Source organism: Vespula vulgaris, chromosome 21, assembly GCF_905475345.1.
Source record: "Vespula vulgaris chromosome 21, iyVesVulg1.1, whole genome shotgun sequence".
In the NCBI taxonomy this organism is placed as follows: Eukaryota; Metazoa; Arthropoda; class Insecta; order Hymenoptera; family Vespidae; genus Vespula; species Vespula vulgaris.
In genome coordinates, this window is record NC_066606.1 from 692,455 (window position 1) to 753,402 (window position 60,948).

The 60,948-nt window shown below is 36.0% G+C and overlaps 2 protein-coding genes and 2 long non-coding RNA genes across 10 annotated transcripts; 1 reads left to right on the forward strand and 3 right to left on the reverse strand.

Annotated features, from left to right (window-relative positions):
• Positions 1-9,898: 9,898 nt before the first annotated feature.
• On the reverse strand, positions 9,899-23,188 carry LOC127071172 (uncharacterized). 3 transcript variants are annotated; one of them, XM_051010119.1, is made up of 8 exons: positions 23,082-23,188; positions 18,811-19,077; positions 17,509-18,409; positions 17,192-17,343; positions 16,328-16,577; positions 14,328-14,549; positions 13,779-13,974; positions 9,899-12,298 (listed from the first exon to the last, which is right to left on the reverse strand). In XM_051010119.1, the coding sequence occupies exons 2-8, from the start codon at positions 19,048-19,050 to the stop codon at positions 12,289-12,291; spliced, it is 1,971 nt and encodes a 656-aa protein (XP_050866076.1). In that variant the 5' UTR covers positions 19,051-19,077; positions 23,082-23,188; the 3' UTR covers positions 9,899-12,288. The 3 variants fall into 3 exon arrangements, with proteins under 3 accessions (XP_050866076.1, XP_050866075.1, XP_050866074.1); XM_051010118.1 differs by having other exon boundaries at positions 18,811-19,071; positions 22,800-23,128; XM_051010117.1 differs by having other exon boundaries at positions 22,800-23,128.
• Positions 23,189-25,597: 2,409 nt separating this feature from the next.
• Positions 25,598-28,068, reverse strand: LOC127071457 (uncharacterized). Its single transcript, XR_007785074.1, has 4 exons — positions 27,805-28,068; positions 27,433-27,693; positions 27,267-27,359; positions 25,598-27,150 (listed from the first exon to the last, which is right to left on the reverse strand). It is a non-coding gene; the product is annotated as an uncharacterized LOC127071457 (long non-coding RNA).
• An 11-nt stretch (positions 28,069-28,079) lies between these two features.
• On the forward strand, positions 28,080-36,350 carry LOC127071456 (uncharacterized). Of its 4 annotated transcripts, none has more exons than XR_007785073.1 (3): positions 28,080-28,221; positions 28,613-28,874; positions 30,214-36,350. It is a non-coding gene; the product is annotated as an uncharacterized LOC127071456 (long non-coding RNA). The 4 variants fall into 4 exon arrangements; XR_007785072.1 differs by lacking the exon at positions 30,214-36,350 and adding an exon at positions 28,942-29,345; XR_007785071.1 differs by lacking the exon at positions 30,214-36,350 and having other exon boundaries at positions 28,613-28,724; positions 28,803-29,345.
• Positions 36,351-39,841: 3,491 nt separating this feature from the next.
• Positions 39,842-49,941, reverse strand: LOC127071455 (uncharacterized). 2 transcript variants are annotated; one of them, XM_051010754.1, is made up of 7 exons: positions 49,841-49,941; positions 42,446-42,583; positions 42,164-42,371; positions 41,691-42,024; positions 41,320-41,614; positions 40,229-40,775; positions 39,842-39,995 (listed from the first exon to the last, which is right to left on the reverse strand). In XM_051010754.1, exons 2-7 carry the CDS (start codon positions 42,560-42,562, stop codon positions 39,877-39,879), a joined length of 1,620 nt encoding a protein of 539 aa, XP_050866711.1. In that variant the 5' UTR covers positions 42,563-42,583; positions 49,841-49,941; the 3' UTR covers positions 39,842-39,876. The 2 variants fall into 2 exon arrangements, with proteins under 2 accessions (XP_050866711.1, XP_050866710.1); XM_051010753.1 differs by lacking the exon at positions 49,841-49,941 and adding an exon at positions 43,489-43,840.
• Positions 49,942-60,948: the final 11,007 nt, after the last annotated feature.

Here is a 60,948-nt window from a genome sequence, read left to right on the forward strand (position 1 = left end):
GTTCCCCTCTCTCTTTAAAACAGCGTCGTAATCTTTTATCTCCTTCATGATTTCTCAGATCCAAGATCTTTCGCATTGAGATAATTGCTTTCAGTTCTTCATCGAGCATAATTTCCAAAAGAGAAAGGTCGATATACGAGTTCACATCTGTTCTCTGGATCCTCGTTGCATTTAATAAGTATCTATCTTATAGAAATGAAAAAGAAAAAGAAAATAAAAATACAAAATGATATCCCATAAAAATATCGTTATTTCTCGTTGGAAAATTAGAAAAAAATTTCTTCTTTCCTTTCGATATAGATATATTTTTTCTTGATTTTTCTCGATTCTACATTTACTTTGACTTGACAGAATATCTTAGAAACTAGAATAGTGAAATGCGAAGAGCGAGAGATCACGATACACAACTCGTAAACATGAACGTGCACGCGATTCCTGGGAAGCAATTCGAGCAACGATCTCTCTCAACTAGGTATCGGGGGTGAAAGTACCTCCCACGCGTTAGAGATAGCGGTTCGCCCATCGCAAGGAGGATATCAGAAGACTCCTCGACTTGGCAATCATCTCTACTACTCTTTCTCTCTCTCTCTCTCTCTCTCTCTTTATCTCCCTCTCTCTCTCTATCTCCCTCCCTTTCTCTCTCTTTCTCTCTTTCTCCCTCTCCGTCTCCCACGTCCTTCCACCTCCCGTTATCCCCACCAAGCGTCGACATCGAGAGCCAAGAAAGGGAACTAATGCCCAATGATAGCTACCCTCTGACTGCGAGAGAGCGAAATCAATAAAGCCAGGGCACGTCCTGCCGCGGCCGTTACTCTCGCTCGTACCCTCAACACGTTCAAATATACACATACGCAGAAATACAATAGAAAATAGAAACTCTGATAGATCGTAGACAGTATCTCATATTTTGTTTATAAATCAACGTTTTATAACTGTTATCGAAGAACATTACGTAAACGTTGCGTACTCGCAACAACGAGCTATCTCCGAAGCGTTTGTTTATCAATTTGTATCCATCTTATCTTACACGATAGGTAATGTTATAAGAAGGAAGAAAGATGTCAAAACTTTTTTCGAAAAATCTTGTTGTAACGAAGATATTATATATATTATTTTAATTACTTTGCTTGATAGTCAACTCTAAATAAGTTGAAGATTCTAAATTGACGTATTTTAAAGTTTGAACTTGCAGTAGTACAAGAGTTCGAATTAAAGATAACTTTTATCTGAACAAAAACAATACAACGAATTCAGGATGAACGAAATCGAGTACTTTTTCTTCTTTCCTTCTTCTTTTTTAATCAACGTTCGAAATATGTCATTTGATCGTAATGGCGTACATGCGACGTCGGTTTTAAAAGATCGTAACATAGTCTATGGGGTTACGGAATGTATGACGATAGAGGGAGAGTATTGCGGTAAAAAGGCAAACCCCAAAACGCGTGAGAAAGAGAAAGAGGGACAGAGAAAGCTTGTTTGGAATCCGGTTTTTGGATTGTACAGGACCTCAGAACGTGCGTTTCCTTTGCGGTAGGCGTGGCGACAAGAATGGGTCAACCTTTCTGGTACACATATGTTCTAAGAATTCTAAGAATGGAAAGGTAAGAAATATAGGTGTCTTCTACGGAAGAAATATATTGTTTATTCGAATGATTTTTTTATTCGTCTACTATCTTTATATCGCACGAAGGTTATCGTCAAAATTTCAATTAGGTTTATCATTTATCAATGCGTAACCGGCAAGGTTAAGTGCATTAGAATTTCAGTAGATAGAAAGGACGAATACAGAATTCATTGATTTTTATCTTTTCTTCGATCAGGTAAGGTTAAAAAAAAATGCGCTTGTGTTTAACGAACCCAGACTATCGTGCGCGATTCCATTCTGTTCTACCGACAATACATGTTACCTATACATAATAAAAAGGAAGGAAAATCTAGCGTGGAATCGGTTAAGGATCGTAAGGGCCGTACAATAGAAAGATTCCGCATAATGGATGTAAGCATTATTATCGACGTCACAAGACTTACTTTTACGATGTTCTCAACAATACGTGTTTTCTTTCTTTTTTTTTTTCTTTTTCCTTTTCCTTTTCACAAGAGTTTAATCGATCGATCGTTCGATAATCTTCCGAACGTTCTACGCGTAAAGTATAACGCACGTATCGCGTCCATCGATCGTCGAAGGATCTTTCTCGTTCGTTCACCGAATGCTCTATTACAGGAAATTTAATTCGTTTCGACAGCATATCTAATCTAACCCCCTTCGTACGACAAGACCTCACGAACTCGGGAACAGCTCCTCCATTATTTCCATCAACGACGAATTATAGTTATAGCGACGTTGTACACTTCAGCAGATGCAGATCTCTAGATAAGCCACGAGACTTGGTTATGACCGTCTCGAGAATTACTAACATAAATTCATGATATAGAAGCTCGAAATAATCGCAATATGTCGAAGAATACTGTACATAAATATATTATCTACAGGATGGATCGATCCATCTCTTTCCGACATAAAGAATTGATCGTTTAAAACATAGTACCTTAACTCGGACTGATTATAAATTGAATTTTTGATTCCGCTATTTATTTGAAATTTTAGTCAACTTTAAACGAGTTAAAGCTTATTTATAAGAAAAAAAAAAAAAATTGGATGATCGCTGGTATTTTACGGTTAGTTTCCTACGTAAACTTTGCAATTAAACTTACATATATGGCAATCGAGCGTAAAATTAAACTTGTCCCTTTTCATTCGTGAAAGTTCTTTATCCCGTTCACTTATCTCTTTTCAGCACTTGCAGTTTACAGACGCAGTTTATAAAAAATTTCTTCTTTCACTCGCACAATTTTGCTCGTCAAGGAACAAAATGTTTAAAGTACGATGTAGGTCATCTACTGCTCGTCCGTTCGATTGCGTTCATAAAAAAATAAGTTTCGAGCGACGATTGCATTTCGAAGAGAAACGAATCTGATCTTAAAGAAGTCGAGCCATTCCGGTCGTTTGTTCGGTACATTTTTTGTCGTAGCTCAAGAAAAAAATTGTTTTCATTGTAAAACGTCAAGTGCGAAAAAAAGAATCGTCGAATCGAAACCGACGCCTTTTGATACGAAATTGAATACATAAGGTACTTACTTGTGCCTACGAATTAGTAGGGCACCGTGAGTTTACGTTGATAACGCTATATTGGCTTTATCGCCGAGACGACACGCGAATCTCACTTTTGCTTGAATAAATTACACGAATCGGTCGCTCGTGAGCCATCTCTCACGAGCGATAAATTAACATGACGCGAGGTTAACTTCCTTCAAGTGACACGACCTGATTTTGATATAACTTACGAATGTGTCCCGTCGCACGGTGCCGGAAGAAGAACGAATACAAGAAGAAGCAGGAGAACTCCGGGAGGTAGTTAGAACGTTCCCGAAATAGAATTTTATAAGAGATCGTTCGGGCTCCGGCTTGATAAAATGAAATTCGTTATTAATTATTAACGGATTTTTAATGAAATCATTGGTATAGCATTTCAGCGTGTGAAAAATTCGAATGTCAAGATTTTATCTCGATGCCCGTCTCACGTGTAGCGATAAACACGCATACGTTGCTAGAGAGGATCGGCATCTATCGCCCTTTAATCGTAAAGTCTAACGTATGTAATTTCTTGGGCGCGGCAACGTCGACAAAGCCATTAACCTTTTTACGCATCGAATGCCATTGACGATCATAAGAGAGAAAATTGCATGGAGCGGAGCACTTATTTCGATTATTATCAACTTATTACTCCTTGATGATCCTTGGTGGACGTTTAATTTCTCGTTGACGTAGAGTACCACCTGCGAATACTATCGATTTTTTACTTTTTCTTTTCTTTTTTTTTGTTTCTCTTTTTCTTTAACATATGTCCCACGATCGACTTACTTTGTTAATGTATACTATGGTAAAAATAACGTGTATGTATATTAAAAAATATTTTGCTCTTTACCGTCTCGTAACACAATAACGAAAAGTCCTTCTCATGGGTCAACGTGAATTATCATCATTCCGGATTAATTAACAGAAACCATGGAGTCTGACTAAATTAATCATTTCCAATTTAATTAACGTAATAGCATTACTTCAATACGAACTACTAATTTCTGGTTTAATTAATTTTGAACAATTTCTATCATTTTAGTCGAGCAATCTATAGAATATATCTGGAAAAGCGGACGTAGAAAAGAGAGAGAAAAGAAAAAAAAGAAGAAGAGAAGATATTATCGAATACCAATATCAAAAAAATTATTCAATGGAGAAAGTGTATTCTTTCGATTCGAGTGAACCAAAGCCAACTGGAAATCTTCAATGAAAAGAATTTATTGGAGTTACGCTGACTAGAGGCCGGCATTGAAATTCGAGAGCATGTAAATTCTATGGTGTGCGTCGATGTGTTCTTCGCTAACCATATTTATTATCGACCGGTTAAAACGCCAACAAAAGGAAAAAAAAAATAGAAGAAGAAACACGAATGTATGCGCACGAGCATCCAATGACTCGAGTTCGTCTCCTGTCACAACAGAGTGAAAATCCCTTCTGTACTGAATTTTTTTAACCGCTCTATATATGTGTCCCGTAAGACGATACTAGACAGCCGCAGGCCAAAGAGAATCGTTTCGTCGTCAAATGTCAAGCCTAAGGTGTAGTAGAACAGTCACTCGGGTTACCCGAATGGGAAGAAATAGGAGTCGGTAAAGAATGCAAATGATGAACCCCTCGTAGACTTCGTTATTTTTATATTCAGCGATGACCTCGGAAGATAGAGCTATCTCGTTAAGATAAAAAGGAAAAAAATAGAAAAAAAGAATGGAAATCTCGTGAAAAAAGAGTTATTTTCCTGGAGTTCCCGTAAATACTCTCTAAATACTCCCTTTTGTTCGTTTTACCTTATTTGGAAATTTCGTATACCAGTTAGTTACGTAGGTAGTTAGGTAAGCGGTGGGTAGGTTGTTACGTTTTATTTCGTAACAAGACGAGTTTTCCCAAAAGAGAGAAATTTTACGAAAATCTCCGAACTACGGCAAATTACTCACGCTTAAAGGAACTTAAAATTATATGACATAGCTTTTCATCTGGAAAACTTGACCGAATAATAGACATAGTATATATATATATATGCTGGCAATGTCGCATCGTACGTTTTTATTGCAGAGAAAAAAAAAGAAGAAAACTACGAATCGGGGAAAAAATGATACCAATTTCTTTTCTTCGTGCGCTATATCTATACGTATTATATAAGAATTTATTTGTAGGAAAAAGTATTACGTTCTCTTACGATTGAAAATAATACAAAAAGAACATTTTCTTTTGAACGCGAAAGAGAAAAGCACGAAGACTTCTTGCAAAATGCATTCGAACGAGAACTAGTCGACCTCGTTTTTAAGTCGGACGTGGACGCAATAACAGAAAATATTCGGTGTATGCGAGGATACGCTTTTGGTAGACATCTTAAAAAGCTACGAGCTTATGTTACTGAAACACAACAATGCATGTGTATGAACTTCCTGAGCGAACTTTCATTCCGAAACATCCACTTCTTTTGTACATTCTCGTGAATTTGAACATTGAGATCATCATGAAAATTGAACATAGTTTGTTGCTACGTCCAAATTCTCTTTATTTTTACAACGCTTTTGAATTTTATGTATATACGTGATATACATGAATGTAAGCCATTAAATTTGATCAATGAATTTATCAACTTTTTTATCCGATCGAAAAACATCAGCAAAACTACGTCAAGCGATTGAGGTCTCTTGAGTCGTACGTTTTTCGCAAGTCTTACCCTTTTTTTATAAATTAAATAGATTACCACGGCCGTCATTTACATTTAGATCGAATTCCATATTTTTTGGCCTTGATCCACCTTAGCCTCTAGAGCCTGGATTTGATTATTTTTATTTGCTTAACGAATCGACCAGATCTTCTCGCTATATCATCTTTACATATCAAGAATTATCTAACTTTGTAATAAACCAAAACTCCTAGGTCGTAATGATACGTGTGTATGTATATACATGTGTACACATGATATGCATTAAGAGAAATGGAATGGTTCGATCCTCATATTGTTCTCGGATGCTGTCTTTGGTCGATTAGTTCGTCTATCAATAGGACACCGCGAGCTTTGTCTATGGATGAATAGGAAATCCGATAACCAGAATGGTGCAATTCAAACGAAAGGTAATGGTAGACATCCACGCGGCAACTCGAAACGTGCATAATTAAGGTAGGACGAAGTATCTCGTTGCTTTGAGATACGGGTAAAAGGTAAGTAAGTTCGTGTATGCGTAAGTTGCGAATAAATAAAATTTATAATTAAACGAGAATTAAAATACGGCAGGTCTGCGGATTTCACGTAGACACTTTTCTATTTCTGCAATTTTTTTTGTAGAGTTAGTGTTACAAATAACTTTTTGTATTGTTATTGTTGCTACAGTATTATTATTATTATTATTATTTTTTTTTTTATTTTTATTTTTATTGTTGTTATATATTTATTGTATCGTTTACAATCAATTCATTAGATCGTACGCACCATATACGTATAAAGAGATACACGATACAGTTAATAAATCTAATTTATGATTTTCATATACCTATGGGAATATCATATTCGTTTACATCATATATGTGTACTGTATAGTTTATTATCAAGTAGATATGCAAGATATTTGTAAGCCTGCATCGCTCGATTCGTCTCTTTTATAAATGATCCTCTTACTATCGGATATCATTTCCATTCCTGATTCGAACGTTATGTGATTTATCTATGCGGATTTCCATCTTCGACGAAGTTTAGGTATACGAAAAGAACTTTGATCACATAGAAATCGAATAATATAATAACGCGATTTAAAAGAAGCTTTCGCTCCGTCAGCTCAACTTTCAACATAAAAAGTCACAATTGTTAAAGATTTTTACTATTCTTACACAATTTTCCCATATCGATAAAAACGTTTCAATCGATCGAATACTTTTTAAAAGGAAAATACGTTCTCTTCGTATACACAAAGAAGACTAGCTTATCCGAATAAACGCGTTTTTGCGAACCCACAATTCCATGCGTGCAAAAGATCTAATCTTTCACTTATCGTCGACGTCCTTTCATCGACGAAAACTATGCTAAATTCAATTTAGCATGAAAACGAGATAAGCTTTTACGTTGCTCGGCTCTCTTTCTCTTTTTCTCCTACACAAACACATACACACATACACGCGCACATGCACATTGAACATTATTGAAGCACTCGACACAAATACACTTTTATTTTTGATCTTTAAATCATCTTGACGATATGATTGAATTAACGGCAACATTAAGATCGATATAAAAGCTTTTAAATATTAATGGTTTTTTCTGTTTCGACATATCTTTCAAAGAAATTCATTTATGTATATTGTGAAAAAAAAAGAATTTAAGGAATCCGGTTCGCGTATTTCTTCTCTTCCTTCGATATGGTCAATGATTACAGATTTCATTATTAATCGTATGAAATAATCTTCGATGGAATCTTGAATCATTAAAGCGATATGTTAAAGTGATACGATGCTATCCGATTTGATCTAAAAAATCGAAAAACATGATCGAGATATTATCTATATAAAATATTCGTAGTTGCGTTTAAACACGTTCGTTGAATCCGAAATATTGGACATGAATTTTTTATAACCGCATGCACAAGATCTCAATAAAAGTGACGAAAGGAGCTCGTTCGCATCTCCATAAAAAATGCTGACCGTGATTCAGAGCAATGATTGGACCCTTTAAGTCGTCAACGTGGACACGTGTGTTACGAAATTACGATTCGATATGCTTCGAGTGATAAAAATCGAGTCTGCCTGCTGTCTACACATATGTAGTAGGAAAGTTAGATTTTTATTCGAATGACAAATCGTTGCTTTGGTAATTTATGCTAGTCTAAACAAATGCGAGAAGGATGTTCGTCCGATCTGCGCCGCGTTCGTTAAATACTTCGTTAAATATTTCCAATTTGTCTCTAACTTTAATATACATATACATCTCTAATCTATATGAATAAATAAAAATATAAATATACTCTCTATATATTAACAGCCACGATTATGTAGAACAAATAATTTTACATTAATATACAATCGTTTAATACGATTATTACACATCCTCCCGCGACGACGGGATTTATTATACAACCGAGCGAACACCCATCGATCTTGTTAACATTGAATAATAAATTTTATCGACCGGACGTATCTGGCATATATTTCTAACGATAAGCTGACAGTAGATAGATCATCTAACGAAATACGTTTAACACGTGACTTAAAATTTTATGAATCGGAGGAAACTCGAATATGTTTACGCATATTCGATCTTCTCTCGTTCGTGTTTCGATAGACGCTCGCATGCCATATAAAAGCCAAAAATTGACGAATTCGTCCCAGGACGCAGTTAAGTATCCTTGATTCGATGAATTTGCACCTCGAAAAATAGCGTTGGAGAATAGGAAAACATTATAAAAAATCTAGTCGCAAATCCTAAGAGTAATAACGCGACGGTAATTCGCTATGTTCTTTTGTCCTTTTGTTTCTAAAGTACCGAGGAACATTAAAAAATAATAATTATAAAACACGACGCGTTTCTTCGGGCCGCATCCTAGGACGACAGTATCGTATTCTAACGACGTTGATTTTATTATCCGTTTTAGGTTTCATCGTCGGCCTCGTTGCAAGTACAATAATATTACATAGCTAATTCGTTATTACATAGGTATCTCTTACAACACAAATCGACAAAGTTCTTCAGCGTGTTACGCGGAGAGTGAGTTTTCTACGTTAAAGCCTGGACCACGATACGCGACTGTGCGCGATTATAGAATGATATCGAGTAATTACACGCATGTATCGCATGTACCATTGACACGCTTAATAAAACTTTACGTTCATTTTAAAACGTCCGTCATTCCTTTCGAACAATCACACACGTAAAATTATTTACGCATCCGCGTACGTACATCAAATTCAAGTCTCTTTGACAAAAATCGACGATCGACCGATCATAAAATTAACAACGATTTACGAACGATTTTTTAGACTCTGAAGGAACCAAAACAATTAGCGCTCTTTTAATCGCGGATTAACGATCGAATTATAATCGGGTGCTATCGAACTATTCGGTATAAAAATAAATAAACTCTCTATTCTAAGAATAATGCAAATCGATTGCGAAAACATCTTATATTCTCTTACATCTAAGGGGATAGATCCTTATCCTCTTTCTTATTCTCTTTGTGCGCTCGCCATCGAAAGGATTGCGTGGATATTTTATTACATTTCGAGTCTCTTGGATGGTTAGAAAATTGTTCTATATAAAACCAGGATAAAGTTCTTCTTTGCGTATGTAATATGTGTAAAGGTATGTGTAAATGTAGGTAATGTATATATATATATATATATATATATATATATATATATATTTATATATGTATATGTGTGTGTATATATATATATTTATTTGTATATCTATATTATATGTATATCCAGGTATATCGTAAGTTTTCCATCGCATGAGCAGTCGATATATAATACATATAACATGCCAATGCTCGTGCCGGTGTACATTTATTTGACCATCGTATTTATTCGTTTCTTTTCTTACCTTTTATCTATCGATTCGTTGAAAGATAACGAGATAACCTTTGGTCTTTCTTGTAAGAAAAGATTTTCTCGTATCATTTGTTTGCCAATAAAGGCAACTATTGATGAATTTCACCGATGATATATAGTTGACACTCTGCTAATGGAAAGAAAAACATTTTACATCGCAGCAAGATCGTATAAAGCTTGAATAATTATTATATATATATATATATATATATATATATATATATATATATATACTCTACGATATATAGGTAATTACTCGTACAAACAATGAAATATATGGACCCGTTGTCGAACCACTGCATAGTCGTGATATAAAAGAAATACGAAAAAAAAGGAAAAAGACATATGCTTTATCGTATGATTACCGTGCAAATTTGCACAAAGAGAAGAGTATAATACTGGTATAATAATGCTCCATTACGTACGTATTTAGCTACGTGAGCATAGGAGAAGCAACGCTTTTAGCCGGACGCTTACCGATTGTACACATACATATATATGTACTTAGATAGATATATATATATATATATTTACGCTTATGTCATTCGCGAATATCAAGCTCGTCTCCCCTATTCTTGAACTAAAACATTACACAACGCATAAATGCATCGGGTGTGCATGTGTAAGTAAATACATAAGTTCTTTACATTGCTGAAAGCATTAATATAAATTTTAATTGACGTTGATTCTTCAGCATAACGAGTTCGTGCAGAGAACCGCTAAAGACTTTGTAGATAAGGGGAGAGCGATGTTTGCCGGATTGGATCCTTGCCAAAATGAATCCTTGACTGTGCATAGGTATATACAATATCTATGTATGTATATATGTATGCATAATTACCTACTCTTTCGATTTCCATAAATTAAAATATATCTGCGTTTGGTGACATATAAAGTTTAAATATACGCATGTATATAGGTTATTACTTACGTTGATACTTCAGATTCGTTCATGCGAGAGAGAAAAAGAGAAAGTAAGAAAAGAAGAAATAGAGAGAGAGAGAGAGAGAGAGAGAGAGAGAGAGAGAGAGTACGATATAAATGCACACAGAAACAAGGAAAAAGAAAGACGAAGAAACGAGTCTCCATCTTTTCCAGAGAGACCTTAGAAAGACGTAGAAAAATAAAGATGTTCATTGCTTGATTTCCTTTCCTTCTTTCTCACTCTTTCTAAAAGTTGAATCGAGCACGTATGTATGTACTCAAAGTGTTTCACTTACTTACGACCTTCGATGGTTGCCAAGAGAAATCGAGAAACTATACTCCTATCGCACTTACATCCACGACGCGATGACGGGAACGATCGATACTTGTCCGGTGTTAAAGAAAGATACGAATATCGCGTCGAAAAGTTGAAATCAAATTTCGAAGGAACGACCGTAACCGTTCCAGTTCGTGATATCTAAAGTGCAACGTTCGAATCTTTTCGTCTACGAAAGAATCTTTTCGATAAATCAAGCAACGAATTTTAGGGTCTACCGTACTCGATTCAACGTTCTCATAGAAAATGTTATATATCACGGTCGTAAAGAAAAATTTGTAAGGTCGAACGAGATCGGGAATTTTCTTGCGATGTTGTTTCGTGCTTCGTACTTTTTTGTTTTGTATTGGTCCATGGAACATCGCGCGTTCAACGCGCATCGATTGAAAAAAGAAAAAGAGGAACATTCGTTACTATCGTAAAAACGATTCCTTTTTCACAAAGATCCATTCTCCAACAACTAGATACAGAATGGACAAATACGTGGCCCGTTGACATTTATCGATCCATCGACTTTGAGCTTCTCTCTCTCTTTATTTTGCGATCATAATTTTGGGAAATTCTTTGACGAATTTCAAAAGGAAAATTTTCATTGCTTTGTCCGTCTTCTAATAAAGCTTGCGCAGCTGGTTCGTCGGATAAACGGATCATTTGTTTTCTATCTTTAATGAAAGCGTTAGAACAGTCCGGCTATAATGGATCTTTTCTACTTAACGATACGTTACCTGCGCAAGCCTCTTCGTTCGTCTCCCATTTATCCGTTGTACCATCTCCGTCATATATTTCTTATTTCTCTAAGCTTTTCCCAATTAATATCGTACGATTACTCGAAAATCATCACGTACGATCTCTCTTACGATATCGACGTGCAATGAATTCGAAAGTTTATCGAAAGATCGAAAGATCGCTTATTATACTCGTCATATATTTTTTACGAAGCAGCAATGATCTTTTTTTGTAAAGAGCGAACTTTATTTTTGTTAGTTTGACCGATAGTTTGGAATTCAACGAGCAAGGTACTACTTTTTTTTCTCTTGTCCCAACTCAACCCCCACCCCTCCACCCGCCCCAACTCGTTAGGATCGACCAGGAAGGAGTCGATTTATCTTCCGTCTATTTTCCTAGTTCCTCACAACTCTATGATATCAGGCGCACGAAACTGTACTTTGCTGCTATACTTCACCTCCTGGACGACCTCATTACCTCGCTCGTTCGAGCCCTCTCCCTCCTCGTCTTCCTCTACCTCCACCACCTTAAGCATTTTTCCTCCGAGAAAATCTCTATCTTGGTACCTCTTACTGGCCGTTGACTTCTCTCGAATGATTCTCGATCGAACAGAACGCCGTGGTTATTTGTATCTGAAAATAGTCAAGCGCGTTTTATTAGCCAGCGCGGAGTTCGAATATATTTAGGTACGTAGACGTTTTTATTATTTTATTAGCCATTACGATCAATCAAATCGTAAAGAGAAAAACTGCTTAATAAATCCAAATTTACCACGTGAGATTATTGGCTTGGAAGATTGATGAACGGATTTTAGGTGAACTCGTGATAAACTGTGTTACGTAAAACGGAGAGAAGGAGAAAGAGAGAGGCAAAAAAATGAAAAAACAAACGGACTATTTTTCTCCGATAGAAAACAAGTAAAATGTGACATAAACGAGGAAGACGAAAAAAACGGCGACGCACCAGTTCGTGTAAATCGGCGTTCTCGTTTCGTGTATTTGTTTTACGTGTTCGTAGTTGGCCTCCTTTCTTCACCGACTTTAGTACGAAAAGTAGAGAGATAGAATAGCGCCGCATACCGAAGTTAAATACAATAGCATTTGTAAATAAGAGAAAACTCGACGCGAGATAAAAAAAAGAAAAAGTAACGAAAAAGAAATAAAGATAAAAGAGGAAAAAAGAGAAAGGAAAAAAAATGGATCAAAAATTTCTTTGGCGAAGATTCAACTCGCCAATTGCCTCTCTGTGTTACGTTCATCGCAATTTTCTACGTAGGATTTATTTCCCAGCACTTCTTCGATCGTGCTTACCCTCGAAACATTATCGAGCGTACGCGATAGCACCACGACAAACGCGAGAAGGGGAAACGAGAGCAAGCTAGGAAATACAGGCATTTATCTCACACGCAACGAAGTCAATGAGAAGGGTGAAATGAGTGGGAGAAAGGGTGGTGGGTGATGAGAGCGATTCGAATACGATTCAGACATGTCGTGTCCTTTATCAATATCACAAACTTTTCCTTATTTATGAAAACTTTTAACATTGACGAATGACGGAACACATCGACCTGCCATAGTTTTAGTTAGGCCAATGCATTCTTCGAACTAACGAATATTTTTTTTTTTTCGATTAACACCACAGAAAAAATGATCTTCTTGTAAACATACAAACGTTTGTAGAGTATCTATGCGATGCAGAAAATGATCTATGTAATTATGCATATGTAGACGTACATTATACATGTATGTATTCGGTTGAACGACGTCAATTAAACCTCTGACGATCGATGTGAATGCATAAAATGCACGTGGAAAAGCATAAAAGCGGACAAAGCTGGAATATCGATCGGCCGAGACAAGCTACGTCCGATCAATTTCCTTAGTACTTTCAACAGCTTGCTTCTTTAAAAAGGATCGGCAAAAGAAGCAAAGAAAATTGTTCGATCGATGTAACGTATAACGTATAACGCAATTTTGATTTTGAAAATTATATAGATCGACGAGTTTTTGATCTTTTTTCTGATATCATTTCCGATTGGTTTCTCGTTGTTAATGTTTATTTGATGAATGAGAAATGAAATCGATAGGATTTAATAGCGAGGAATAGACTTACCTTTCGGGCCAAGGACACGCACAAATTCTACAAAATGCTAGGCCAAGAGAGAGCAAAAGACTCGCCGCTATCGCCACGTAGACAACGCAGAGGTGAACCAAGGAGAATATGTAGAGGGTTTTGTGGCACCATCGGTCGGGATCATAAAGCATGGGTGCATATTCCGGCCATTCGATGCTGAGTATCCAATAATTTCCTGAAGCAAAAGAATGTTCTACCACGTGATGGGAAGGAAGCAGTCGGGTCTTTTAAATATTCCTCGTCGACAATTTGAAAATTTGAAACGTATTCTCCTTTCTTACGATTCTCGGTCATCGAGGCAAAGGGGAATTTCATAAAGCATTATAAATTCCGTCTACGTCGTCTATTGAAATTCGAACGACATTATCATATCACGCAGCCGAATGGATTTCAAAAATTTCGAAAAACTTTCCCAATGAGAAAACTATTTCGAATATCAAATAAGTCGCTTCTAAGTTAATATTTTGCGTTATCTCGTTAAGAAGTTTCTTTTTTTAGTCTATTAAGAAATGTCTTAGCATAATTTACCTAAAGCGAACCAACCGACGAGGAAGCACGAGAGAGCTATCGAAGCCAACTTCATGGGTGAAACGTAAGATCTGGTATTAGGAACGGTAAGAGCTTCCGGTCTTCTGGAACGTATCTGAGAGTAAAGTGACCAAAACATTCTAACGGTGCCCAAAGTACCACCGACCACCATGTAGAGAGGAATATGTGGTTCCCTCGGGCAGTCTTTGATGAATTGTATACCTGAAGTATAAACAAACTTAACAAATTAATGTACGGGCATGCGGAAATATGAAAATCAGTGAATGAGAAAGTTTGTAAAGCTTATATATTTTCGAGCGATCTTTTCATAAAAACATTTCCTCTCGACCCAATTTTTTCTTTAACTATTCCTTTTCGAAGGAATTAACGAAACGTGGCTGCTATTGTTATTGAAAATTTTTATAAGATGAATTTGCTGCGCATGCTTTCTGCAGGGAATCTACTCGAGCGTTTTTTTATCCAAATAGAAAATATAATATATCGTTTAATCGTGACAGCGTATCCTGAGAAATTTAACCTTTCTCAAACAGACTGCTGAGTCAGCGTTCGGAGCTGTTTGCATACGGCATATTCGTACTGATTCTAAGAAAAGCTACGATTCCTAGTAGCTCTATTGAAGACGCATCTTGCTCGTAGTAAATCAGATCAAGAATCTATGCCCACGCGACTATGAGATACGATTATGAAACTTCACAAATAAGTTCGTCCGTTGTAGGCATGTCACGATATCGGATCGCGTGCTTTAAACCCAAGAGAGCCAATTAACTTGGCAATGATGCCGAATGTCCTCCATAATTTAATCCTTTTGATCCTATGCTCCTAGAAGATTTCCCGAGTGTCGGCGAAGTCGGATAAACTACGTCGAACTTGGTTGAAAATAGAAAAACGACGTTGGATTAGAATAGGACGCGACGTCGAATGTCTTCAACCCTTTCTCTATCACGGGTTTCACCGCAAATTCTAAGACGTTAATTTGACGCTTTGTTCCATTAAGCGAATTATCGATTTGTTATTAAAGTTATATCAAATTAATATAAAACGAGTTATAAGTGAAAAGAGTGAGGATAAAGGGCGTTGATTTAAAGACATGGAATAATCAAGATATTCTACGTTTACTTGAAATACTTAATTCAAGCAGAACTTTATCTGGGTGACTATAATCACCTTTAGTATACAACGTTGAATGACTACCTTAGTCACCTTTAGTACGTGCAACGTACGTGCAACGTTGGGTGACTATAGTCACCTTTGGTATACAGCGAACGTTCAACATTGGGTGAACATAATCACCTTTGGTAAAGAAAGGGGTAATGGTGTTCCTAATTAATAGCAGTTCTTCGTACAGAAAATGCCTGTTGACAGGTTCGAACCTTTCGCTTCGTTCCGATTTCCTTTTTTCTCTTTAACGATAGAAAATATTCCGGCACCATCACGAGTGAATCGATGAGAGATATTTTGCTTTCACGGGGGTACAAAGGAACTCTGGCATTCAATACGAAGGACCACGGAAGCTGTCGCTTAACACGCAGAACGTCGTCGATTTAATGACTAAAGTATTGGACTATTGGAAGTTCTTAATAGACTTTAGAGGATCATCAAACGTCGAAGCATCAAAAACAATTTTAGCGAGCCGTAATTGAAAGCTTGGGTGGATCGAAGGAAATAATGGAAGTACTTAATAAATAATAATAAAAAGCAAATAACTATTTTACATCGTCTATCGAACTAATCGTCGAATTCTATAAAACGTTCGTGATGACGTATAAAGACGTACGTAAGTTACACCGGCTATAGATATTCCTTAGCGAGCTTTTCTTTTTTTAAAGCTGGATAGTCTTATATCTAGGTGTAATAATATTGGTGCCGAAGAAATCCATAGATTTTTATGAATGGGATTTAGAGAGTAAACCTTTTTCAAGGGTTATCGATTACGATATTTTTTTGTTGAAGCAAACAATTTTAGAACCATTTCCACTTACCTAAAATAAACATCAGAATAGGCATAGTAGAAAGGACAGCAAGACATATGGTAACTATCATCGTTTTGCTAATGACCCTCAGAGCACGGAAAACGAAGTCGCACGTGCCGTTGGCCTCGAGATGGGCGTCCTTCAGTTGAAAGACCACGGAACCGTAGGTCGCCACTCCGAGGTTTGCGGTTTCCGAAGTACCCTTCTCTGGTATTTTGATAATTCCGGCGCACAATCGACGTGACTCGTCGCCTGAAAACTACAATTCGATTCGATGCATTCGAATTCTCTAATTTTCATTTCAACAGAACACCTATTGACCTATAGAGCTGACATTAAACATTTTCAATTTTTTATTCCGCCAACGTGAAATGACGTAGAGAGAAGAGAAAAAAGTAGATAAATTGAAAGAGTATGGAGGAGAGCACTAAGGAACAGTTCAGAGCGTAACCGAGCGAGAGTCTTTTTCCAGGCGAGAAAATGCATTTTGTAAACAGCGTTACTATCTGGCGCTTGTCGTATAACGAAATTCTTGCGAAGGCATACGAAGGACTAACCTATTTACAGTTTGCACATAACACGCAGTCCTGCACCTAGCAGGATATGCAAAAAAAGAAAAAGAAAAAAGAGAGAGAGAAAAGAAAAGAAAAGAAAATAAAAGAAAAGAAAGAACTCAACGTTATTCTGTCCTTACGATGTCTTTCGAACGCTCAACGTAGAATCATCGATTCTTATATCTCAAAATTTAATATCTTGCCGTTAGGAATCTTAATACTTCCCCTTCAACTTATTATATCGCGATACAAGAACCGCGTTAAACTTGACTGGAAATATTCCTGTGCTTTTCCAGGCGAAAGATAAATAATTACGTACCTGAGAAACGGAACTGCTTGCTCGCCTGGATTCCGTCCAAGAATTCCCACCGTGTGCGAGATTAATTTGAGCACCGTTCCCTGCTGATCTTACGCTACTAGAATTCATATCCTTTTGACGATAGGGCGAGGAACTACGGCTTCTCACAGTTCCTACGACAAATAAAATAATTCGAAGGCGAAGTCTTGATGTTTATATTCTTTGAATTTCTCTCTCTCTCTCTCTCTCTCTCTCTCTTTCTCTCTCTCTCTCTCTCTCGCTTTCTCCATATTTAATCGATTATCTCGAAAGGTACGAGAAGATAAGCATAGATTCACCTTGATCAGCGGAAGCTCTTCTCGGATCCTGTAATGTCAAATTGCTTTTGGTAATTCTTCTATCCAGTCCTCCACCGAGACTACCCCTGGGACTTCTGTCGATACTCTCCGGAGCTATACTTCCCCTAGGACTTCTGTTTCCCTCGTCGTTGTGACCAGCGATACCTCTGGAATGCTTTTCCAAATCGTTAACGACGATGCTGCCACGAGGAGATCTATTCGTTTGTTCGTGGGTAACTATCGAGCCACGCGGACTGCGATTTCCCTCGGGACAAATAGACCCTCTCGGAGAACGATTCGGATCTAGCACGATCGAACCCCTCGGAGATCTATTAGGATCCGGTGCTATCGAACCTCGCGGACTCTGATTCGCGCATTCGGAACTTAAGGATCCACGTGGACTTCTATCCATTTCTAACGGCGTCGTGGCACCCGCTCTTCCGGTTCTAACCATTTCAGGACAAATGGATCCACGTGGACTACGATCAAACTCCAGGTTCGCTATGCTCCCACGTGGACTTCTGCTCGAATCTGGTATCAAAGAGTGCCTGGGACTACGATTGCCAGTTACATTTCCATTTTCTGCCATCAGAGACGTCCTTGAACCACAGAGAGGTATCAGACTGTTTCGTGGACTGCGATTGTAGGCCACGTCGGGGACCAACGAATGTCTTGGACTGTGAGGAGTGTCCGGAGTCAAACTGTTTCTCGCCGATCTACTTATCTCCGGTACCAGACTATTGCGTGGACTTCGACCAGGATCGGGTATCAAAGAACCACGAGGACTTCTGCAGTAATCCTCCGGTATCAAGGAGTTACGCGGACTTCGAGCAATGTCTGCTGTTAGATTGTTGCGGGATCCACCATAATCCAGATCCGGTAAAATCCTTCGACCGCTGCCCTGCAATATACATAAGGAAAGATTTTCCTTTATATCTATTGAATTTCGATATCTGAAAGTTTTTATTACAATACGAGGAGACTGAGGATCTTATATATCGTTATTCTTACGGTATATAATCTCTCTTTTTTTCCATAAGTGCATTACATAGCGTTCATATATTTTTTCTCTTTTTCCTTTCTCTTCTTTTTTTTATTTCTTTTTTTTAATTAAAACTGTCTTCCAGTTTTAAGAAAAGCAAGTATTACGTGGGCAATGTCGTTCCGTGGGAAACCGTAAAAAAAGTTTTTCGAACAAGCTGGAGTTACTTTCGTAAAACTTTGGAAAGACAATTTTTCTGAAAATCAGGTCGCGAGGCATGCATGTACATTTTATAAAGTGAAATATAAGTTTACAGAAACCTCTTCCGGTAAATCATTTTCAACGTCGAGTGCTATATTCGGTACGACGCTTCCTCTCGGTGATTTCTGTCTTTCCATCGTGCCGCAGGGACTGATCTGAGTCAAAAGATCAGGTTTTTCCGTAGCAACGCTTGCTCGACGTCCTCTGCTCGTAGCAGATGAAGTTCCAGCAGGATGACTCGAGTTTGCAACGCTTCGTGACGCCCTGCGGCGTCGCGACGACGCACTTCGATGTAACATCACGGCGACATCGTTTCAATCCTAAAACTTGACAAAGTTCTTTATATCAAAATTCGTAGATTGGTATCGCATTAATCTATTATGTCTACCTACTATTTGCATATGTTAACTCTTAAATGCCAACGTATTCTATATTTATTATAAAATTAACGATAACAAAAAAAAACCCTACGAAGCATAAACACGTCGAATCATTTTTATTGACAGGATATAATTACAGCACCACCTTCGTTTCGTACAAGAGTCCTTTCAACTCGTTCACTATGATTAACAAAATTATAAGCGAACTTTTCCTGACATTAAATATGATATCGCGTTGACAGGAATATCGAGTGTCGTTTAAAAAAAAAAGAAATATCTAGAGAAGTATATAAATTTGTTGAAATTTTATGAATAAACTTGACACAAAATCGAAAGCTGATACGTCCGTGTTATAATCTCTAGTTGGATAACATTCAAACTCGAGAGACTTTGCAAGTGGGAGTAAGGACAACGATATCTTTGTACAAAGCATTCTTGTATGACATATTGCTGGTTCACGAGATAAGCCCTTGGTAACATATATTCTCATGTTCAACCCTCCACATGTAACTCCATGAGCTATACTACACTCTCTGTTCTGGCATTCGGCTTCCACCTTGCAGGAACTTGTTATTCTACCATCGACGCACCGACCTCGGTACGTGGGAATAATCTTAGTAACCCGGGGAGCTTAGCAATGAGACGACCGTCATAAGTCCCTCGGTCTCATCCAACAATTTATAGCGTGAATCTACTAACCGATATATTAAAAATTTCATCTCTTACGATTTTTTTGTTCTTTTTTTTCTTCTACGTTTTTCGTCCTCATCCATTATATTAAATACTGTGTACTCTCGTAAGTACAAATATGTAGAATATGTACGCACGATCTTTTGGGATAACGATCCGAAACGTAATAATGCTTTTATTGTAATTACTCCCAACGGTAATTGATAAATATATTGCTGAATTTTGCCAGAGAAATATCGTATTTATTGACTCGATTATTAATCGGTTTTTAATTTTTATCGGATGAATGTAAGAAGAAAAACAAAAAAGAGACAAATTAATCAATTGTTGGAAAATGATCGAACGTGTTTGTGATTCGTTTTACAAAATTCAAAAACAAAGGCATGAGATGTTCCATTATTCTCATAAAGCGTTTAAATCGAGCCACTCTACGTAACGTTGGATTTCAATCAAACGGTCAACAATATGATTAAAATAAAATGTGGTTGTCGCGTCGCGATGAGACGGCTCGTCGGTCAAACAAAGACTTCGGTGGGCGTTCGTCGAGCGACCAAAATACTCTCTGTGGTTTACAGACAAAGATTCCATTAACCCGAGTATGGATCAATGACCGTATTTTCAGCTTTCTGTTCTTCAAGACCATCCTCTTTTCATGAGACTACCTTTTCTTTTACCATATCCTTTACAATTACCGAAATCCATTTGTTTCTTACGAACTTCTCAACTAAAAAAAAGAGAAGAGAGAAAAAGAGAGAGAGAGAGAGAGAGGGAGAGAGAATGATGGCCAATGGCGAGGGAAAAGAAGGAGCCGATTTAACGGGGCAAAATAAAAGCCAATTTCGAGAAGAACCTGTTCCAACCCTACTCTACTGTTTCCTTTCAATCTTTATCGCCGTCGAATTGTCTTAAGCAGAATGAAAATTCTATTTCTTTTCCTTCTTTTTCAATTACCATCTTCAAAATCGAAATCTTCGAATCGACTGGAACAACGTTACCTTACACAACTTGGCGATATAAATATTCAATAATTGTTTTCATGTGATTTTATGAAAGTGTGAAAATCGTAGATACAAGATAAATCAACCGATAAACTCGATGTCATTGTTAAGTTTTCGCGATATGGGCGTATTGTATATGCGTTTATCAATCTAATACATATATGTCTCGTAAGGTATAATTAATTTCTGAAACGAGAGAAGTCAGTGACCTGCATCCAACTATAAATACGGTATTGCTTTATGAGTATGAAGCTGCGATCTAGTGGAAGGAGCCAGAATGTCAGACACGTCTTTCTTGGGTAATAGAAGGTTAGAGAAATTTCAAGGAGCTTTTAGTGTAACTTATCGTTCATCAGATTTCTTGATTTACGATATTTATTTATTGCATAGACAAAATATCCTTAGTTATATTAATAGATATTGTTGTATCAAATAGAGAAAATATCGATCGGCGATGTTTTAATATACACATACATACTTCCTCATATTTATCGTTGACTTCGTAATATTTAATTAAAAGAAAATCTATTTTTATGATAAACGCGTGTTCTTCCTTTTTTTTCGTTTTTTCTTTCTTTCATTTTCTCCATTTTTCTCCCTTTCTATCTCTCTTTGGATCATTATCGCGAAATGTATAATAATTAACGTAAATGATAGGAAATTATCATGGAAAAGTTAGGTCATTTGCGACATTGCATTGGAGAGAAAAATGTTTGAACGCCCGTTTAAAATGAAGCGTACTTCAAAGCCAATCAATTAAAATGATTTTATCTTTGCAAAAGCGGACACGGTAAAGTGGCACATAGGGAAAAACGTTAAATTTACTGAAGCATTGCGTGCCGCGCTTTCACCTGCGCACGCAACAATCACTACCACCTACTATCGTAAACATTAACTCGATTCTTTTGTAGAAATGATTTTATCAAAAAAATTGAATTAAGTAATCCCTTTATTTTTTTTCTATATATTTAAGTAAAATAAATATACTCGCAAGAAATAATGTCTGGTGTTAGTCGTATCTAGCTTATAGTAATCAATATCATTGTATGACTGCGATACTTCTATGTATTCTAAGCAGAATTTTAAAGTGAGAACAACTGGTAAGTAAAATTAGTTTAAATTTAAACATAGATAATAATTATTGTTTTTTTTCTAGTGATCTACGACAAATTAAATATTATTAATATTGTTAATCATTAACACCTGTATAATATGTGTATATCAAGAGGTAGTATTTGTAATCTGTGTAAGTAAATGCAACGCGCAAGCATATGTCCGATTAAATTCTGCGTATCAATAAGAATGGTTTATGATTATATACAAAATAATTGATTACGGTTTAACCAGTTGAAAAACATTTACTCGATAAAAGCTCTTTCTGATTTAATTGCAGTACGAAAACATATCAAGAAATAAAAAAGATTCGAATTGTTTATTCGTTTATTTAACTAAATTAACAAGCGACAAACATCTGTAACGATTTATTCACTGTTTTTCTGTCACAATTAATAAAAGGTACGAATGAAATCTGATTTAAAGCTTTGTCTCAAAAATATCGGTTATTTTATTTTCTATACTTTCATTTTTCTACTATTTTTTTTTTTTTTAATGTATTTGTTAATTACACAATTCTAGCTAAAGCATCGAAGCGTCGGAAAATGTAATCGCAAAGTAGATAACATCAGCGTTAATGGAAACGCGTTAACGTCCATTCACGTGAGGATATTAGATGATCTATTAACTAGATTATTTTTATCGTTACCACATAAACATAGAATTTGTTCATTCCATTAGCTTTCTTCTAATGTACATCAACGTAATGTACAACGTTAACATACGACACCGATGACGGCGCTGAATGTTGCGACGCTAAAATTTTGGACAGTAAGTTATTACACGTAGACAATTTGATATTTGTCATGCATGCACCAAAAATTCAATTTACATGATAGAAAAAAAAAAAAAGACTCGGAAGCTCACCTCCGAGTAAAAAGATGAATGAAGAAGTTTTGGATTCATGTTCCTCGGGACGGACTCGCTACTGTGTGTTTACAATGTCACTGAGGAACTCACAAAGCTGGTATAGAGATATTTCACTATGAGCAACGATAATATCTTTCAACGTTCATCAGCGGATATCAGCGAAAAAAAGGACAATAAAAAATATATGGTGGCATAGGTGTCAAAATGAAAAATCTTTCGAGAAGAAGGCAGGCTTAGTCGTGTTAAGGGGTTTGTAAGTTTTCTCACGGCACAAGTTACCTCGTTCGCGGCTTGAATCCAACTGAACGGCCCGTTCGAAGGAGTGCGAGCATATAACGCGGGGCGTATCATGGAACGTACAGACCCTCCCTCTAGCTCGTTCTCACCCCCGAATCATCTTTATCCATCCTCACCGTCCTTTTTCCTTTACCTTACGGGATCCCTTCGATTCTTCTACCTACGTATCTTTGTAAGAGTATATATATATATATATGTATATATATATGTGTATATATATATATATATGTATGTATGATGTATAGAGCTATGGGTATATCGAAACAAGAATATGTCCAATGATAGTGTTATTTTCGTTGTGGAAAAAGCACGTCATCGACCGTTCGTACTCGACGGTTCCTACATGGTTTACACTCGAGTTATTGAAAGATAGCTGATATATATGCATTTAGAAAATATGATCCATCGCGCGCCAATACTCAGCCTTTTTCCATACTTTGCTAAGAATCCTTTCGCAGTCTATTTATAAAAATTGATTTTTATTGAAGGGCGAGAAGAAGGCCGAGCGGTGCCTCCCTCGACGAAATTCCGATTTTGCGCAGATTCAATACCACCAACGTTCTTCTATCTTTGTTGATTTCTCTCTTTTCTCTTCTTTTTGATCCTACATCCGTATTAAAAAAAAAGTCTTTTCAATCACGTTACGACATATCGTATCGTAAAGGTACTCGAACGATGTAAATAAAACGATCGATTTTGGGAATAATCTTTGGATCGGGTCTTGGGTACTTGAATTAACATTTCAAATTTCTTATATGATATTCGACCGTATTAATTATTTATGATATATCGTTACGGTATATGTATTATGTATTTATATTTAAAAATCGTATAGCATGATAAAATTATAATAGAATTTTGAAATACACTCGATTAAAAGTCTTTTTACTAGATAAAGATAAAGAAATGAAAACAATGTAGGATATCATCGTTATACACTATAATATTACACATTGAATTATCAAATTATCATCTCATAATCAATAATCCTACATAAATCAAAACTGTAATTTTCAGATAAAATAAAATATTGGTTTAAAACAGATTACATTCAGTATTATATTACGTGTATCGTTTATATGTCGTTATATCGTATTAATTAATGTTTTAATAACGATAAATTAAAATATTTAATAATTATAATGGGAGTTTTATGTAATCGAATTTAATAAAAGCGTCGCATTTAACTCACGGAATTAATTTCATTTCAATATTCAAAAGATTATCATAGCGAAGTATTTGTAGATGTATTTACGAATCTAATAAAATGAAGAAATTAAAATGCACGAGAGAGCGTGTAAACGAAATAAAAATCCATTGTACGTCTGCCGACGACCTTGAACCGAGATGACACTATCGGTTCTTTCAAACGTAGTACTCGATATTTTAAACTACTAAACATACGAATAGTCGGCCCTTTACTATTTTTCTTTTTTTCTGTGCTATCTTCTTCTTATTACAACAAGTTATAATGTTTTTGTTAAATGTATTATTGTTAAATTTACTTGCTGAATTTAACGTATAAAAAATAAATAAAAAAATAAATCTCCTGCGATGAATAAATTTTAGAATACAAAAAGTCGTCTTTTCATTATAACGGCCACTTGTTGGACGAAGTCGTTTGATTTTTTCTCTTTTTTTTTTTTTGAGAAGAGTAATTACATATTAACGCATTCATCATCACGATATGGTCTTTCTAACGATAAATTAATAATAATGTCAACTTATCTATAATCAATATATTTTCATCATCTTACTTTTTGATATTAAATTTCTTTTTTTTTCAAATTAATTTTTCTCTAACTTAGAATGTTCATCGCTAATCTTCAGTATTAATCCCATTTATCTCTCTCCCTCAATACTTTCTGCGTTTCTATCTATGACCTTTCTATCATTATTTTCTTTTTTCTTGAGTAGAATTGACAGTAGCGCTTATTTTATTATAGATTGTCTGTTGAAATAGATGTTTTATATACTGGTTGTAGTTTTATTGATCCAGGATATTGATTTCAAATTTTATTTTACTTTTTATTTTAGTTGTTCGTTCTGGTCGTTAATTTTAATATTTAACTTCAGTCTAATTAGTGGTCTTGATTCCATTGATTAATTAAATTGTTAACTCTTCCGCCGAATTACTTTAACAACTCGATGAACAAATTGTTTCGATAAAACTATAAAATGAATATTTGCATCGATTTGCTAACCTGACTGAACAAAAAATATTCAGAGTATAGCAGTGACTATATTTCGATATTCATTTTAGTTTTTTACAGTTCAAAAAATAATATAACGTTTCGCGCAAACACTGACTCTTCTGATTGCATTCCGCGTGATCACAACTGAAGAATTGTACAAATAAAAATTGAAAAGAGAAAAATAACAAAGGAAATGTATACAATAAATATTCACTAAAATAAACTTTGACGTGTACACGCACTTTCTTAAATTATCTTATTAAAGAATCTATTACAATATTAAAATCATTGTCATAGTTATTATATGTATATATATATATATATATATATATATATATATATAATATTCATAATGAAATAAAGTTGTATTGTATTTCTATATTGTATTGTATCGGGAACTTAGTAAGAAAATAGGTAAACAAAACAAGAGGCGAGTGCATTCTCGACCCTGATCAGAGGTCAATGTTCGCTACAGTTTCATTCAAGCGAAGTACTCGTTACTATAAAGCGTTTTGCCGAACATTCTTAAAGTTTGCTGCATATCTCATTTTTGAGTATAAGAATAATTATTCTTATTTTAAAACGTTTATCATGAAAAGGATAAAACATAGCAAATAGTTTCCTTTTGCATAACGACGAACAAATATCGAAATTTTTTCTTTCTAAACGTGAAAACCTAAAAATTAATACTTTGCGAACTATAATAAATTAATATTTTATTCGAAGCAGGCGTTAAATATAAAATAATTTTTTTTAACATTTGGAGATCATTAAATTTTGAAGACGAAATCATTGTTTTCATCTAATATCAACAAAAACGATGTTATTATAACAATGTTATTAAACGACTAATATCAACGATCACTCGAATGTTTGTATCGCTAAAATGAAAACAAAAAGTCGCAAAGTAGGAACAGTATTTGTTCGTTTGCGTTTCGCGATTTAAACAACAAATGAATTTGCATCGACTGCATCGAAGAACCATTATAGAACTTCTTAAAATGAATAAGCACATTTCAATATAATTGTATTCTTTACTTTCACATTTTTCATGTTCGATAGAAGTAATCTAATACAAGTTAGAGAATTTATTAAGTTAAGGATATATGAAAATTAAATTTACAGAAACGATAATGAAATTTACAGTTATAAGAAATAGATTTTTGTATAGAAGTCCATAAATGGATCTTCAAATGCAGTAATTTCCACGTGGTCGGTATTACTTGTAATACAAGGAATCTAATATGATTACTATCGAGCGTATGGCTGTACATAATAGTTTCAACAATTATTCTAGATTAATTATTCTAATTTCTCTTGGGTGGAGCCTTTTGGTACTATATCTTCTTTTTTATTTATGTTCGTCATCATATCTACATATTTCAGATTTTCTTTCTACTATTGTTGCTATGATTTTTTTATGTTATATTTTACGTTATATCTTATGTATTTCATTGCAAATAATATGCAATTAAAAATTGATAAGTAATAAATAGCTAAAATTTCAATCACAAATATATTATATTCTAATTAGTTTAAATTATGTTCCGATTTTGTTAATTTTTTTTTCTATTATATTTTAAGATCATCTACGAACGATATCTTTAACAAGTATTCTCAACAAAGTGTATGTTTCACCTTGTTTTTTAAACAATTTTTTAAATTATAACCATGTATTTCTTAAAATTTAATCTATGATCTATTTATAGTACTATTTTAGTCACAATTTATAATTGTGATGATTCTCTTGGTAAATATTAAAAATTCCATTTTTATAGAAGATTGATGTTGTCACAGACTTCACAGATTTTTTTCTTATTACTTCTATTCGTGTCTCAGTATTTCCTTTGGCATCTCTGAAAGAATAAGACTTTGTGTACATTGTAATATCATCTCTATATTAAGCTATCTTTGTCATCTCAGGAAGATCACTAAGAATATTCCTAACATACGAACGTACGAATGTACGTACCAGTTTGTCAGCATTAAAAATGTCCCTTTCCTCTGTAATTCACCGAGAAAATTTTCTAATATCCAGAATCTAATATCAGAGAATGTTGGAATCCTACAGTAAATAGTTATAATTATTTTATTGCTTAAGATTAATCAGTTCGTAAATATAAACATTTCTACATTACCAGTTTATATTGCATATTAGGAATTTTATTTTGTTTGCAGGATATTTTTCTTTAAAGCATTGCCAACTTGCAGTTTATTTTTGGTCGTATTTTTCGTTTCATACACAGTGCAGTTATTAATTTCCGTGTTACAAAGTAGTATTTTCCGTCTAACGCTATATGCTCTTCTTGGCAATATCTACGAATAAGATTAATGACTCTTGAACAGACTTCTTTATTTCCATAGAGCGTTCCATCTTTCTTCTTTCTTGCAAAATTTTTCTACATGGCCAAATTCAAGAAGTTAAAACATTTCAGTAAACTTCATATATAAGAGTTAAAAAATACTTTAATATTATATATAAAGTAGAAATATATAAAGTAAAAACTTACATAAATCTTCTTTGGTAGGATAAAATCTTGATAGGTTATCATCGATCCACTCAGAACTCACACTATCTTTTTGACCGACTTGGTTTAGAGATGATAATTATACTCAATAATATATATATATCACTTTTTTCCTAAATTTTTTTATATCACCACTGCTTTTATACTATATTTATTATATTTTTGGTTTCCGATTTTTCGCATACAAAAAAAATATAATTTCCATCACTGCCATGATAGATTTAAAAGATGCCGGGTATTCTTATTGAACTTTGTAGTTTGATTGCTAGAGGGAGCAATTGTCGCAGGAGTTCATACCGCCATCTACGTCTCTATTTTCATAGTTATAATTTTCATTAGTCGAAGAATGTCGGGTTAGTTGCTGAATTGGTTATCATATTGGAAATGCAGATATATTATGTAAGTACAGTATGGATTATTTATAAAAATGTAACATATAATCAGAATTTATAATGTATGCTTAATTTAATTATTGATTTTCATCTATAAAATTCATTATTATAATGCACGAAATTCTTGATGTTATTGCATTATTATTATTTGTACACATAGGGACGATTTATTATTTAAATTCAATTATTTAATATGAATATTGTTTCTGCAATGTGTAGCAATTTATTAGTGTCATTAAATTATGTGTTTCATATACTGTCATATGCGATTATATCTTTCACTTTGCAATTTTAATGTAAGGTTAGGTTATTTCCGATTTTCTTTTTTTATCATATTTGTTCGTTCATATACTATTTATTCAAAATTTTTATAACGATTTGTATATTTCTCTTTGCAGATCTCATATAAAACCATGATAGTATAATGGAAGAAACATCTTCGCAGGATAAAATTTGTAAACTTAGATATTTGCCGAGGAAAAAGACGATATGGTGTGAAAAACCGATATGGTTGTTATATATTTATTACATATAGCTATGATATAGTAATATGCATAAATGCTTATCATTAATCTTTATTTGTTCTAGGGAAAATGTGTAAATATAAGGAGATAGGTTAAAATTAAATTCAGTTTAAAACAAAATATTGGAAAAGAGAAAGTACGTTATTTTTAAGTAATTGTATTAATATTGATATTTTACTTTATATTTACATATATACTTTTAGCAAATTGGAAGAAGAATTAATTACATATAAGATTGAAAAAATATTATAAAGTAAATTAGAAAATATTTGAAATACTAGATTTACAAAAACGTGTAATATGTATAGATGAGAGCAGAACAAAGTTAATCAGATTATAAAATATAAAATATAGAAACATAGAAGAAATTATATAAAAAGATTAGATGCAGATACATTGTAAAAGATATAAAAAATTATTAGAAGAGAACAACAAATCTCTCAATAAAGGTTCCAAAATATATTTTTATTTTATATATTCTGTGCACTATATTTTTATAGTATAGTGTGTTATAGTATTATCTATTATCTATTTTATTTTTAGTAATGATAAAAGTAAGACATTGTTATAGGATAGTGAAATAAATTTTCCTAACGTTTCTATTGGATTACAAGGCATTTTAGCTTTAAAGGAATAATATATTGCATAATAAGTTATGAAATTTATGTTTTTTATTTTAATAAAAAAATCTTGGCTCTCAAAATTCTGTTGAAAGTATAATGATAATTCTTAATTATGATAGTTATGTTATTTGTATGTAATCATTGCAAATGTATTATTTTAATTTAATTATTACATCTTATAGGAATCTATAAAAAGTGATACGGTGTTAGAGATAATTTAAAACATAACAAATTTTTTAGCCTTCTTCCAACTGCTAAATTACAAAAAAAAAGAAAGATTGTTCGTTTATGCCTAAAAAACTCAAATCTGATACAGGAAACACCATAATTTAGTGGAATACAATTATAAATACATCATAATATTGAAATTATTATGATGGTCTACTTTTTATGATTTATATTTTATAATAATTTACAAGTATGTATCTATAGTATACTATTCTTCTTATTTTCTTACACAGACTACATCAGTTCTATTCGATATTATTTATTAAAAAGTCATAGAATAAATGAAAGAAAGTACAAATATTGGTTCAATGTGCTATTATTAACGAAATTGAATATGGTTATAATTTATATAAATATGTTTTTGATGTTTTTATTTATATGCTTTATTTAATATATATTTCGTATATAATAATGCATCGAGAAAGAATTAATTTTATAAATATGAAAATGTTGACTCTGTTGGCTATAGTATAGACAACTCACACGTAGTATAGATTTGTTCATATGACAATATTTTATTAGAAAATTAATCACATTTATTGTATTTTCCTTTAAATTTTTTATTCGTTATAAGAGTTACATTTATTATTTGTTTGTTAATATTTATTTTCTGTTTGTAAAAAGGCGGGACATATACATCGTGATTAATACAAGGATCACTCGGGAAATCTTCGTGCATTAGAGTTTTTCTATGACGGACAAGTACAAATATCGTGTGCACCATCGTTGATACCGTCGTATTTCATCAAGCATCCGACATCCTACATGAAATACAAAATACCTTCAATCCTTCTACAGATTTACAAAAAGATAAATAGGAGGAATAACACCTTTACATACTCGACTTTATATTTTTTACAATTGTTCAAATTTACACACACACGAAGAAACGTATACATATATTTATAAGCGATATCTTATATAAAAATATTACATACATCGATATCATCTCAAGTCTTACGAACGATCAGTATCTAAATCGAAAAGAGTGAGCAGTCTAATATCCTCGCATCGAATCGTTCAAATTCTTGAGGCGAAATGCTTCGATCTACGGAGAAATCCATTTCAGATATCCTCTACGGAATTGAACACAGGGTGAGTATCTTTCTCAACGAGAAACTTTAGAGTACTGTTCGATCATGGTTTAAATTTTCTATTAACTTAAATGAAACTTTATACAGAATATTCTACGATTGTAAAAAAGTAAAACAAAAGAGGTTCAAATAATACGAACCAACGCCTATCCAATGAATTTCGAAGCTAATATAGCATTCTATTACTGTCACCGAAATTCTCATACGAGTCCCGAAACCGGATTGTTTAACACACTGTATCAAGCAAGGATTCATCGACATTTACTATATCTGCCAGTAGTACAGGACGTTTGCGATCAATCCCATTCTTGATCTGTCAATTTTCGTTAAGGCCTGTCAATCTTTGGACGGCCTCAATTAAATCGGCGAACGGGCGAGTTGATCGTCCTCGTCGAAATCTGAAAACGAATATGTTAAATGAGTCAAGCTTGTTTATAATCGATATAACGTTTGACTCGTGCGTCGTTATAAGTTTCTCGACGTAGTGCGTCATATAGGTGTAAATGGAACGTTCCGTGAGACGGAAGTACATCGAACTTATCTAAATTGAGTCCTCCTAGTACCACCACAGTTAGATTAGTCTCTCCTGCATATAGATCTGTCCGTCTGTCCGTACATTCATCCTGTCTGTCTGTTCGTTCATCCGTCCGTCCGTTCGTCCACTCGTCCGTCCGTTCGCTCGTCCGTCCGTCCGTCTATCCGTCCATTCTTCGGTCCGTCGGTCCGTCCGTCCATCGTCCGTCCGTCGTCCGTCGTCCGTCCTCGCTATTCACTACTGTTACCGTAGGAACTAACGTGTCACTGCATGCACCGTGAAATTAAATGATCTCGATTAACAGAATCGGTCGAAGTACGCGTTCATCGCCGCTGGTGAACAAAAGTGGATTTTCGACAATCTCTTGGGAAAATATTCCTCCCCTTTTTTTTGCAATCCATGCAATTATTTAACGTTTCGATCTCTCGAAAATGTCCATGCTTGCAATCTCTCAAACGAACGAACGGTCAAAGTATACAAAAGAATAAGGACGCACACAAACGAAATTTTAACGATGTATACTGTAGATGCAAAGAAAAAAGAAACGAATGACGAACAAATGAGGACGCGTTAGGTGTTTTAGTCTTCTTTGACAAATATCAGCAAATTGAGTAAATCTTCGGAGCATGATTATATGAGAAAGCGGAGTCACGTATTCTTCAAGTTCAAGCATTCGTTATATTCTAAATAAAACACCCGCTATATCGAATAGGATGAAGGATCGTGGTGAAAATGCGACGGAACTTCTAAATCATTATTACATTTACCACCGGTTGGCACTTTACCTTTCTTATATATATAGGAAATATACAAACATGTAGTATATATAGTATATATACTCACACACACGATTTAAAGCTACTTCCTTCATGGTCTATTTTATTTTTGATACCGATAAATCGTCTGGCAGTACACGCACATGAAGTTTCACTTAAAGCAAGTCGGTACGGTCACGATTCCAAACATATGTAATATCGTTAAATCTACGATCTATCGTTAGATGTCTTGAAACTACGTGGAAGTCCCAAACGACTTTTCAAATATTAGAATTCTTTCTTTTCTTTATTTTGTGAATGATCGATCGTATAACGAAGATTTATTCGTTTTAAGCTTTTCATTATCGATGTCCATTCAACAATACGCGTCGCTATTTTTTTTTGTCGAGCATACGTTGATACAGCAATATTGTTGCGACTCTCAGAGCTTTGTATTGTTCGTAATGAAAAAAAAAATATATAATAGTTCTTATATGTATATATATATTTTTTTTTAATCGAACAGAATCTACATATATCGCCATTCGACAGAGATACGAGCTTTGTTATATCGTCAAGCTGACAATCATGAATATGTCCAGTGATTGACGCCAACCGAGTTAAATAAACTAGATGCTATATAGATAAATTTTACATTTATCTTCGATTTAGCCTGTCAGAAAATTTATTGGTTTTTAAAAATCAAATAGGTCATATATCTGTGATAAATCGTACGAATTTGCGGCAATATTTGATCCGTTTATTTGTTTCTTCGTAATGCAATAATACGAATTCTCGTGCAAGATTTCTGGCGTCGGATCGCGATCGTAAACGCACGACTGGATCGTCTTTCATTATCTCATATATTTTAAGTACGTATAAGACTACAGTCATCAATCTTCATCTGCCCGCGAGTAATTTAATTAGTTCACGTTTTCCGCCGTATAAATATTCTCGTATGTAGGAAGGTATATATCTTAGAGGTTCATTGCTTCGGCCACCCTCTAAAATAAATGCATATTCATGATACGCATAAACAAGGGAAGACTAACGGATGTATAAATACATTCAACTTACGTATTTGTATATCCACATTCGAGGCACATCTACTGATACACAAAGACAATTGAAACTTTTAAGAGATTCATTTTGCAGTTAAGTACCGTACAACGTGGCACGTAAATGATTAAGTCGATTATACGAGGAATGCCTGGAATTTCGGTGCGAGGTTTAATTAGATCATCAATGAGTACGATCGGCGATTGGAAAACGATCGGTGCCCGGAGGGAAGTGCCTTTATCGAGGGATGATAAACTGTATTCGAGTATATTCTCAAATTGATTTTTATCCAATCCCAAATTCGATAAACGTTTCGCGAATATTGTTAAAAATAGTAACATCGTGGATTAGTGCGTGCCAAAGTAAAAAACTGCTTAATATTTAATGAACGTGGATTTATGAGTTTCGATTAATCGTGTTAATATTAAAATATAATATTACAACTTTCCGGTTGTACCAATCGTAAACGTGGATATCCCGTTGCTCGAAATTATTTTCCCTCGCTGAACTTTACACTTCCTAAGGACATTAAAAGAGTTTATCGAAGAATAATAAATAAAAAATTGTATACGACATGAAATATCCGAACAACATGGTACGAATTAATATATCTGTTACGATACTCGGCGGATTACGGATTGCGATCACCATAAATATATAAATTTGAAAGGATATGAACGTGTTGCCGTATTACATGATATCGCCGTGGTTATTCTATATAATTTAGAGTATCTTTTGTAGTAAAATCAAGTTCGTAGCGAAAGCTGATTCGCTTTAAAGTAATTAGGAATATAGAAATACGTAGCATGTCGCTTATTGAAATAATATGAATCAACCTGTGTGAACTCACGTTATTACCGTGACGGGATTAGCTAACAATTCTCTGTACTAATTACTTCATAATTTGTAGTTGTAATAAGATTAATTTTAATACTATGAAATATGATAGCGCGAAGCTTGTAAATTTCTAAAATACATGAAATTCTTTTCATATTTTCAGGTATGCAGGGAGTACGCTCGATAGGTTCGAGCTGACCGTTACGACTAATTTCGCATGTCGTGCCATGAAATGTAGAAGCCAGTTTTATTGGCTTTAGACAGGCGTGTACGATATCCGTGGTAATTTTTCACGAAAGCTTTCCAAAATTTGCAGTAGCCTGCAGTCTCGCGAAACAAGTAATGAGCAGTTACGAACGCTTACAATGCGACTATTTCCTCCCTGTATACACGTATATGTACATATATCGGGAGTCCATTTCAAAGTTGCGCGGTCAGTGAATTTGTAACGATGCGCCTAACAATGTTATGCGCGAATCGTCGAAAAAACATAAAGAACAATAATAATGATGATGATAGTAATAGTAATAATAATAATAATAATAATAATAATAATAATAATAATAATAACAACAATAATAATAATAACGATAACGATGAAAAGCTATCGAAAGAAAGTCCCAAGCTTGGGGGTGAGCTACGCGTATGTGTTGATCTATGGGGACGGGGGTTGAAACGAAACATAACCGTAATAGCCATATACTGGATTTATGACTCGGCTGTGAAATCTTGGAATCGAAATAATATAAGGATGATATACGATTAAACGTCACTCTCGCTTTTGTGTAATAGTTCTCGCTTTTGTTCTTCGCAAGCGAGACGAAAAGACACGGTTACCGTCGGCATCGTAGTAGCTAATTAACTTACAACTTGGAGTTTGTACGCTCGTAGAGTCGTTCTTGCTTTCGTTTTAATTCCGGATGTATATGTACCTTAGGGAGGAGGGCGAACGAGTTTCCACGTCGCATAAATCGACGAAGAAGGGCGCGGTTAGTAGCGTGCGATTGCTAAAGAATTATGGGAAGCGTAGTTCCGTTTCCAGAATGCTAATTTCAATAATAGTTTCACGCGCTACTCTTTCTGTGGTCGTAGAAAATGAACAAAAGAAAGAAAGATAGATAGAGAGAGAGAGAGAGAGAGAGAGAGAGAGAGGAGAGGAGAATAAGCGACGTTTATATAACACAAAACAACACAACGTAACGTGACACAACAAGGGGAAAGAGAGTCGAGTTCGCTCATGCGCTCGTGCACGCGAGCGCACGTTTAGTGTCGAGCTATTATTCGGCAGTTAACGAGGCAAAATGCTCGTGACGATAACGCCGCGGGGGTAGCTCCCAAAGCCAGCCAATAATTATTACACGACTCCACGAAGCGGTTATTGTCCCAATTCGGGGGTCGCTTTGCGGATAATGGCTGCGCTCGAGAGGTCATGTGAGCCTGACGTTCCAGCATGTCAACAGCAACTATGCATCATCGGATGTCTGGCGCACGTAAACGCGTCCTCCACCCCACCTCCTAACTCCACCTCCTCATCTGTTCGCCCTCCGCATGCTAGCGATTTCCTCCACCTCGTATCTGCTATCCGCTTCTCCACCATATCACTCGACGCTTGCATCCTCCGTCGGATATACAGGCGAGCTCGTTCATTATAATAAACAGACGATCGGTCCCAGGTGATATATCGATTCGATTTTACGTCCTGTAAGACTTTGATTTTCCATTCGGCCGACGACGACGACGACAACGACGATGACGATGGCCTTGGTACGTTTACCGACACTATCATTTATTCAAAACAATATAAACGACGATATATGTATAATGTAAATATATTTTGTATGTAGATGGGAAAGTTTCAAGATGATGATCGTTCCGAGTAGATCAACGTGTACATAATTTCTCTTTTTCTCTCTATCTTTTTGTCTCTATAGATATCTTTTAAGAAAAATGAGATTGCGCTCGCTCGAAACGATTTGTTTCTTGTTAATTTTAATTCGAAAGAATGAAAGGAAACGTATCGATTGACATTACTTTTTTATTGAAAAAAAAAAAAAATTAAATCAGAGTGCAGTATAAACGAAGAAGTAGTATTCGATTTGATATCAAAATTCGTAATTGCACGAGTTCGAATTTTCCCGCGTGCACTTTCGTGGTCTTCGCACACGTGACAAATTTCGGCAATTGGAATGGGCGCTAGTTCCGCTCAATGAACGCTATTAACAACAAGTTTTTATGAAATTCACGATGTCGTCATAATCACGGGTGATTAATATATTTTGTGTATGTTCCAGGAAATTCGCTTTCACTCGAAAACGTAAACAAAACATAAACAAAAAAACGATGCGATCGACCTTGTTGTAGTGGATTGGTAGAATAATACTTCTCTCAATATAACACGAAGTCTGCACGCGACAACATACTCCGCTCTTCTGCGCGATCATTTTCTTGTAGATCATTACCGAATAAAAATTATTAACTTAATTAATTTCATTACGACGAACGCTGCCGACGAATCGTAGGATGTATAATTTATGTTTAACAAATTGTTTGAGAGTATTTAAGAGTTTTGCATTTTTTGAGAAATATTTGATAAAAGTTTCCTCTCATAGATGGGAAAGGGCAAAGCTGTGGTTGATAGATTTTCGATCGACTTTGACCAAGTCGAAGGAAGGCTCATTAAACGCGACATGTAATCTATAACATGTAATCTGACACATGTAATCTTAAACCATGGTTCTCTATATGCAGCAACCTCCATATGGCGAGACATAGGAAATCGGTATTACTTGCGATTTATCATTATCTATATCACGTAACGTAAGTACTATCGAGCTAACGAGTAACACTTCGCCAAGTTTCTAAACTTAATTTTTCAAAAATGTTTTCTTGCAAATATGTGTTATTTTTATTACACTACATAGTTATTTAAACCTATGGAAAAATTCTGAAAGATTTCTAAGGGATATAAATTAATTTCTATAGAAACATTTTTTTAATACAACTTTGATCATTTTTTATATTATTAAGAAATTTTTTTACGTACTACTAGTAAAGGTTAAAACTAAAACATATTTTATTTTGAACGAAATCCGGAAAGTTACTCTAAAAAGTGATCGATTTCATATGGAATGACCCTTTTGAAATACCGATATGACAAGGTCCGGTACGTGATCGTACTACGTACGTTTCTTTAACGCGAAGGAAACGAAGCTAACGCGGCACAAGTCTGTGAAATTGCGTGAAGTTATAGAAAATGGATGAAAGGGATTAGGAGGTGTGGCACGTTTCTTGGAGGCTGCGAAGTGTTCGGGAGAGAAAATAAGAATGAGAGGTGAGTTAATACGAGCACCATTCTATCTCTCTTTCTCTCTTTCCTCTTTTAGCTCCACTTTGTCTTGCCTTACCCCATACATATCTTCTATCTCTCTCTCCTTCTCTCTCTATCTTTCTCATGCTCTCTCATTCTTCTCACCTTTCTACTCTAGGCAGCACTTGGTCTCTCTCTCTCTCTCTCACACACACCGAAACTTGAGCAAATGTGTGCGCTGGTATACACGTTTAAGCGCCGTACAAAGTGCAGGCTCGAGCCTGGCTGCATATCTCTACCCTAGGAATTGGAGTGGATGGCGAACGTGGGTACAATAGTTCGCATTGTATTGGATCTCCAGTCGAGCGATAGGCTGTCCTTCTCTTTCTCTTTCTCTCTCTCTCTCTCTGTTTCTCTCTCTCTCTCTCTCTCTTTCGATCTTTTGCTTTCTCCTCTCTACCCTTCGCAGGTTCTCTTTTACCGTTTGGTATCCATCCTGTAACGATTCCTTCCCCGCTTTCACGGTATCTCATTTTACGAAGGCTTCGCTAGCACGTTATTATGCGCGTTATGCCCGATAGTCTTGGCTATCTACGGTCCACCTACTACACATACCTACATACATACATATGTTCATACGTCACTACCCCATTACGAATGCACTAGCACTAACACGTATCTCATAGCAGCCCCGTTTTGTATCCCTCTAAATCGGTAGTCGATCGAGCGCCGGTTTAAGTGGCCGTCCTCGATGCGTGTCACGAATGGTTAGGTGGGAGTAGATCGTTCCGATCTACCAAACAAATGGACGGATCGATGGATCGATCGATCGTTCTCGTAATCGTCGTTGCTTTCGTTGTCTCGATCGTTACACATTCGCGAACCGGCGTTAATGTTGATTTTGAGCCACGCATCGACGTCGTTTCCGCGTCTGCTTCGAATTAATTCCTCGAATATTCCCTTCTCTTCTCGACCACTCACCTTCTCTATCTCTTCCTCTCTCTCCCTCCCTCTCTCTCTCTCTCTCTATCTATCTATTTCTCTCTTCCCCTTTTAATACCCCTTCCCTCTCGCCCATTCATCCCTGCCAGATAGGAGCGTAGTGGACGTATGGCTAATTGTAATTTAATTTTGCGTTTAATTGTACCGTACGCTGATCGTGCTTCCGCTTCTACACGTTCCTACACGTTGAAGTCTTTTCGTAGGACATTGTGACGAAATAAAAGTATTTATGAGACGATCTCATTAATTTCGAAATATTTTCTGTATGTAATAATTAAATCGATCGATTCAGATATGTAGATTTTCTAATAGCAAACCTACGACTCACAGTAGTTTTCCTAATTGAATTAAAATTGTGTCTATTGTATTCGATCGTGATGTATATTAATTAGATTCTATTTAATCTGATCTGACGTACAAGATATAGTCTCATCAGATGTACGAAGCTATTCCGTTAATTGAATTAATACCGAGTCAACCGTGTACAATCGTGATAGAGAGAATAGCACAGAGACAAATGTAATTGGTTCCCCTTAACGCTTTGGTATAATTAGAAAGACGAGGTATTTTATTTATTCTTGTTACGTCTAACCTGTTACTTTGCGAGAGAATCGTCGAAAATGTAGAGATGCCTATTTCCATAATCACCGTGGAAGTTCGTTAGGAAAGCACCATGAAAAATGGAATTATCGTGAAACCGCGGTCACTGCCAAGTTGTAAAGGGAGTTAAACGGCCTTCGTTCGCCAAATAATTGATGCACGTCAATTAGATTTGTCAGAGGGCTATCGTTGTAATTAAATCAACAGGAACGCGAAGCACGAATGCAGAGACGATGAACGTATGTATTGTATGTTCATACGCGTATATAAGTACACCTATGGGTGTGCTCGTAGCTCAGTCTCTCCTGTGAAATTTAAATTTCTCCGATAGTGGACAATGTTAATTTCGTTTGAATCGATGTTGCAATTTGCTTCTCATCTTTTTGTTAACGAAGGTAATAAGATCCTCCTTTGACTTCGTAAAGTTGAAAAATCATTATCGACGAATTTGTTCCGTAAGTTTTTCCTAGGATAAAAATATAGCGTTGTTAAAATTGTGAAGAATATATATCGGGTTGGAACGAAAGTAGCTCGTACGTCGCTTATTGGAATATGAATTTTTCTTCCAACGTAATATATATTTATTTTTCAATGATAAATTTATCTTTAATAACATCGATCGTTAAATTATATATAATCTATATATAGTATTTCTATGGATGTTATCGATTCGAAGAGATCATAATGAGATGTGGAACAACATCCAATTATATGCCATCTTTTTCTTCAATTAACTTCAAACAAGGAATATTTTTTCCGAGTTAATAACATTCTGTGCTCATGATCGTGTTTCTCTCCTATTGTTAATCATATAGATATAGATTATAAACATAGATCTAATAATATTGCAGTATATTTATGGCATATATATATATACACACATATATATGTAATTGCATTTTGAGTGACGTATTTGTGTCGAACGATGCAACAGGTATCGCCATTTTATTTCATATTGCATGAAACTGTAACATTATCACTAGTGATTATTGCACTTTTTATATTAGAGATAGTAGAAATAACAAAAAAATTAAAGATTAAATAGAATAAATTCACGATCGAGTAGAAAAAAAAATTTCGCACGGCGAAGTTTATTCTTTACAAATTAGACGCTAAATTTCGAAGTTCGCGTCGCATGATCTTTCCAGTCGAATTCCTAGGAATGACATCGATAAAACGTACGCCACCTCTCAGCCACTTTTGCGACGACATTTGTCCTGTAAATCATATTTAACAGCTCGATCAACACGAAAACGAAGAAAATTCGATACGAAGAAAATTTAAGAAATAAATCGATACGATAACTTATTGCTAGATAATACAAATTATATCCATCCTTTAAATATAGAATGCTTGTAAGATAAGCAGTAATTATTAACATTTTTTTTAATAATATAAATTAAAAAGATAATTAACGAAGTAAAAATTGATAAAAAAATGAGGAACGTACCTTTAACGTAGTCTCCAATATCTTCAGCGCTGACTTTCGAATTAGGTTGCTTCACGATGAAAGCCATTGGTAGTTCACCGGAATTTTCATCAGGTTTACCAGCGACAGCAGCATCCTTAACAGCAGGATGAGAAAGTAAGAGAACTTCGATCTCGACCGGCGAGACTTGATAACCTTTATACTTAATGAGTTCCTTTAGTCGATCGACGATGAACAACTTGCTAGACTCGTCGTAAAGACAGACGTCACCCGTATGAAGCCAACCATCCTTATCGATTGTTTCGTCGGTCGCCTTGCGATTACCGTAGTATCCTAACATTAGGATATGCTCGCCTTTGATGCACAACTCGCCCGGTTGCATCGGTCCTAAAGTCTCGAATGTCTCGGGGTTGATTATCTTACACTGTACACCGGGCATAAGCTTACTGATAGCATTGTCGTTCTCTCCGGACTTGTCGCTAAGTCCGATCACTATCGAAAGCTCTGTCATGCCATAACCATTAATAATAGATTTTACGTGCAGCCTTTTCTTTGCTTCCACCAGCAACTAAAAATATATCGAGATCGAGTTTGTATCATTTTAAAAGGACTTTCTAGGATATCTTAAAAGTAGGTCAATTTTATAAAATGTTCTATAATAATTTTTTGTAGTAATTGTACGTAAATTGGATAAAAAGAAAATATTGTAACTACATAGCTACGTATACTCATAGTACTTATCGATATAAAGAGTACAGAGATGAGATTGTATAAAACTAGAAAATTTATTAGAAATTAAGAAACGTTTGATCAATCTACAGATGTAATCGTGAGACACGGTAAACGTCTTTTCCCATTGGGTGCCATTTTATTTCCTCCTTTTCGCTCGTGAAAACGAGAAACGGTGTTCTTTGTTCACTTTTCCGCGTCTCGACTTCGACTCCCTTCGTGGAGCAAAGTAAAAGACCGACTTTGGCACTTAGCACTCAAGTTCCTTCCCTTTCCCCTCCTTCCCTCTCTCTCTCTCTCTCTTTCTCGCTCCCTTTTTATTTTATTTTTCGTATCGATAACTTATCGGACCTAACGCGAGTTACTCGGAAAACGTAACTTACCTCCTTTGGTAACGGTGCTGCTCCACACAAGACTTTATTCACGCTTCGAAAATCGTAGCTAGGAACCGCCGGGTGTTTTGCAAGAATAATCAGCACCGGCGGCACGATAGGTAGAAAAGTGATGCGATATCTTTCGATCGAAGTGAACAAAAGTTCTGCTGAGAAATTGGTAATCCGGACTATTGTGGATCCAGATACTATTGCAATTGATAACATACCAAAGGCATAACCGTGATAGAATGGGAGGAACAATAATATCCTATCGTCTTGCGTTATATCTATATAATCGGATTTACTGAAATTGATAACGATTATTCAAACTTATTCATTTTGTAGCTTTCTTTTTATTTTACAATAAATTGTATATTTACCTTCCATTCCGTGAGAAGTTTAACAGATTCTGATGAGATAACATAACGCCTTTTGGCAAGCCCGTAGTACCGCTTGAGCACAAAATGAGAATTGGTCGTTTCTTATTATCACCGATATCAACAGGAGTGTATCGATAAGAATCTATGTAACAGTCTGTCGTTTCCAACAAACTTTTTAGCGTAGGCATGTTACTCGTAAGTGCTTCATCGTCTAATTCGATCAATTCTATCTCCCAAGATAGATTAGCTATTACTTCACTATACAGTTTTTCGCTTCGTCGTGATACGAAGATAATTCGTGGCTTTGAAATGTTCAGTATGTGTTTCATCTCAACTAGATAACAAATTATACAAAGACGCTTTTTGTAAATAGTTTGTGCATAATAAATTACTTCAGTTATGTGTGAATGTGTAAAAAGAATTATCATTGTTAAAGAAAAAAATAATATCGCTATAGGAAATTTGCTACGAACATTCCGTATACGAAGGATTCAAAGGTGCTATCACCGCCCCGACATATATGCCTGCCAATGCTGCTACAAACCAATTGCGATGATTTTCCGCAACAATAGATATCTTGTCTTCCACTTTTATGTTACGTCTCTTTAAAATCTCGGCGAGTTTGACACTTTTTTCCAATATGTCCCCATTCGTTTGAAATTGTCCAGTTTCGGCGTCAATCTGTAAGACGTAATTAAACACAAAATTCCTTCAGACTCATTCATTCAATCAATTAATAAAATTTTCTTGCATACCTCAAAAATACGATTAGAATGTTTTCGCAAGCATTCTAAGAAATATTGTCCTACTGAACAGTCTAGCACTACCTTTTCGTCGGGTGGGCCTTTGATTATTCTTGCTTTATTAGACATTTCTTTCGAATTATTGTTACTCTGCAACAATTAATCGATAAAATTAATTTTGTGGAGTTAATAAAATCTCGAAATCATTCGTAGTAGCATTTAAATAGACAAGGTAATCATTATCACATAGTTTTCAAAAGTGTAGCTTAGTAATGGTAGTAACGCTGTCACTGTCAGCTGGGTTCGCGTACAAACCCTATCTGTTGATTAATCGATACTAATGACAGTAGTAACCTTGTGATAACGTTTCCACAGCTGTTCAAATACACTGAAGTTCGGTCAAATAAATGAATCAATTTGATTTTCAGAATATCTATCAAAATTCGCATAATTATTTTTGGCTTTAATCGATTGCTTTCTATTTTTAGGAATTACAATATTAATGAGATTTTTTTTTGTCATGCCGAACGATATATATTCTTTAATAATACAAATGCCAATATAATTTTGTTAAATCATTAATTTAATAACTACTACGAGTCAGAATTTAAAACTTTTTTTAAAACTTAAAAAGCTGTAACATTTTTAAAGAATTTAAATTTGGTAAGAGCCAAATAATATTCAAGAACTCTTATATCTCTGCAGTAGAACATTGTTCAATGGTTTAGGATCACAGAAACCAATTGTTTCAAAGGATCAAATCCAGCATGAGAGCCTATAGAATTTAACAATGCCTTCAGGTCTATTGGTATCTATCTGAATAACTAAAGACATTAGTGAGTAACGATGCTATTACCGATAAGATATGTAACAACACATTTCTAGGAGTCGTTACAACGTTTTGATTTCGTTTCCAAGGATTCCAAGGTAGAGGAAACTTGAAAGCTTTTGTCAATCCGATTTGGAAATTCACGGTTCATGCTGGTGTATGTTCTTACAATGTATATATATACACACATATAGATGCAAACATATATACATAAATACATACATACGTGTACTCAAATGAAAGATATCTGTGGATTGAATGTTCCTTTGGGCCCACGATTAGTCAATTCTATGATGATCGTATATTTGAAAATAAAGTGAAGTCTGTATTTAAATCTTACTTTGTAGATAGTAAGAAAATATCTAACGGGCCTGTTCAATATAACAGCTGTGAGAATTGACTGACGAATAGTAAAGTATCTAATTCTATAGATAGCTATTCCTTTTCTTTGCACAGTCGCGTATCTCCCATCATATCTACGAGTCAGAAAAAGTAAATAAAAAAATACTTTGTATAAATATAACTTATATAGATCGGTCACCATAGATGACGAGAGAACTGAATTTTATGATTCGTGATTCGTATACAATGAATCGTATCCACTGATCTCTATACACACAACAAAAGCATCGATCGTTCCTAAGTTCTTATCCCTTTAGAAATTCGTACAAACGTTCATAAATAAATAAGAAAGTATATTTTCAAGTATATTTTATCAAACGTCATTTTCAAGAGTATATAAATAATTTACCGATCAGAATCTTCATGGAATTTCATGAACATGCTTGAGTCTTCCATGTTGGATCATAGCTGATAGAATGTACATCAGAGTGTTTCAAGGATATCCGAGACAAACATCCGCGTAGATGTCGTCACGATGTAGTCAGGAAGGAAGTAAGGAAAGAAGGAAGGAGGGAAGGAAGGAAGGAAGGAAGGAAGGAAGGAAGGAAGGAAGGAAGGAAGGAAGGAAGGAAGGAAGGAAGGAAGGAAGGAAGGAAGGAAGGAAGGAAGGATGGATGGATGGATGGATGGATGGATGGATGGATGGATGGAAGGACGGAAGGAAGGAAGGAAGAAAGGGGATGGGAATGCATTGGAGGGAATCACTGAAGTGCTGGAGATTCGCTCTTCTGGAGCTGGCTTCTAGTCTCGACGTGTACGCGGAAGTGGCCCCGTACGGATAGAAGGGTTGACCAGAGTCGTCCGGGGATGGAACCGCGTGCCACTCTGATTGTAGCCGGCCATACTGGGACACGCGAATCGCATACCGGCGATTCTTGGTTTCATGCGACGTGCCTAGACACCCCTGGAATACTTATGACCGAATAGACCGAGCTACCGAGCTGGCTGACTGCGGAGGTATAAGGGAGGGTGAAGAGAGGATGAAGAGAAGTGGATGGGGTTGAGAAGGTGTCAGAGTCTCGGCTTTAGTCGTAGAACTAGAGTGAGAGAGAGAGAGAGAGAGGGAGAGAGAGGAGAGGGGAGGAGACAGGGCTCCTTTTTATATAAAGCTTCCACGGTACCTTTCAGCTCAGCAGTTGGATTTTGTCTCTGCATAAATGATAAAAGTCTCGCCGAACCATTACTCGTATTCTGGTGAAAGAGTTTAAACGCTGTCTCTTTTCTTTTTTTTCGCAGTGGGATATAAAGACTATTTGTAACAGTCGTTTTAGACCTTTTCCTCGCCATCGCGATAGACAATGCGTATTATGAAATATATTGTGACACCGTGCGGTTGCTCCGGGAAAATTAATTGGATACTATTGTGGCATAATTCCTATTGTCACTTCTATCGAAATTATTACATTTAATTATCGTATTCATCCGCGATTAATCTTATATAAACGAATTTTGTTTTCCTATTAAACTTAACTGGTGTTGATAATAAAAATCAATTAATCGATTTTGTAAAGCGTTCTATTGGAAGAACGGGAGAGAGAAAAAGAAAAGAAAGATTTAGCATATATTGGGAAAAGCAGATAAATGAGTCGCACGTTGTTTAGTTAATTACTCATACGAAAGAGAAATAAGTACGGACTGTACGCGCTTGTATCTTAATCGTTTCCAGAACAGATTCTGAGCTATATCTCAGAGTCTTCAGGCATATCCGTCAGAGCCGCAGCTGGTATACGATCCGCGTTCTTCACCGGTATCATCATCCGCGTTCGCAGAATCGAGCGATTTCGTAACTTCTCCTCTTCGTTGCGTATTAATGCGCGGCTACGACTTAACGGAATTAACGATGGCCTCTTTCCTTCTCTCTCTCTCTCTCTATAAAGGATGCTTCGATGATATGAAAGAGAGAGAGAGAGAGACAGAGAGAGACAAACAGAGAGAGAGAGAGGTTCAAAATTTTGATAACATGTGACTTTATCTGGAATTCTCGAGCGCGCAGGTAGTCTGTTTACTTAAGATAATGGCGAAAGCGGAGTGCTTGGGCGTGGATGGAAGGGTGAAAGAGGGAATGAAATAGAGAGAGAGGGAGAGAGACAGAGAGGGGCGAAAGGATATTTCAGCAGGCTATGTTGAGTTTCTGCGTGAGGAGCGACGGAGAAGTCGCCGAGGTGGAGATGGAAACGAAGGTGGAGCTTCGGAGTGAGGGGCTTTTCGAGGTATCAAGGAGAAGGGGAAGTGAGTTGAAGGTTGGAAGCGAAGGGGCTAAACGGGAGAAGGAGAGAGAAAGAGAGAGAGAGAGAGAGTGTGAGAGGGGGTGGTTTACCGGAGGAAGAGGGCGAAAGGGTCGGAGGATGAGAGAGAAAGAGAGTGGGAAAGGGAGGCGAGATTCTCTCTCGGCAGGCTACAAGAACTTCATTTTCCGAGCCATTACGCCCCGTCCCACTCCAACCTTCTCCCTCTTTCTCTTTCTCTTTCTCTCTCTCTCTCTCTCTCTCTCTTTCTTTCTCACGCTCGTGGAAACCCCTTTGCCCCTTAAATTAATTTATATCGAAATTTTAAATGACACTCATCGGCCCGAGCAATAAATAACACCGACGACGTCGCCCTCGGCGATGCTTTTTCAAGCGTGGACGAACGTTGCCTCGCCGATTGGTATTGTTTAGGAAATTCCTACCTTAGCGAGTGCTTTAATTCTCCTTTCAATCTATCCATCTTTCTTTCTTTCTCTCTGTTTCTCTTTCTCTCTCTGTTCAGGTCGTACTCTTATCTAAAGGTATTTACTTACAAATACGAGGAAAATATCACCGTGTTTTATCTATCGTTCGTGCATGAATATTAAAAAATCCATAGCATGATTTATAACTTTTTCGATAACTTAGATAAGATTAATCAAATAAATAGATTAGATAAAAACGTTTTTGGTGAAATATCAACGAATTTTTTATTATAGTACGAAGATTGTAGTATATTGATGTTAAAAAATGTTGAATGAAACCGAGTAGATTAGATGCATTTGGTCCGCATAATGGTCCTAGTTACGATAATTGGCAGGATGTTTCGAGAAACGGGTCGTACGATTTTCTCGTACTCGTCAGTTTTCACATTTCCGTCCGAGCTTTTCCTACCTTTCTCAATAAACGCAATCCCATATTTTCGCTAACGTAGAAATTCGTCAGCATCGTTATTTCAACATAACCACGTTCCGGATTATTACGGGTCAAAAACTACCCATCAAATATATTTAAGCTTTTGTGATTGATGGAAAATTTAATGAAAATTCATTTTATTCAAAAATCGCTAAAACTTGAATTTAAAGCATTCGTAGTTTCTTTTTCTTTTTTTCCCCCCTCTCTCTCTCTCTTTCTTATCATTATTTGCCGAGACTGTTTATCTATTTTATTTCTGTTCTAGTTCTTACAACTTCTGTTTAATTTCATTCAGCCTTCGTAAACGTTCTTCAACGGTAATGCAACTCGCTCGTGGAATGTACGAATCTTCATCAAGGAAAAATCGCATTAAAGTTATATGCTTATCGTCGGTGACCATCAAGGAGGATTACAAAATATAGTTTCAGAATGATTAAAACTCTATAGAATATAAATTCGCGTTTTTATTTAGAACGAAAATATTGTGGGACGGTAACGATGCTAATAAAAAAAAAAATAAAAACTATTCTAATTCCATCGGATACTTTAAACGAATGAATTTAAGAATCGTCTCCTCTTTACACAGTTTCTTTGGCATATTTTATTTGTCAACGATAGTGAGATATATTAGAGCGACTTATTAGACTTATCAGACTTACGCGATTTATTAGACGAACCGAGATGCATCGTCGTTCCTTCGTTCTCTCTTCTTTTTTCTTTTTCGTTTTCGCGAGTAAAGTAATTACATAAATTTTAGAATTACTTTTTTTTCTTCCGTAAGGAAAATAAATAAAAAAAAGCGGAATAGAATTAGCGTAAACGGGTATGCTTGAAAAGAGAAAGAAAAATGCGCAGGCTCTTGTCTTGTCGGATAACGCATTTTTTTCAAAGGAATGACGTGTGGCCGAAACTGTAACAAGTCACAAAGCAACGGAGCCGGCATTCTGGTTGAAATAGTAGAATTCCTGTCACTCGGAATTCTGTAATAGTATTATACGAAGCTCCCTTCGCTGAAGGCATATTAGTATTATACTATGCGTTACCATTCTCGTGCCATCAAGCATTAAGTGACTTTTTTAAGCCGCTTGTTCCTGCACGACGTTTTGTGATTCGGTAATTAGATTCTTGGCGTTATTACTAGGTACGTAGGATTGTCAGTCACAAGAGATAAAGAGGGAACGATGCTAGGTAGACCGAGAAATAAGATAATGAAGAGAAGGTGGAAATAGAAGAGGAATGGTCGAAGGGAAAATTCATTGAGTTCGGCATACCTTCGTCGTTAATTTAATGAATAACTGAACTATAATATATATATATATATATATATATATATATATATATATATGCATATATGTATATTATATTCTTTACTATGATATAGTTCTTGTTAACTCGTTAATAATTCAAACAATAAATGGACCGATGGCTCCATACGTTTAAAATAGCCTTGGTAATAATTCATCTCATCAATTACTTTATCATTTTCACGAACAAAACGAACGAATTAATCCTCATCAAATGCAATTCTCATAATCGCTAGTGCGATCTATACTTCGTGTCCCTTTTAAACAACGTACCTCTTCGGTAACGGAGTAATTAAGCCGAATATTAATGAAGTCCGTGCTGTACGAGAAAGCGTGGTGATGAGATGAGCTGAGAGGAGGAGCTGGGATAGGGAAGGAAGGGAAATTGGTGAAAGAAGATTCGATGGAGGGGAGACAATGAGCGAATGCTGTGTAAAGCGGTGCAATTGTCCTATCGAGCGTAGTCTCCTGAGAGAAAGAGAAGAAATGAAAGATAGGAAAAGATAGAGAGATCAAGAGGTAAAGCAAGAGAGAGAAACAAAGAGAGAGAGAGAGAAGAGAATGCAGCGAATGGATGAATGCATAAATCGGAGAAAGAGATTTCGTACCTACCTATACGTATGTATATCATAAAAAGCAACGTAGAAAAGAGCACACAAGTTCGCGTATACATAGGCATATAGAGAGATAGAGAAAGAGAATGAGAAAGACGTATATATTACCGTGCACATGAGGCGACAAAGTGGAGAAGGTAGGGGCGTACTCGCGCGAGCACCAGAAACGGCTGTTGCATTGTACGCGTGGTGCGAATGGCAGAGAGGGGCCGTTGTCGGCTAAAGTATGCAGAGAAATTGTTTTGCCCCCGTAAAGGAGGGATGCCACGGCTTACCGCACCGCTGTCATCGTTCCTGCTATGTGTACATTTCTTCGTGTATGGGTACAAGTAAGTAAGTACTCGTCCGTGTAGGTATGTATGTAGGTAGATAGGTAGGTAGGTAGGTAGATAGGTAGATAGGCATGTATATAAGTGTCTATATATCCGAGTATATGTGTAAAAAGCACGCAGGTACGGTCTCCTCTCTCCTTTATTGTATTTACGCGTGTACCAACCTCCTGGCACAATGTTCGATGCCACGGACAGTGGCCCTCGGACTATTTCAGGAACGAAACTACGACTTCTACGATGGTCCGAGAATTGTTCGCAAATTCTGTCAATGCTTTTTCCTACATCTTTTTTCTATTTTTTTTTTCTTTCTCTTTTGAACTTTTCTCTTTTTCTAATTCTTCTACTTTCATATTTTTTTTCTTTTTTTCTTTTTTCTTTCCTTTTTCATGTCTCGGAAGAAAAATCTGCGATTAACAACAATGATCTTCTCTTTCTATTAAATAATTGCATTCCATCATTTGACTAAGGTTTTTTTTTCTGAATTTATTATCGTCTTTTGTCGGCGATATTTAACGATTGGATTGACCGATAAATATTGTCAAAATATTTCATATCTAATTGTAAATAAACAATAGTAATACTTTTCACTGAAAATTCTGACATTACTTATCGACCAATCCGATATTATACGTTCGGTTGACATTGATCGACGAGATTGAAAATAAAATTTGTTAAGAATAAAAATTTATTAGAAATAAAGCAGATTTTTCTATTGTAATGCAAAATTAATTTGTCGTTAATAACGTATTAAATAAGAAAAGTTAGTATGAATCGAAAGAGAATTACCTTGTTTTTAGGATTTTCTAGTTTTACGTCTTGCTTTCGAATTTTTTAAATAATATCGATATTAACATATTCCGAGAATCATTATTGTTCGAACGTTGAAAGCAAACTAAAATGTAATTCCGCTTAAAAAGTATTGAAATCTACACAAATATTGATAAAATGTTATCAGTAGCTTTACTTCTTTCTTCTAAGTGACCTTAAAGTATACAGATAACGGTAATATTTAAAAGTTTTTTCCTTTTCTTTTTTATACGTATTCATAAAATAATATTTTACGCATTACTGCGCATGTAAATACACACGTTTTATGTATCGATTTTGTTAAAAACCGTTATAACTGTAATTATATTAATTAATCGACAATTTTCCTTCGAACGAATTAAATATGAAATATCGTTATCATAAGATTAGAGAATTATTAGAAGAAACAGCGAGGTCTCGTCTCTCCGTGACGCGTTTTCGCTGTGAATGCCAAGGCTTTAACATAGATTCGATGCCCGTAGGGCTTGCTTTGTTACAGTCCACAAACCTCTGATACCGGTGGCATACTTCAGGGTAGAATATGCCGAATACTTTTGGTATGAAGTAGCTATACGCCAGCCTGAGAAGATCACATTCTCGCTTCCGAGCAAGCTTACCTCGGCTTAACTCGTTTCGCGATCCTTAAAGCTACGGAATACCTACATAAGTATGCCAGGAAACACAATTGCACATACTAGAAACGTTTAAAGTCGCTCCAGCCGGTGACTTAATTTCTACTTAAATTAAGTCATTTCTGATTTTGCTTTTCTTCTTCTTATCCGTGCTTTTCTTAATGGTGCTTACAAATCGTGGATCAATGTTACATTTCGTTATGAAATCGAAGATAACGTTTAGGTTGGTCCGCTCGGTGCAGAGATTACTCGAGCGTGGTTACGGAATAGCGAGAGTGCGATTTATATGACAGAGAAATCTAGTTAAACAGACTGGAAACGGTCTAAAGGCGAGGTCATAAATTACATCTCTATAGGTTATCGCTCAGGTTTATCGCGCGAAACCGCTGCTTTGCGTTTAAGACTTAGTCTCAATGGTGGAATTCTATATTATGCATTGTGAATCAATTAATTGCGATTCGTTAGGTACACATTCATTTTAAATTATTTGACATAAAAATTGCAAGCTCGATTAATCACTTATTACCGTATCGTTTAATAATCGATCGTACGTCTTCGCTCATTATCGATCTTCCTTCTGTCGTTGCATTCGGAGTCGCCGTTAAAATAATAACCGAGATCGAGGTAAACCTTATTTCCTCCGTGTAATTACTTTCAATTCCTTGTTCCTCCGTTATTCATTGTCCGTGATCGTCTCCACGACATGGCATAATGCAGGTCATATTTTTTTTCCACGAAGGAAGATTACGAAGCGATTTTTCGACGTCAAACTAAGTCGGTTTTATTTGGCAGATCGAGCGAATTTGCTTCTATATAAAATTATCATGTTTTTTAAATTAATATTATTTTGAATCAATCATATCAAATTATATTAAATTAATATTATTTTAAATCATTCTATTTCATTGACGATAAGATAGCTCTATCCGATCGTTTCTTGAAAAAAAGAATATATGCGTACATTTATCTTGCTCTTATCATTTATTTTTGGTTTTATCAAAACATATAGCGTAGCGAAAGCAGTAGAGACGGGTGCCGATTTTGGCGAGAACCAAATGTTTATCTTTGGATGCTCCATGGCAGAGAACCGAAGCGTAGTTGTCCAAGTTCGATAAGCTGCCGATGAGACGTCTTCATGGTCGAACTGGCTGCCTTCGCGAATTAAGCTCCGGACAGCAGCCAAAGTTCTCTTAGTGGCTGACCCGATCTCTAACTTCCACAACGTTACCGCTAATTCCAAACACCCTGGGTTAAGAGTCTACCCTCGTAGATACGTCTATATCCTCCGATGTTCGCTAAAACAAACTCTCCTACCTTTCCCCGACATAAATAGTGCGTATTACTTCCAACCGTATCAAATATTTCAAACCCGTTGTTTCATCCGGGAATAATCGATCGCTGTATTTCCTCGAAAATTGTTTATTCTCTCGCAGTCGAAAAAAAAGAGAAGAAAAGAGGAAGCTTTTTAAAATAATTACAAATATTTAATGAATGAATTTTTGCTAATGAATGAATTTCTTCTATTCCATTGATATGCAATCTTTCAGATTAATTCTATCGTTGAATTAAAATTTAATGGTAGAAAATAATTATGAATGAAAATAACTCGATGTAAAGCTTACTTTTTTGGCTTCTTGGTATATATTGGTTTTTTCGTTTGAGCAATAAATATTGTTTCGCTTAAAAAAACTTTTCCTTATTTGCGGAAGAGATTCGAAAGAAAATATTTTCCGTGTCAATTCTCGCGCTTCATTATTTAATTTGCCTCTAAAATATAGTTCGGAGAAGAGTTTGGCGAAGCCGTCGGGACGCGTGCTCGTCGAAAATGCAAATGACCGGCTGCCAGTTAATCGACGTTTATCGCCGATAATTTCGCAATTTATCATCCTCTCGCGTTTAGAATACATCGTGCATGGTGACACATGCCTTGAAGATATAGCTATAATGGGTATTATGGGTATGCGTATCTATAAGCGCGTAGAAATTAAAGTCAACAGGAATACGAGTAGAAAGGATTTGATTGATTATTTTATAATCGTTTCTTAATCTCGTTAAATCGAGAAGATATCACTTCTTTGTAATTCTATATGATATCTTTCATAAATATTGTCGTATCGTAGAACAAGAGGCGATGAAGATGAGCATTTTTATATTGTTTTTTATAAAATGAAAAAAAGAGAAGAAAAAATATACATGTATACATATGTATAAATAATCTTTTCGCATTTATAGTTCAAATAGCAAGAGTCATCTCGATCTTCGATCAACAATATCGTTCGCGAACGATCCTTCGTAATAGAAATATCCAGACCGAAACTGTTTTAGTTTCCCGCATCTACCTTGGATCTGCATTCCAAATCCGGGTTTTCAAGTAAGATCGTGTTCGGATAAGGATCCTGGCTTGTTTGGATACGCCGAGTTATCCGAACTTAAAGTGACGGATTTGTATAATCCGGATAATCAAGGTAATTCGAGTAGCGTCAAACTTTCTTCTCTTTTCTTCGGTTTCTTTCGAAATCTCATCGTCTCTTATTCGAATTCGTTTTGTCTTTTTAAGGACGATACATTCTTTCGATCATTTATCATACACATAAAACGATAATTGAAGTAGCATAAGTCATTTTTATCTTTCGTAGTCATTATTTAAACAACGAGATAATTCGATAAATATTTTACAATGATTATGGGAGTTTCTTTTTTCATTAAACGATCTTTTATATATTATATATATGTGTTAGTGTGTAAAATACATAAATGCCTCTATTGTTCGATCAATTTGAAGAAAATTCAGAATTATTTCAGAAAGTTCCATTGCACAATTTTCCTAACGAATTTCCAAAGCTCGATTTAAGGTGCCATCGAAGCGTCCAAGTTGCAAAGATATCGGCGAGCTTTTCGCCGTGAGTTTAGTTGGAAAGTGGTTAATATAGAGTATGGAGGGTTGGATAGTAGCTGCTAGGGTATACGTGCATGCATTACCCAGTTTCTCTCTCTCTTCTTCCTTCTCTCTCTCTCTCTCTCTCTCTCTCTCTCTATCTCTGTGTTTCTCTCCTTTTCGTGGGTGTGTCTCGAACGATGGTGTAATTCTTTCAGTAGCGGCACCCACGGAGGTCGCAGTTGTACTGTAAATCCCAAAGTTCGTCGCCGGCGCTAATTCGAAGTTTGGCGCAGTTGCTGCAGAGCTCCATGGCCCTCTCAAACCCCTTTCGTTGCCACCCCGAATGCGCACCTATACACACGGACGTTTCATTCGCGTGTGTACTTGAACGTAGCACGTATTGCATGATTGCGATTGTCTGCGTTTTCGTACATATGTATATGTATGAAGGTTAGATATAGAATAGGTATATCAATAGATATAGCATACTTCGTAGAATCGAGGAGAGAAAATACAAAGAGGTGAGGAGGTATGAGGAGGAATAGGGAGTTGAAGGAACGCCCTTGGTTTTGTGTCTTTGAGGAGAGAGAAAGAGAGATAGAGTGTATTTGGTCGAAATTGGTATATCTACGCGTACTGTGTTCAGCTGCGAATAATTGCCGTAGATGATGAAATCATTACAAAGCGTGATGTTATTGCTGATGGTGCTGACAGACGCAAAGTCGACTTGCGAGTCCAGCAGCAAGCATCTCGAAACCTTCCAAAATCTTTCGAATTCTGAAACGACGATGAATTTTCCGAACGAGCTCTAACCGATGAAGCCGTCTCTTTATTGCTCGGCCATCTATACGGCCAATCCCTCTTTTCGATTCTCCTTCTTCCTTTCCCTTTGTATCTATTTCTTTTTTTCTCATTTCATTTCTTCCGCGTCGTTTTACTAATGCGCCAGTTAATGCAATACGATTGCACGAAGTTTCCGCGACGATCGATTTATTCTCGCACGGTTTTACGTGCTCGATTGGAAATTTTAAGCGAGCTCTGGGATATGTCGAGGGAGTGAGACCGAAGTGAAACGATTTGTTCTCGATTTTGTATTTTAACATTTATATATGTGTACATGTGTGTGTGTGTGTGTGTGTGTGTGTGAGTGTGTGAGTGTGTGTGAGTGTACAAATGCGTATGTAAGTATGTATGTCAAGTAATATTGTCTTCTTCGTTGAGAGAACGAAACAGAAATGGATGTTCCGCAGCTCTTTTGTTTCTTCGATGAAGTTTGATTTATTCCTAGAAAATTGTTGCTTTGGTAAATTTTACACGTCATGTTTATTTTATACGCTGACATTTTTACGAAGCTTTCTCTCTTTCTTTGTCTCCTTTTACTTTTCTGTCTTCTCTTCTATCTAACAAACCGGACTAATTGGGCTATTTCGGCTCATCGATCGGGTTTTTCTTTTTTTTCTTTTTCTTTTTTTGTTTACTTCGTGCCACATTCGTACGATCAATTTCACGAGAGTCGACGGATACATCCGCAAATTTGGGGTCGGTAGTGTGCGTGTGTAGTATATATGGTAGGTATGTAAAAAGTGATGCGAAGTTAAAAATATTCTCTTTATTTACAATAATTATTACGAACTTTATACTTATAAATAAATTTATTTACTGTTAAAATGATTATTTATAAATATCACGGGTTCATCGAAAGTATTACGTGAAAGTTATTGCATCAGTGCATGGTTTAAAGCGTTTTATATATTTACATTTCTACGAGTTAAATTCGTATGATTTTTATTTCACATCAAAATTATCGAGAATTAACTAATCGAATATATTCAAACTTTGCAATAATATGAATTTGGAAAAAGTGTTCTAAAGGATGTAGCAATATGTTGTTCATGTCGATCAGAGGATGTCCCATACGCAATGGGGAAAAGAGAGTGAGTTTTCTTGCAAGACACTCTGTAGATGGCCGGGACGACGGTGGCTCAGAGAAAGGAGGGATAATTGAATACAACTTGATCGAGCCGCGCGTTTCCACCCCATTAAATCGGGCTTAAGCTCGTAAGGGGAGGGAAAAGGGTGGAATCGAGAAGGTACGGGGTGAAAGAGGCAAAGCGAGCGAGCGAGCGAGCAAGACAGAGATAGAAGGAGGAAGAGAGAAAGAGAGATATAGAGAGAAAGCGAGCGCGCGCGAGAGAGAGAGAGAGAGAGAGAGAAAGAGAGAAACAGAGAGGAAGAGAGAGAGAGAGAGAGAGGGAAAACACTCCGTTGGCTCGACGGGAAGGCGAGAGAATGTTTACTGCTGCCCCAGCTGGAGGCCAATCAGTATAGCTGGCCCTCCTTCTGCAACCCTCCGTCCATGCTTGTGCCACATACCCCCATGCAATGGAAACGCGAGGGCAATAGCTAAGCCGATGTCGTTATACAGCTGGATTATTCCTCACCCTCTCACAGCGGCCCGTTATGGCGATAATCAAATTAACTCACTTCGAATTTTAAAGACACAACCCTCCCATTCTCTCTTCTCCCTTCTTCTCTCCGTCTCCCTTCATTCTCCTTCATCAAATTTCCCCTTCTCGGTCTATCTCTTACCGCTAATTCACTACGACACCGAGTCATTCCTTATAGGCTTTACTTCTCTTACATTCCTTTTTTCTTGTTCTTTTCTTTTTTTCTTTTTTCTTCTTTCTTTTCTCATTTCTCTCTTTTCCCTCGTTACTAACTGCTACTACTCTTTCATTATTTTCTCTCCTCTTTGTCTTTTTCATGGTGTCTAATCTGTAAATTCTTATTGGTTATTAACGTTGCCATTATTCGATTGCCGTATGATTATATCAATGATTTTGGAATTTGTGTAGAATCATATTAGATAATTCTTGAGAGATCATTCTTTTTAGGTATGTATAAGAAAAACAATATATAGGTTTGATATTAGGGAATGGTCATGTCCGAACCGAGACAAGCTCTCTTATTAAATATGTAGAAAACTCGAGTGGTATCCAGTCGATAAACAAGAAAATCCTTTGATCCTTTCAAAATGAACGTATTAACGATTTCAAACAATTTTGTAAAGCGTCATAAATTCGTCGAACAATAAACGTATCCCATTCATCTATAAATACAAATACACACTCACATACACATACATATATATACGTCTGTGGATTAAAATGATCATAGTGACTCGTTGAGTAGCGATAATCATGATGGGACTGGATCGTATTCGTTCTCCTGAATGAAACAATGTTACAACGAACGGCACAGGATTATTTCGTCGTTTTTAGATCAACGATTATCGTTCGTAACGTCGTCCTCTATCGTATCTGCCTTCTCCATTCCCTCCTGAAAATCGTCATTTCGCGGATCAGATACTTCTATGCGTATATTTTCCGTCTAAACTGATAATAATTGGAATCCGCTTGGACGAGAACGCTTTGTGCGCAATAGCTCTTGTTCCTCGATTAAAACGTCTTTCATTTGTACCTGTCGTTTGCAAGATTATCAGTCGGGTATAAAAGGACGTTTAACATTGACATAATGGATACAATGTAACGCGATCCAATATGATGCTGATCGAAATTCTAACATAACATTACCTTATACAAAAATAACTTATGTTATAGAAAAAAAAGAAAGAGAAACTGTCGTTAGAAATAAATAATTATAATAATAATAGCAATAATAATAAACTTCGATCAAATACCAAGGAAAGAGATGAATTCAAATCGATTAGGATTATTTGACATTCGAATCTCGAGCTTTTCCGATTTCCATTACAGATCCCAATGATAAATCGTAAACGATATTGATAGGAGGATTTTATTCATATCCAGGTTATGGAATGGTATAGGTATATATTTCGAAGACAATGAAACATGCATTGAAATTGATCGAACATATCGACGAATCGTACTAATGCAATCGCTCGTAGAAACTTGTGAATTTTTGCGATATCTCTTCATAGACTTTCAAACGGACTCATTTGTAAGAGCTCAAAGAGAGGATTTAGGATACTGAAGGGCCGACATATTCATCCGCTCGGCTCAATGGTTATCGTCTTTAATGCATCGGCCAGAGTCTGGTACCGATAATTGCAGGAAAAAAGCGAATACATATGTAGATACGAGCGATACATTCTTCATTTTCTCCAATCGCAAAAGATTATTCGTTAAAAAGGTATTACGAACGTTATGTAAAATCTGTTTTTAATACTTACGATATCTTTCACATGCACTTTATGCGAACGACAATCCGCAGTTCCGAGATAATACGTTGGCCATAACGAGTTTCGATTTTCGACAGGAAATGAGAATATTCGGGGATAAATTAATAAGAAAAGAAAAATAAAAAGAAAAGGAAAAAGAACGTAAAACGGATGAATGATTCTTAAAAAGGATTATACGTTAGATATCAATATACTTGTCGTATATGAACGTTTAAAAAAAGAACATCTTGCAGTACAACGATTTACCGAATACGTTCGAATCTATACATCGAATCTATTCAATGAATAGATTATAACGAAACGCGCAATTTCCTTGCAATACGATTAGGATATGGATATGGTAATTAATCGATCGATGTTAAGCGATCAAAACCGTGGAAATGATGGTTGAACATTGCACATATAGCTATGACGTACTCTACAAACTGACGCGTAACATCCGGCTCGATTTATAATTATATTACGTTACTTAGCAATTAGATACGATCGGGATCGGCGCGTTTTAATCTGCACATTATAGTAATAATTGCTTCATCGAGAAAAAAGGAAATGAAATAGGCAAATAATCGTGGAAAGAAATGGGCAGAACTAATCGTGATTATAGCGTACTCAAATCGATCGTAGAATCTTATATCGGATAGTGAAAAGTCATTGGGAAAATTGTACGATGTGGTCGCGTTGTTAGATAAAACCGTAATAAAGGTGGCTTTCCATTAATTCGACGAGGAGAATCGTAGAAGCAGAGCTTTGTGGCCGGTTGGAGTTCTCTTCGAAGTAGAAGGAAAAAGAAAAAAAAAAGAAAGGAAAAAGAAAGGAAGAAAAAGATTGAAGGGTGAAAGAGAGAGAATGGTGCGTGGCAGCAACCTGCGAGTGGAGATACTTACACGAAACTTTACTACACGTTTCCTCCCCTATCGGTATAGACACATCCACGTCTATTTTTATATATGTTTGTGTGTATATTCTTGTATTTTCTATCCGAAGGGTTGCTCGTAGAAAGGGTCTAAAGGCTTTGGCGAATCGGTGGGAGCCCGTGTTTGGGATGACCACGTTTCTGGGTAGCTAAAGTCTCGTGGTTGGGATTAGCTTAATTACAGATAACTAAGTCGAGATTCACGAAAGCTGTAGATACGGATAAAAGAACAACAAACGTGGGAAGACTAGGATGAAACAAAATAGAGTGAGAGAGGAGGAGAGAGAGGTAGAGAGAGAGAGAGAGAGAGAGAGAAGAAGAAAGAGAAAACGAAGAAAGAGAAGACAGAGTATACAAGGAAAGGAAGAAAAGATGAGAAAAAGAGAAGGATAGCGAAGAAATCCTTGAAGAGAGTCAGAGGAGAAGAATACTTTGAGATCGAAGATACATATACACGAGCATAGCCATGCATACATGTACGTATGCACGTACAAACACACTTGACCGACGGCTACGAAGTTTTATTATCTTTCCGGTCGCTGCAGAAGGCGAAGTGGCGGCAGCCGGATATTTCTAAAACGGATAGGAGGATATTGTGATCCTTCACAAACAGACGAACGGAGAGAAAGGGAAAGAGAAAGAGAGAGTGTGCGGGAGGGACACTTGGTTCTTTTGAGAAGTGTCTTTCACGAGATATTACATGGCATCCAACGTCGTAGCTATAGCGAGTAATGTCCGTGTAACTAGTACCTACATTTTCTAGGTGGACGTGTATATTTGTGTTCTCGCGGGTTACTGTACGGAGCTATGTATGTAGACCCTGTATTGTTAAAAGAGCGATGGAAGAATAGGTAGAGAGTAGGGATAAGGATGGGCATTGAGGAGAAACGTCCTAATAGAATTTCTATTTTCTCTCTCTATCTATCTCTCTCTCTCTCTCTCTTTCTCGAGGTTAATTGCCTTACCGATGTTGGATTACTAAAGAGTAACGAGTCTTGCTTGCTTAACCTGTGGTCACTCGACCCTTGACGATGTCACCTACGTGAAATTTCCATTGTTCTATCTCTTGATCTTCTTGCGTTTCTGCATTTCTCTCTTTCTCGCTCTTAACAATTTCGTTTCCGTCTCTCCGTTTGCCTCTATCAGTATATACCTATATCTCTTTACTCCTTCGCCGGAATGCTACTTTCTCGTTCCGGCGTTTCTATCTCTCGAGGAGAAAATGATACTCGTTATCCTGAATTGTAAGGATGTAAGAAATTGCCAGTGCTTTACTACGATTCCTCGTACTCTTACGGAATAGCATCCTTAATCGTTAATACTGTTTACAATCTATCCCTCACAATTATTTTTCATGCTCGATCGTCAAATCTTTTTAATTTTTATATCGTCTAATTCATTCGTTAAGATTTCTATATAATCCAGCAGATATTAATCGATTTATTAATAAACAAACACAGGTATACATCGATGTCATTTATTACGTACGACGTAATAAATCCAATTTTATTTTCATAATCTTTTCACTATCCGACATCGTTATGTTCCAATTTTTATGAAATCGTGATCCTCTGCCAATACGTTCGTATCCGTTTTGACAGTTGCGTTTCTTGATTCAGTCTTGATCCTTTCAAAGTAGCCACGTCGTCCCTTAGGCATCCAACATTCGAGATCAGAATCCCGGATTTCGAAGTGGACTGTCAATGCTGATAAATGCGACTAGTCGACCCTTAACGTCGAATCCTAGAGACTTTGTGGTGGCTTCGTGACTCTCCAAAGTGTGGTCACTGATGATCACTCTGTGGTTGACTATGTACATAGGATTCTGTTGGGAGAAGTTTGCTGAGCTGGAAGAGAGAATGGGAAGAGTAGAACCATTTATTCGATATGCTTGAACAAATGAGCTACAAGTAAGTTTATACTTTGTTTCCTATCTCGGCTCTTATTTGCCACGTCTACAAATCGAACCTTCTAAATATTTTAAATCCTACGTTTGCGAAAAAATCATCGATTTTCTGATCATTAGAAACATTCGTTCTTTAGATACTACGCTGTATACAAATGGAAATATCATGAAGTAAACGTGTTTCACGTCGCTGGTCGTATTTAACGAAAAGTATCTATGATTCCTAAAGTTTATATAAAATTAAAAATTGTAAATGCGAGGAACGTTTTAAAACGGTGGAATTCCCATTTATAAGAAATCTCTGGTGTACACCGACTTGAGGAATAAAAACAGAAAATCATCTAACGACGGTAGGATCTGAAATGTAATGTATATCGCGTGTACACAAAAGCAAGTGTATTCGTTATGTTTAAAGAAACTCCACTACCACCAGTAGATTCTTCAAGGAATAGATGTTGAATTTGATACACATCGTGTAGGTAAAAGCGCTGACGTTCTACTCACAGGGGAAAATCGAGGGAGAGAGAGAGAGAGAG

Bases quoted from the DNA above. Each gene is read 5' to 3' on its own strand.
- LOC127071455 (XM_051010754.1), bottom strand. From the start codon at position 42,562: ATGTCTAATAAAGCAAGAATAATCAAAGGCCCACCCGACGAAAAGGTA. The intron at 41,615-41,690 runs GTAAATATACAA...TATCAATTTCAG, and splicing joins AACTTCTCACGGAATGGAAG to TAAATCCGATTATATAGATA. The intron at 39,996-40,228 runs GTACGTTCCTCA...TATGATTTACAG, and splicing joins TATTGGAGACTACGTTAAAG to GACAAATGTCGTCGCAAAAG.
- LOC127071172 (XM_051010119.1), bottom strand. From the start codon at position 19,050: ATGTTACATCGAAGTGCGTCGTCGCGACGCCGCAGGGCGTCACGAAGC. The intron at 14,550-16,327 runs GTAAGTGGAAAT...TTTATACTTCAG, and splicing joins TATTCTGATGTTTATTTTAG to GTATACAATTCATCAAAGAC. The intron at 13,975-14,327 runs GTAAATTATGCT...CTTTTGCTTCAG, and splicing joins CGTCGGTTGGTTCGCTTTAG to GAAATTATTGGATACTCAGC.